This window comes from Juglans microcarpa x Juglans regia, chromosome 1S (genome assembly GCF_004785595.1).
Source record: "Juglans microcarpa x Juglans regia isolate MS1-56 chromosome 1S, Jm3101_v1.0, whole genome shotgun sequence".
Lineage (NCBI taxonomy): Eukaryota > Viridiplantae > Streptophyta > Magnoliopsida > Fagales > Juglandaceae > Juglans > Juglans microcarpa x Juglans regia.
In genome coordinates, this window is record NC_054595.1 from 10,822,029 (window position 1) to 10,887,969 (window position 65,941).

The 65,941-nt window shown below is 37.6% G+C and overlaps 1 protein-coding gene across 2 annotated transcripts; it reads left to right on the forward strand.

The window, feature by feature from the left end:
• The first annotated feature begins 52,342 nt into the window (after positions 1–52,342).
• LOC121247870 (pirin-like protein) lies at positions 52,343–54,494 on the forward strand. 2 transcript variants are annotated; one of them, XM_041146333.1, is made up of 7 exons: positions 52,343–52,638; positions 52,824–52,873; positions 52,977–53,015; positions 53,134–53,162; positions 53,313–53,375; positions 53,498–53,601; positions 53,956–54,494. In XM_041146333.1, exons 1-7 carry the CDS (start codon positions 52,523–52,525, stop codon positions 54,437–54,439), a joined length of 885 nt encoding a protein of 294 aa, XP_041002267.1. In that variant the 5' UTR covers positions 52,343–52,522; the 3' UTR covers positions 54,440–54,494. The 2 variants fall into 2 exon arrangements, with proteins under 2 accessions (XP_041002267.1, XP_041002268.1); XM_041146334.1 differs by having other exon boundaries at positions 52,345–52,638; positions 52,827–52,873.
• Positions 54,495–65,941: the final 11,447 nt, after the last annotated feature.

A 65,941-nucleotide genomic window follows, 5' to 3' on the forward strand; every position in this document is an offset into this window, starting at 1 on the left:
AGTCTTGTCTCATAGGATTACCATGATAGAGTAATCTTGTCTCATAGGGTTACCATGATTTAATACTAATGACTTGAACAATAACATGATAGTACGCGTGCGTAACATGACTAGACTTGGAACATACTATTTTGTGAGACATACCTTGAACTTGAGACATGGCATAACATGAAATGAAAAGGATAGATAGAATGACGTAACGTAATGTAACGTGACACATACGTGAGATGAATGACATGCCATGATATGAAACAGATAAACATTTTGTAACATGGCATAATGTGTAACAGATGAACATTTTATGACATGGCATAATGTGTAATAGATAATATCGCATGACAAGGCATAAAATGTGACATATAGCATTGCGTGACATGGCATAACATGTAACAGACAAATATTGTGTGACAGAATATACTGTGTAACAGATTAATATTTTAGTGACATGGAATAGAATGCTATATATGATAACATAAGTACATAAACAATAGTTTCCTTACCAATTACACATACATAGTAATCTGATAGTAAGTTGGAAGCTAATTTATAGTGATTGTCGTGTTACGGGGGATTAAGCATAAAACACGATAAACTGTAAGTAGGGATTCTAAAAGTTAGAGAATTTATCACTAAGAAATCAGAAACATGAAAATACTAGTTCAGAGTAAAAATACCATTTTAGCCTCAACTTGTAGAAAAATGACCATTTTATCCATAACTTAAGGATTTTACACCCTAACTCCAAAAATCATCAAAATTTACATTGCTCATTTAAATTTTATCCTAAAGTTACATAATAACTTAAAAAATTTTAAAACCAATCATAACTATGAAAAACACCATAAGGACGAATCACTCCAAAGGCCATATCACTTGATTTGTTGCAATTTTATCTAACTTCAAAACTCATGATTAAATTGAAATATTATAACAAAGATCATTATATCCTAAGCTTAAAAATATGTTTAAAACATCCATCAAAATCGACTTCACAAAAACACAAATTTTTAAGTAAAAAGATCCAAACTTTTAACCAAAACACAAACAAGAGCATCGTTTGTTTTCACAACCACTCTCATCTCATCGCATCTAATAATTATAATTTTCTCAAATTTTCACACAAAATAAAATAAACAATTCAACTTTTTCAAATCCTAAAACAAAAATAATATTAAAAAAATATATTCTAACAATATTTTATTCAAATTTCAACCATTGTCTCAACTCATCTCATTTCATCTATGAAAACAAATAAGGTCTTATCTCAACGTTTTGACTCTTTTCAAAATATCTCCAAAAACTCCAAAAGTTCAAAACATTTCTTCCAACACGTTCATAACACACTCCTAAATACTAACATTCTTTGAATAAATACATAAAAGTTACTAAAAATCACAAAACCTAATTTGAAGTACTCGGCTCCGACATCTATAATTTTCTATTAATGATAAACTCGTTTATAAATGATGATAAAAATGTAACAACAATGATAAAAATATAAATAACAGTAAAAGGAATTAAGTTATAAAATAGTTTGAGAAAATAGAAATAAATTATCATCACATATCTAGAAAAAAAAAATTAAAAGAAGAAAATAAAGAATAAAAATAATAATAAAGTAAGTTTTGAAAAAGCTACCGTAGCTACCTAAATTTGAGGATTTACTATAGCAAAGTCAAATCAATCCCTCAACATGCACAACCGGATGTAGGGAAATTTTAACACCTTTTTCTTCAAATATTGGCTAAAAAACCTTTATACTGGGTGGATGAGAGTGCTCTTAGAAGAATATATTAGCTTCCAATGTATTTTTATGTGATAGTTTTCATATCAGTTATGTGCTTTTTATCGATAAAGTAGCCTGCAAATGGGTTTTTGTTCAAACTAAAAAATATGGATTGAGAAAATAAAGAAAAGAAATTTGTTAAGAGAGCAAAATGGCACTACTAATTACTAAATAAAAATTACTAATTTAATTATATATATTATTGCCATTTAAAAACTTAAACTTTAATAACATATATTATTGTATTTTGATTAACTAACATGAGAGCATTTAAATCCTATTCCCTATTATTTTTCCTAAATTCTGGTTAAAAAATATCATTCCCAAAATTTTATTTTAAAATTTATTCATCTTTTAAAAAGCTCATACATCTCATTTCTTATCATTTCTATATTCTATTAAAATAATCTTTTTTTATTATTTCTTTATTATTTTTTCTCTCACTTCTATTTTCAAATTTAACTACTCATTCTTTTATCTTTTTCCTTATGCTTTAAACTATCGCCTTGTAGCTAATATTTTAAACACAAAGCCGAATTTTTTGCTAGTACAATAATAGTTTTGAAATTATTATGGTTTTAAAAATAATAAAGTTATTTTTTTAAAAGAAATTCACCTTTTCCAACAATATTTTATTTGTAACCGATAAATAAAAATCAAGATTATAGTTTTCTTTAACAGTAATATTTTTTGTCCTTTGTATAATAGTAGCATTATTGTCTTTTATCTAACGGTAATATTTTTGTCTTTTGTCCAGTGGTAACACATCTTGTCTAACCTGTAACAGTAATTATTTTGTCCAGTGGAAACACCTTTTCCGACTTCTAACGGTAATTTTTTTTGTCATTTTCCTAACTGACATATTTTCAAACGATAATATTTTTGTGTATAAATAAGAGCACTTCTTAATCCATTCACATCTACAATAGCCTAAGTTTTATTTCATCTTAATAGAAAATTCTCATTTCGGCCTCATTTTCTGCTCGCTTCTTAAATGGTTCGGTTTTTTTTTTTTTGCAAATTGTTGCTTCACTTAGACGTTGAAGATGAGTTGGAGCTTGTTTTTAATGACGATGGAGGATCAACATCTACTCATCGTGGTCCTCGCCAACATCGTAAGTACTTTAGGCGTGATCATATTGAAGGGCACGAATGACTATTTCGTGACTATTTTGTAGAAGCCCCAATATATCATTCGAATCTATTTTGAAGGAGATTTCGTATGGGTCGTGTTCTGTTTCTTCGTATTTAGCATGAGGTAGAGGTTTACGAGCCATATTTTATCCAAAAAAAAGATATTGCTGGAAGACTCAGTTTATATTTTCCTTGTAAAAAATAACCTCTGCACTTAGAATGTTTGCGTTTGGAGTAACTGTTGATTTTATGGATGAATACATTCAAATTGGAGAAAGCACCTCAATGGAGAGCTTGAAAAAATTTGTAACCTCAATCGTTAATGTTTTTTCTAATGAATAGTTGAGATCTCCAAATGCCAATGATATTACTCGATTTCTCGCTGTTGGTGAACAATATAAGTTCTCAAGGATGTTAGGAAGCATTGATTGCATGCATTGTAAGTGAAAAAATTATCCTACATGGAAAGGTATGTACTCCGAGTACAATCGTGAACCAACTATTATATTAGAAGAGGTTGCTTCATATGATCTTTGATATGGCATGCCTTTCTTCGATTACCCAATTCTCATAATGATATGAATGTGCTAGATAAATCTTTTATTTTCACTAAACTTTCCCAAGGGTGTGCTCCTCTAGTGAATTACTCAATTAATAGTAATGACTACACTATAGGATACTACCTTACCTATTCCATCTATCCAAAGTGGTTAACATTTGTAAAGACGATATCATCTCCACAAGGGAACAAAAGAAATATTTTGTTGCAGCACAAGAGTCAGCAAGAAAGGATGTAAAGCGTGCATTTGAGGTCCTTCAACAACGCTTTGCAATCGTCCGTAGACCTGCTCGAATGTTCAAAATTAGTGATCTAAGAAATATATTGAAAGCATGCGTAATTCTACATAACATGATCATCGAAGAAGAGCTGATGATAATGGGGTCTCGAGTTCTAGTATGAACAACTTTATGAGGATCTGTCTGAACTGTCGCGCAATCCTACAATTGAACTCATGGAGTTCATTCAACTTCACCATGAGATTAGAGACACTTTGGCTCATCATCAACTCTAATCAGACATAATGGAGCATCAATGAAAATTATATTCCCACAACTAGAAAAGTTTCAATCCACTAAAATATATACTGTTAGTAGTGACTAAATATTCCTAATTGTATGATTTCTTTTCCCTAAAAAATGTTGGTAGAACAACATTGGCCAAAATATCTGATTGTATTTTTCCTAGATGTAATATTTGAACTATTGGTAAGATCTGTTTACCATCTTTACATCCATGCACAAGTTTACCATATATTAATTCTTAAATTATGTTCAAAACCACATACACATGAAAAATAATAATGTGTTACAAATTAACCAATGATTTAATATTTGGTGAATGCAATAAAAAATATACAAAAGGAAAGCCAACAAATATTTTAAAAAAATTGTCATTGCTTTTCTGCATTACGATTCCCCAAAACCTTCCTTTGACGTTGTTGGAAACATGTGCATTGTATTTCAGACAACCAGTGACATCCATCAACATGGTCAGTTCCTCTCTCTTTCTAATCAGTCCATCTCTGCTCTCTCCTCCGCTTTAAACTAGACAAATTCAAGTCTCTCGGCTTCCAACCCAAGCTGCTCGTCCTCCTATCGTATTTTATGCCCCTCCCTTTCTCGATCATAATGCATCTTCTCCTCCTTCAGAAGGAAAAACTGTTTCTCCTGAACGCATGACTTTTTGAGAAGAGTATATACTTCATTCTAGTCAACTCAACAATGTCTTCTGTTGGTCTGCATGGGGCCTTGCATTTTGCTTTATCAACTTTCCTTCCCATTGGCTTCTCCAAGTCAACAACATCATTATCCAAAACATTCTTCGCCTCGACATCATTTACTGAATCTACAAATGCAGTTGAGGAACAAGTCGGGGTCTGGACATCATGAATATTCATTTTGGACCTTCTTTTGAGCAATGCTGAATCCATTTTGGTTGGTACTTCAACAGGTGCCAACAATGCTTGAATGAAAATGAGCTATTATCTAATGACTGGTACATAATTTTTGCTTTGTCAAACTTGAAAAATAGGGACAAACATAAAATAGTTACCAAACTTGGGCCAAAATTATATAAAAAAAAATTTAAGTACAAGAAGTTTAAAGTAGTCAATGTTTATACCTTGTCTTGCTTGGTCATGCAACTTTGATTCAACCTTTTGACTCGGGCTAGTTTCGCACAAAATTTATTGATCAACTTTTGAATGGCCAACCTCTGATATATTAAGGACCCAATGCTCCACTCAGTTGTACGTTGTTTATACTTAGGAAGTGGCAACATTCTCAATGGCTGCAACAATCGATTGCCAGTAGTGATTGGTAGTTCGGGTTCTCCTGCCATAGAGTATGTGCCAAATTTCCTGTATCCCCACTCAACATTTTCATCATCACAATCAAGGGGATACGGAAGGAAAATGAACTTAAAGAAGAAACTAATCCAATCCAACAAATTGAATAGTATGTCTAAATCACAGTAAAAATAGCAAACTAATCCAACCAACAAAACTGAACAGCATGCCTATCTTGATAGAACAAAAGAATTTTTAAGCAAGATGAAATATCACAGTATAGATATATCACAGCATAACAAGTAAAATAACTAAATAATCCAACCAACGAAGAAAAGTTTATGCTATTCAGGATGAGGGGTTCATAAAAATAATCAAGATTTGAGAATGAACCAGCATGGATAACTCAAAGCATAACAATGAAAATAACAAGAAAATTGATGGGATAAAAAACTGAACCGCAGGATAAAAAAGTACAAGAATAGGTTATGCTATTCAGGAAAGAGGCTTTTATGTTTGAACAAGATGAAAGGATATTCAACATAGGTATATCACATTAGGTAAAATAAGAAACTAATCCAACAAGAAAAAAAAAAAAAAATTTGAATAGCAAGTCTAAATCACAGCTGAACAACAAAAATACCAAATTAATCTAACTAGCAAAACTGAGCAACATGCCTAAATTATAGCTGAACAATAAAAATACCAAACTAATCAAATCTACAAAGCTGAATAGTATGCCTAAATCACATCAGAATAGCAAAAATACTAAACTAATCCAACCAACAAAACAGAACAACTAGCCTAAATCATAGCATAACAACAAAAATACCAAAAGAGAGTTCATAACCAAAAATAATGTACTAGTTATCAGTTTTTTGTTCCATATGCAATTAATTTTCCTTATGTTCCATAAACTTACATTTACCTATCAAAAAAATGTTCGTTAACTACGAGTTGAGAAAAAATTATTCTAAAAATAGGGCTAAACACATAAACAACCAAGTATTATAAAAATTTAGGAAGAGACTCAAAATTTATTTTTTTGTTCAGGCGTAGGAAAGCACATAACACAAGCTAGAATGGCTGCAAAACGGTTGCCATTGTGAAAATTTTACAAAAAAGATGACCATTTGAGTTACCTTGCAATATCGAGAAAGCCTCATTCACAACATTTGTGATTTTACACATTTATCTATTCAGTTTAACCATTATCACAGCCTAATTACATTACACATATAGCCCAAACAACAACCTTTGCATATCAACAATTAAAGTTACAAAGAACAAATCTATGACGCAATAACAAATCAAATAACCAATCAACAACAAGAACCAGAGACCAACACAAAACATTAATGAGTAGATCATAAATCACAACAGTGAAGCCAAATATCATAGCAATTGTGAAAGCCAACTATCATAGCAACAACAAAGCAAAACTAAGTGTGAGCTTGCCCAAATCTGTGGAAGCCAATAATCACAGTAACAACAAAAATTGCCCAAATTCATTTTTAGCTTTGAATTTACAAAAACTTATCAAATTGACAATAGAAATTGGCACAGAATCTTCTTAAGCCAGTAATAGAGCTATCGAAGGCAGAGAACATAGTTGTAAAATCAAACAAGCTATAAATTGAATAAATTACACACAAATTACATAGAGCAAAAATCAGACAAGAAGTAGAATCAAATGGCCAGCTCATTAATTTTACAAATTTATTTCCAAAATCTGTACCAAAATCGCCGTTGTAGAAACCCTAGAGAAGCATAAACAGAAACCATTTCGTAACTTCGGCTAGTGTTTGCGAGATCTAGCTCAAGATTCAACAATGGAGTTATAGAGACCAAAATGATAGAGTTAAAGACATATTCGAGAGAGCATTTCTCTCAAAGCAACGGCCATGAGAGAGAGAGAGAGAGAGAGAGAGATTGTGAGAATCAAATGGAATAAACTTATCTATCATGGTCGATCAGAGGGGCTGCTGTCCATGGACTAGTAGAGTGTGAGAGAGAGCTGATAACAACTAGGGTGCGAGATGAATGCGGGATGGTGAAGAGAGAGAGGGACTGCCAAAAATAATAAACAATGGGTTTGGGATGTACAGTGGCTCCCCATATTTGGGCACTAATAGCATACGTAAATACAAACCCTAATTTAGGGAACCAAATGGGAGCGAGAAATTGAAGTTTTTTCCAAAATTCCTCCTATACTTTGTTTCTTCCTTCGTGCAAGGAACGGATGTTGCACATGGGCATCATTTGAACAAACCTAAGGTTTGAACAATATATTTGTTGTAACCAGGTCTACAAGACAAGGACACCAACGTGGGTGCATGTTTTATGCTGTTCAGAATGTTGAAACTGTACGTTAGAATATAATTTACTTCTTCTCTTCTAGTTAATTAAGATTTTTGAAATAATTAATGATTTAATACTACTATACCATCAAAACTAATTGGATCCACCACCAAAAACAAAAAAAAGAATCATTTAAAATGAAATGTTCACCCTTTAATTATTTACATAAAAAACCCAACGTTGAATGTAGATGATCAACAACTAAAAGGACTGGACAAAATCCGTTCTCTCTCTCTCTCTCTCTCTCTCTCTCTCTTTTATTTTTTTTTAATTTTTTTAATTTTAATTTTTATTTTTTCTAATCTATAAAACAAGACCTTGTCAAACTGAAACATAGGGCACGTCACATACTTTGAAACACAAATATTTCCTCGTTGGTTCTATGACAGAGGCCACGCAGCCATTCATGACCTCAATATAATATCAATATATATATATATATATATATATATATAAGCTTTATCTACAATAATATAAGTGCTAGATCTATCTTATAAAATGATGTGGTTCATGTGATAAGTTATATCTATTTTATAATAAAAGTTTACTAAGATATATAGAAGTTTACTCAGTTATGTAGTTTTATACACTAATAATAATGCTACAAAAAATTATATTGATATTTATGAAAATAATGTAGAAACTCAGATTTATTTTACCTTGCAGCTTTTAGGGTGTTCATATATTTCTTCATGTCAATAAAAAAAAAAAAAGTTCCTAATATACATTTGTCCATGAGCAGTTTAAGACTGTTGTCATTAGTAGACTTTACGATTAATGACATTTTATATATATAGTTGTAAGTTTGGATTGTTGTAAATTGGAATTTCTAAAACCTTTCTAGCTTTTTGTTTGAATTATAAGGAATATATTTTGTATAAAAAATGATAAAAACTACTAATATTGGTCAACTTTTTTTATACAACTACCTAATAAAATATTAAATTTATTAAAACTTGTTTGACTTTTGCTTTTGACCTTGAAATATTTAAATTCAAAACAAATATTATTTTAATATAAAATCGTAAAATAGTTATCAGTGAATAGTCACTACAAGAAAATTGCTTATTTATGACCAATTATTTTTAGCGAAAATGATTATTTCTTGTCAAAATGAGGTGTCTACCAAAAGTTTAATATCGTTTCGAGAAATAGCAAACACCAATTAAAGAGTGATTTTGTATATATTCTGAAAAGACTATCGTTATATATGTTTTAGAAAGATTATTTATTGATCCAAATAATTCGTTACACAATTTTTAAAAGCTTTTACCTTTTGGTATGATTGATATATTCTTTATGAGAAAATATTTACATCAGCCTATTGTTGGCTGCAGTCGCATTACACTTAACGTTTTGGATTAAAAAAAAGAAAAAAGAGATGCCACGTAAGGTGTGTGAAGAGTGCAGGCTGATGTATAGTCGGCCTCATTCTTTTTTTTTTTTAAGCTCTCTCTTCCATGCTTTTTCAGTTCCGTTTTGTAGTTTTAAGATGGAAGGAAGAGGGGAATTCTAGGAAGAAGCCCGCGGCATTCTCCTCCCCCGTGCCTTCACGTCGTCTAGGCTTTTGTTTCCTCCTCCTCGATCCTTTGGGAGGTTCTATCTTGTCAAACCTTTAATTCGCTATCCAAATGACTTTCCATCTTTCCTCTTTGGCTTTTTTTTTTTTTTTTTTTCGTTTCCTTTGCTTTTTATTTGTATCGTTGACCAACATGCACATCAGATCCACGTACACTCCTCAATCTACCTTGTCCATCTTCACACTTTTATTGCTCAACATATAAGAGTATTGGCAATGGCCTAGTCATTATTAAGTCTAAAATTTAGCTCTAACTAGATTAGTCTATATTGGACTAGCCATCCCAAAGTCTATATAATAATAAAATATTATATATTTTAATATTTTGCAAACACACATTTAATCTCCAAACAAAACCTATTCCTACCCAGCCATAAAAACAGTTCACAAATCAGTTGCTACCCAACATTAAATTTCACCAATAAAACAAAACATCTATATAGACTTTCATCAACCTCAGTAGTGATAGCTAGTCAAATTACTAATTAAAGTTTTAAAAAGAACTTAATAAAGCCATGAAGAAATTGTGGAGTAATCTATCCAAGATAAAAGTACAGTCTAGCACACACATGAAGAACGATATATGTCCGTTGTCAATAATCTCAAAATACAACACTTACAGCAATGCAGTCTATACCAACACAACCCTTCAATGAATCAACACACATTAAATCGGGGCATCCTATGTTCAAAGGAGAGCTTTAATCCAAAAAAATGCAATATTGTTGTGCCATCGAATAAACACATTTGAACAAATATGAGATAACAATAGTCTTTGATCTTTCATTGTTATTCTGATATGCATTACAAAACTCCTCGAAATCGTGAGGAACTGCCAAGAGATGCTCCACAACATAATTTCCTGCCACAAAATCAATGAAATGCCACTTGTTAGCCTCTCCAACAAAAGGGTTGCATTACAAACTCCATGTTTAAGTGCAAAAGCTTCCACACATCATGGTTTTAAGAATGTGGGACCTAATGGGTGTAACACAGTTACACTATAAATTAGTAGAGCATACATTTGTGTAGTTCTACTTCATGACTTCATTATGGACCTAGATTGAATTTTGATAAAGGAATCTAGTTTTTCTTTAAGAGTCACAAAGCACATCACATTCAATTGAGGTTTGATGCATATTGAAAATCATAGGAGCAACTTCTCAAAATTAAAAGCAATATAACCTGTTTGTAGACATGTGGAATAGGATTTCTTTGTAAAAAACTAGATTGAGTTTCCAAGCTCAACCCAAAACAAGAGCAATTAGGAATTTCTTTGTAAAAAACCAGATAAATTACAATGAACCAATATCCAGAACTATTGAAACATTGAGCCTAAACATGACAGAAATCTCAGAAAAGCCAATTTACAATCCCAGGCTCGTTTGTTCACCCTCCAAATACTATTTTAATATTATTTTTATTTTGGGATTTAAAAAAGTTGAATTATTTATTTTATTTTGTGTGGGTATTTGAGAAAGTTGTAATGATAAGGTGAGATGAGATGAGATGTTTTCTGAACACAAACGAGGCCTATTCTCTTACATCTATATTCTTAAAAAAAGTTCATTTAGACCATCCACAAAGCTAAAATGCATTACCCATCACACCAAATCGATGTTATACAAACTAAACTTACTTTCAGAATAAAAAGTCATGGAAGCCATTAAATTCCAAGAAACAAAAGAAAATCTCCAATCAAACATTTATCAAAAAGCCACAGCAATGCGATGTCAATAAACCAGTCCAAAGTCTAAAAGCAAAAAAATGAGCCTCAAATCCATAGCAACAAAAGCAACGATCATATGTAGATCTAATAAAACTAACCTGGGAAAAAGATATTCGAAGACATGTGAAACCACAAAAAAAATTAGAAGAAAAAGGAAGAAACAGATACGAGAAAACTCAGAAGAAAAAATAAAGAGATCCAATCCGTGCAAAAAAAGCTAAAATCAGAGAGAGAGAGAGTACTAGTTCGCATTCTTTGGATTGTGAAAGGAAAAGAGGCAACGAAAGATGGTTTGAATGACCAGGGCGTGTGTTTTACTTTTGAAGGAAAAGAGAAGAGGGAGAGGAGAGACTAAGAAAATGCACAGAGAAGAGGGAGAGAAGAGCGAGGAAGAGAGATTTACCAACATAGGCCTGGAAGACGACAGCGAAGAAGACGACCGACGGAGAGAAGGGGCTGAAGGAGGAAGCTTGCAGGTGAAGAAAGGCGACGCAACAGAACACTGCGTAGCTTTCAGGATGAAGATAGAGAGAAAAGAAAGAGGGAAAGATAGATAGGAGGTTGATGAAAATAATAAAATAGTATGATGGAGGGTGAACAGTGACTCGCCAACAATGGAGAGCCTCTAAGAATTACTGTAGCTCATATGTTGAGCTTTGGACCATTAGTTAGTCTAATGTGGAAGCTTTTTGACAACTATAGTCAAATTATGGACTTGCATTGGTATTTGGCTAAGCTATTGCCAATGCTCTAAGAGCAACACATCTTTGCAATCATGCATGATGACCACGCACCACTCCACCCGATAGCTTTTCTCTTACAAATCTTTCTCCGCTCCACCTTATATTTTTTTAGGACTTTTAATGACAACCAATAACTGGATAGTCATATCGATATAAATTGTTAAAATATAAAATAAATAATAAAATCTATTCCTTTCCATCAGCTTAACCTTTTAGAATAACCGGTAATTTTACAATGTATCAATAGTTAAATGACTCACGTCTTTTTTTTTCTTTTTTTTTTTTTTTTATGGAGGACCAAGCTTCTCAATCTTTTGAAACCAACCTTCCTTCCTTATCTTCTCTGAGCCACATTTCTTCAAACACCGCCCCTTCCTCTATCACCCCCTTCTCAATTTCACTGCAATTAAACTTACCCATGACAACTACCTCCTATGGAAGGCGTAGTTCACCCCTACCTAAAGGGCCTTCACCTTTTTGGCTACATCGATGGCACAACACCCTATCCCTCTAATTGAGCTGAGTTATTGCATATTTTATACATCTAGAACCAATATATTTTATTTATTTCATTATATTTTTATTGGTTTGAGATGGAAAAATGGTTAAGATGCATAAATCTAAGTTGTGATTTAAATTGGTTAATAGCATGGTTTATGCTTAATTTTATAACTTGTGATTTAATTGGATAATGTTCCTTCACATGCACATCATATTTTTGATATTCGATTCTTCCTTTTTATTTTATTTTTTTTATAATTTCTATTTTTTTTATAGGCCAAGAAATGAAAAACATGAAAAAAGAAAAAAAATCACATTTGCATGCGGGCCCATTTTCTTTTCGTTTGGGTTTTGAACCAACACACATTTTTGAGTTTGGACGACGCGAACGGGAGAGGAATTGATTTCTTTCTTTTTCATTTTGAACAACTCGCTAGAAACGGATGCACAAAAAAACAAAGAACGTCGCGGCTTGAAGAACCTTGAGGGGTCCAAACTACAGCTTCTCCAGCCTCCTCCACTGCTTTCTATCCCCATCTCCATCCATTTGACTTGCTCTTTTCTTTTCTTAATCTCTATTTAATTTTACTCTGAATTTTATAATGTATTTTTGAGATTTTTAATTTAGAATCATTTGATTTTGGATATTTGATTTTTAGTATGTTAAGTTTGACGTAGTTATTTTTCTTGCTCTTTTAAACTTTCGTTTAACATTGATTACAATTGTTATGGATTGATTTTGAGAATTTGTGATTTGAATACAAGGATGAACCCTAGAATCTTGATTTTGGGGCTTTTCAATTTTCAGTTCATATTTTGTCAGTTACTTTCTAATCTAGTTTAATTCTTAGCTTATTTTTATTAATCTCTTAGTTCCATTACATATTAGATTGATTAAAACTTAATTAGGACTTAAATAATTTTGGTTTTATTAATTAATTTTTTGATTAATTGAGATTGTTTAGCTTAGTTGGTTCCTTGATTGTTAATTTCAAATTGTTAGTCTTTTACATTTCATTCTGACACTCAAAAAAATTTTAAAATATGAATCTAGTCCATGACTAGTACCTTTTTTATTCTCGTTGCACTCTTCCATTCATTGCACTTACTACTACTTTTATTTTCTCTTTGTGAATATTTTTACCATTTTAAACAAATTTGATTTTAAGTAACTTTCCCTGAGAATAAGATCTAGGAATTTATTTCTAATTATTACGTGACATCCTCCTGCATTTGGGCCAGCCTTTGTGCTGGTCATTTTTAATAAGTCAAGTTTTTGGTGCCATTTTCGGGGATAGTTGCTTGACATAAATTTAAACTCGTTATTTTTATTTTTATCTCAAATGTTCTTTCATTATCTTATCTCTGATTACACATTTCACTTATCACATACTATTCAGTCACTTGAGCCTTACTTATGCTATTTGGACTGACCTTTCATGTCATGGGTGAGTGACAATTCAAATAGGTTGCTTAGAGTTACCTTGAGCACTGAGAGTAGTATACACAGTTCAGAGATAGATAGCTCTTCTATTTTTCTATAGATAAGGACATTGAAATTAAACAAACCATGGCTTCACTTGCACCACATACTCTTAGGGATTATTTGCAACCCACTCGCACTACTATACCATCATGCATCATTTTATCTGATGATGCACCTTATTTTTCTATTAAGCATGGCATGATGTTAATAATACCTCAATTCCATAGGATGGATTCTGAGAGTCTTTATCAGCACCTGATAGATTTTAAGTTGGCCTGCACTACTTTTATCAATAGAGCCACTACTGATGAATTTATTAGATTTCGTTTATTTCATTTCTCTTTAAAGGATAAAGTGAATATTTGGTTTAATTTTTTGAGGCCTAATTCTATCTCTAGGAGGTTTGATATGCAGCATGAGTTCTTATAAAAAATATTTCTTTTCCAGAGAACTCGGTATTTATAAGAGCAGATCACCCAATTCAATTAGAAATCTGACAAGACTTTTCAGGCCAACTGGGAAAGGTTTAAGGATTTGGTGAACATATATCTACATCATAGTTTTGAATCATGGAGGCTGGTGAATTATTTTTACACTGGTCTCGCTCTAGAATGCAAGCAGTTTTTCAGACTATGTGCAATGGATAATTTTTTATCAAGGAACCTGATGAAGCATTGCCATTTTTTTACTATCTTGTTGAGAGCGCACAACAATGGAACACTCGGACTGATCGAGTTTCATTGATAGCCAGCCACTGAAAGCTATTGCCAGTGGGGGCAGATATGAGGTTAAGGAGGACACTGACGTTCAAACCCGAATAGCTACATTGACTAGAAGATTAGAGGTCATGGAGATGGAGATGGAGAAAGTGAAGGACGTGAAAGCAGTAGAGGCATGCTCTTTATGTGCTGATTCAAACCACAAGACCCAGGACCGCCCAATTATGTCAGTATTTCAGGAGAATGGGTCTGAGTAGATGCAATCAGCGAACGGGGTTAACAGAGCACAAAATCAGCCTTTCTCCAATACCTATAATCCAAGGTGAAGGTGGACGAATCATCCAAATTTTTCATGGATGAATAATCAACTTGGCCGGTCTCCGCCACCTTCTCAGCTGCCATTCCATCAGGCTTCTCCTTAACACCAATATCAACCATATCAAAGTTCTCAGAACTATCATTTTGTAGCACCTCCAAGATTCAGCCTCATGTAGCTGCACAGAGTTTTCAGCCTCAATCATTTGCAAAGAAGTCTCTAAATGACAGTATGGCACAGATGGCCAATACACTTAAGCAATTCATGCAAATTCAGACCACCACAAACAGTCATAACACTCAGGCCATAAATGACTTGTTGGGCACCATCAATAAGATGAGTACGACATTGAGCACTCTAGAGAGAGGAAAATTTCTAGTACAGCCTCAGCCTAATCCTTAAGTATACTGGCAACAACCATAACTGGTACATAATATCTCAGAGGATGTTATTGAGACAGCAAAGGCCATTCTTACTTTGAGAAGTGGTAATGAAGTTTCCCAACTAGAGATGACCATTGACAGACAAGTAGTTGCTCCTGCACCTGAAGATGTAACAAAGACTAATGAAGTTGAAAAACAACTAGAGGTAGTGAGACAAGAGTCAAAGAAGCCTGTGAGTGGAGATGCTGAAACTAATAAGGAGTACCAATCTATGGTTCCCTATCCTCAGAGATTGACAGTTGGCCAAAAGAACAAATATCACACTGATATTCAGGAGATCTCGAAGCAAGTGAAGATTAATATTCCACTCTTAGATGCCATACAACAAGTTCCTTCATATGCAGAATTTCTGAAGGACTTGTGCACAGTGAAGAGGAAGTTGAATGTAAAGAAGAAAGTTTTCCTAACGAAGCAAGTCAGTGCATTGATATTGAGCGAAACTCCTCAGAAGTTGCTCTCCCAACATTTCCATTATGATCGGTGAGTCACGCATTTAGAGAGCATGACTTGATTTGGGGAGTAGTGTGAACTTGCTACCGTTCTCAGTAATTGAGCAGTTGGGATTGGGTTAGCTGAAAAAGACTTCCATCATACTACAGTTGGCTGACAGATCAGTTAAGGTGCCGAGGGGTATTGTTGAGGATGTGCTGGTTGGGATGGACAAATTCTACTACCCAGTGGATTTTGTAGTTCTTGATATGCAACAGCCAGTTTCCACTATTTACCAAACTCATGTCATCCTTGGAAGATCATTTCTAGCGACGTCAAATGCTTTGATTAATTGCGGAAGTGAAGTTTTAAAACTTACTTTGGGGAACATGACACTTGAGTTGAACGTTTTCTATGCTTGCAAGATGCCAACACATTTTGATGCTGAGACTTGGGGAAATTTTTGTAAAACGAATGGCAAGTTTTGAAGGACATTTTGCACATGCTTACATTTGTAGTGTTCCTCAATTTACTATTCATTGATTTAACACAGGAGAAGTAAACTGCAGGACTACTGAGCCTTTTTTCCAGAAAAAAAAAAAAGAGGAAAGAAGAAAAGAAAGATAAGAGCGATTTATAGAGTTTTCCTAAATTAAGGGTTAGAAACAGTTATCCAAGACTTTGGGGGTTGAGTGTTCAACCTTTAAAAATAGAACTGGCATGAAAACTGCTAGTCTCTTAGGCTTTGAGGTAGTTAGAATCAGCAATGATTAATCTTAAGGTTGAAAAATCCTATGACAAATTATGGCTAATAATGAGGAGCACACAACCAGTTTAGTTCCACACACACATTTGAGTTCTAAAACATTTGCCTCAATTCTATGTGAAAGATTGTTGAGATAGTCTTGATGGGTATAGCCCCTGGGGGTTGAGTAGTAATGTGTCATTTTTGTGAGAATTCAGAATTGTGTTTGATTGTTTCTGTTTGGATTTCAATCTTTATGCAATATTCATCTCAATTAATTTTTATTATTTTGCTAAAGGATTAGCAAAATGCTAGTTGGGGGTTGTGATTGAGCTGAGTTATTTTATATTTTATACATCTAGAACCAATATATTTTATTTATTTCATTACATTATTATTAACTTTAGATGGAAAAAATGTTAAGATGCATAAATCCGAGTTGTGATTTAAATTGGTTAATAGTATGGTTTATGCTTAATTTTATAACTTGTGATTTAATTGGATAATGTTCCTTCACATGCACGTCATATTTTTGATATTCTATTCTTCCTTTTTATTTTATTTCTTTTCTAATTTCTACTTTTTTATAGACCAAGAAATGAAAAGCATGAAAAAAGAAAAAAAAATCACATTTGCATGCAGACCCATTTTCTTTTCATTTGGGTTTTGACCCAACACACAGTTTTAAGTTTGGACAATATGAATGAGAGAGGAATAGATTTCTTCCTTTTTCGTTTTGAACAGGTCACGAGAAACAGACGCACAAAAAAAAAAAAAAAAAGAACGATGCGGCTTGAAGAACCTCGAGGGGTCCAAACTACAGCTTCTCCATCCTCCTCCACTGCTTTCCATCTTCATCTCCATCCATTTAGTTTGCTCTTATCTTTTCCTAATCTCTATTTAATTTTAGTCTGAATTTTATAATGTATTTTTGAGATTTTTAAATTAGAATCATTTGATTTTAGATATTTTATTTTCAGTATGTTAAGTTTGATGTAGTTATTTTTCTTGCTCTTTTAGGCTTTCGTTTAACAGTGATTACAATTGCTATGAATTGATTTTGAAAATTTATGATTTGAATGCAAGGATGAACCCTAGAATCTTAATTTTAGGGCTTTCAATTTTTAGTTCGTAGTTTTTCAATTATTTTCTAATCTAGTTTAATTCTTAGCTTAGTTTTATTAATCTCATAGTTCCATTGCATATTAGATTGATTATAGCTTAATTAAGACTTAAGTAATTTTGATTTTATTAATTAATTTTCTGATTAATTGAGATTGTTTAGCTTAGTTGGTTCTTTGATTATTAATTTCAAGTTGTCAGTCTTTTACATTTCATTCTGACACTTAAAAAAATCTAAAAATATGAATCTAGTCCATGACTAGTGCCCTTTTTTATTCTCGTTGTACTCTTCCATTCATTACACATACCACCACTTTTATTTTGTTTTTGTGAATATTTTTACTATTTTAAATTTGTTTGATTTTAAGTAACTTTCTATGAGGAGACGATCTAGAAATTTATTCCTAATTATTACGCGACATTCTCTTGCTCTTGGGACATCTTTTGTGCTGCTCATTTTTTAGTGAGTCACCCGCTCCTCTTCTAACTACCACTGCCCAGCCGTCTATTCCCAATCTAGCATTTACAACATGGACTGATCAAGACCAACTTATTCTTAGTGCCATAAACTCCTCCTTGACAGAAACTGTTCTCACCCATGTTACGAAATGCACAACTTCTAGGCAGGTATGGACCTCTCTTGAACGAATGTTTACTTTTCCCTCTCGTGCTTGCTCCATGAATTTACATTATCAACTCGCAACACTCAAGAATGGCAACACTTCTATCTTCGACTACTTTCACAAATTCACCAGTTTGACCGATACTCTTACTAATGTAGATTAGCCCTTAAATGATCTCGAACTTGTTTCCTTCTTGTTGGCGGGCCTTGGACTTGAATATGATTCTTTCATTACGTTGGTCACCACCAAAGTCGATCCAATTTCATTGGAAGACCTTTATGGCCACATGCTTGCGCACGAGCTTTGCTTGGAACACCATCAGTCGTCCTTTGATTTGTCCCTTGCCGGCACTAATGTTGTTGCTCATACCAGTGGTTTACGTGGTGGTCGTGGCGACCGATTTTCCAACTCTAGCGGTCATGGTTATGTATCTGGTTCACGTTGCACCCAATCCTTTCGAGGCCGGGGGCATGGTCATGGACCAAACTCATTCTCTGGTTTGAAGCCCGTATGTTAAGTGAGCAACTGAACATGGTACTCTACCCATCGGTGCTATCATGCTTTGATGAGTCCTTTCACATCGACTCTCCTTCCAACATGTACGTCTATTTTATACCTCCCTCCCAACAATGAGATAATAATTGGTACCCTGACTTGGGTGCATCTCACCATAATACATCCGACATGGCCAACTTCAATGTCAACTCAGAATAGTATAATGGATCTGAGCGTATATGTATCAGTAGTGGTAGGGGTTTACAAATAAAGCACTGTGGCACAACACGATTAACCACACTTGATATTTCCTTTCTTCTTCATAATGTCCTACATGTGCCTTACATAAAGAAAAAGTTACTTTCCATTCAGAAGCTCACTGTTGATGCTAACACCTTTTTGCATTTCATCCCCATTGTTTCTTTATGAAGGATCACGTCACCAGGAGAACTGGTACTGCATGGGCCAAGTAGGAATAGTATCTATATATTATCCGCATCCAATAATAATTGTTCACCTATTGCCTATGTCGAAGAACGTACATCTCTTTCTCAGTGGCACTCAAGAATGGGTCACTGAGGGCTATTGCTAGTGGGGGCAGATATGAGGTTAAGGAGGACACTGACGTTCAATCCCGAATAGCTACATTGACTAGAAGATTAGAGGTCATGGAGATGGAGATGGAGAAAGTGAAGGACGTGAAAGCAGTAGAGGCATGCTCTTTATGTGCTGATTCAAACCACAAGACCCAGGACTGCCCAATTATGTCAGTATTTCAGGAGAATGGGTCTGAGCAGATGCAATCAGCGAACTGGGTTAACAGAGCACAAAATCAGCCTTTCTCCAATACATATAATCCAAGGTGAAGGTGGAGGAATCATCCAAATTTTTCATGGAGGAATAATCAACCTGGCCGGTCTCCACCAATTTCTCAGCTGCCATTCCATCAGGCTTCTCCTTAGCACCAATATCAACCATATCAAAGTTCTCAGAACTATCATTTTGTAACACCTCCAGGATTTCAGCCTCATGTAGCTGCACAGAGTTTTCAGCCTCAATCATTTGCGAAGAAGTCTCTAAATGACAGTATGGCACAGATGGCCAATACACTTAAGCAATTCATGCAAATTCAGACCACCACAAACAATCAGAACACTCAAGCCATAAATGACTTGTGGGGCACCATCAATAAGATGAGTACGACATTGAGCACTCTAGATAGAGGGAAATTTCTAGTACAGCCTCAGCCTAATCCTCAAGTATACCGGCAACAACCATAACAGGTACATAATATCTCAGGGGATGTTATTGAGACAGCAAAGGTCATTCTTACTTTGAGAAGTGGAAATGAAGTTTCCCAACTAGAGATGACCATTGACAGACAAGTAGTTGCTCCTGCACCTGAAGATGTAACAAAGACTAATGAAGCTGAAAAAGAACAAGTGGTAGTGAGACAAGAGTCAAAGAAGCCTGTGAGTGGAGATGCTGAAACTAATAAGGAGTACCAATCTGTGGTTCCCTATCCTCAGAGATTGACAGTTGGCCAAAAGAACAAATATCACACTGATATTCAGGAGATCTCGAAGCAAGTGAAGATTAATATTCCACTCTTGGATGCCATACAACAAGTTCCTTCATATGCAGAATTTCTTAAGGACTTGTGCACAGTGAAGAGGAAGCTGAATGTAAAGAAGAAAGCTTTCCTAACGGAGCAAGTCAGTGCATTGATATTTAGCGAAACTCCTCAGAAGTTGCTCTCCCAACATTTCCATTATGATTGGTGAGTCACGCATTGAGAGAGCATGACTTGATTTGGGGAATAGTGTGAACTTGCTTCCATTCTCAGTAAATGAGCAGTCGGGATTGGGTTAGCTGAAAAAGACCTCTATTATACTACAGTTGGCTGACAGATCGGTTAAGGTGCCGAGGGGTATTGTTGAGGATGTGCTGGTTGGGGTGGACAAATTCTACTACCTAGTGGATTTTGTAGTTCTTGATATGCAACAGCCAGTTTCCACTATTTACCAAGCTCATGTCATCCTTGGAAGATCATTTCTAGTGATGTCAAATGCTTTGATTAATTGCAGAAGTGGAGTTTTAAAGCTTACTTTGGGGAACATGACACTTGAGTTGAACGTTTTCTATGCTTGCAAGATGCCAACACATTTTGATGACACATGTGATTTGAATGTTGTAGAGAGTTTGGCACCGACATAATTTATTTGCTCAACTTTTCCTTTCCCTGATGAAGATTCCATTTTTCAGACACCTAAATTTTTACTTGATAAAAAAACTGACCATGTTAATGAAAATGTCCTTGAATTTTTAGACTGTTTTGTGGATTCTTCTTTACCACTTAAAGTACAATTTGCAGGCGCAAGATGGAAACCCCAGTTTGAAACTCTACCACCACCACATATACTTAAATGTTCAGAGGAAGAGATTCCCTAGTAGAACTAAAACCCCTTCCTCAAGATTTAAAGTATGTTTTTCTTGGCCCAAAAGAATGCACTTTTCCTATAGTGATTTCCTCGAAGTTAAACCAGAATGATGAAACCAGTTGATTGAAGTCTTAAGAAAGTATCGAGGCGCAATTGGTTGGACAATAGCCGATATCAAAGGTATTGATGCTGTTGTTTGTACCCACAAAATCCATCTTGAAGACAATGCTAGACCCGCTCGTGATGCTCAACGTAGGCTCAATCCTACCATGAAGGAAGTTTCAAATAGGAAGTGCTTAAGCTGCTTGTAGTGGGTATCATTTACCCTATCTCAGACAGTAAATGGGTAAGTCCAACTCAAGTGGTACCAAAAAATCTGGTTTAACTGTTGTCAAAAATGAGAAAAATGAATTGATTCCAACTAGAATGGTCACTAGCTAGAGATGTGTATTGATTGTAGAAAACTTAATTCAGCCAGTAGGAAAAATCATTTTCCTTTACCATTTTTGAATTAAATTTTAGAACGTGTAGCTGGTAATGCATTTTACTATTTTTTGGATGGATTCTCTGGTTATTACCAAATCTCTGTAGCACCTGAGGACCAGGAGAAGACCACCTTCACCTGTCCTTTTGGTACTTTTACTTTTACTAGAATGCCTTTTGGTTTGTGTAATGCTCCAGCTACTTTTCAGAGATGCATGATGAGTATTTTTTCTGACATGATTGAGGATATTTGCGAAGTATTCATGGATGATTTCTCTGTTTTTGAAAAATCTTTTGATAGTTGTTTACATAATCTTGTTTGTGTTCTTCAAAGATGCGAAGAAAAAAATCTTTTACTTAGTTGGGAGAAATGCCAATTTATGCTTATTCAGGGCATTGTCTTGGGACATATTGTTTCTTCTAAAGGTATAAAGGTAGATAAGGAAAAAATTGAATTAATATTTAAACTTCTTATCCCTAGGATGGTTAAGGATATTCATTCTTTTCTTGGCCATGTTAGCTTTTATATGCGGTTTATTCAAGTGTTCAGTTCTATTACAAAACCTTTATGCACTCTTTTACAAAATGATATTGAATTTATTTGGACTGATGAGTGTCAAAAAGCTTTTCATACCCTTAAAGAATCACTTACCACTGCCCCCATTATGCAAACCCCACAGTGGGGCATTCCCTTTGAAATTATGACTGATACAAGTGATTATGCGTTCGGTAATGTTTTGGGGCAATGTGTAGGGGTAGTGTGTGGATAATAGACCTTTTGTGATTTATTATGTCAGTAGAACCTTAAATGATGCCCAGAAAAATTACACCACTACTGAAAAAGAATTTCTTGCAGTGGTTTTTGCACTTGATAAATTTCGGGCTTACATTATTGGTTCTCCTATTACCATTTTCACTGACCACTCTGCTTTGAAGTATTTGTTGACTAAGAAAGATGCTGAACCATGCTTAAGCCTCTAGATTTTATTACTTCACGAGTTCAACAACAACATTAAGGACAAGAAAAGAGTTGAAAACGTGGTAGCTTACCACCCCTCTAGATTGTCATCATCTTCCTCTTCAAATGTCAGCATTCCTCTTGATGATAGTTTCCTGGATGAGTAGCTCTTTGTAATTCATAGATTTCCCTAGTATGCGGACATAGTCAACTACTTGATGACTTAGCGAATGCCTTTTGAATGATCTACCAAATATAAGCGTCGATTTCTCTCGGAGGTGTGACACTTTTACTTTGATGATCCATACATTTTCAAATACTGTTTAGACCAATTGACTCGAAGATGCATTCCTGATGATGAGTTTTCTTCTATGTTGAGATTTTGTCATATGGGTGCATGTGGTGGTCATTTTTCAGCAAATAAAACAGTTGCTAAAATTTTGCAAAGCGGTTTTTACTGGCATTCCATGTTTAAAGATGCTTATAATTTTTGTGAGGCTTGTGAGCCTTGTCAAAAATTGGGATCCATTAGCAAAAGAGACATGATATCTCTTTCCCCTATTCTTTAGAATTTTTTTACTGTTGAGGAATAGACTTCATGTGACCTTTTTCGATTTCCTTTGGAAACACATTTATTTTATTGGCTATGGATTATGTTTCAAAATGGGTGGAGGTCGTCACTTGCAAAGCAAATGACCATTGTATTGTCCTAAAAATTTTACAATCTCTGTTTGCTCTCTTTGGCATGCCCAAAGTTATTATTAGTGATGGGGTTCTCATTTTTGCAATAAACTATTTTCTACACTCATGAAGAAATATGGTATTACACACCCAGTTTTTACCCTTTATCACCCTCAAACAAATGGGCAAGCAAAATTGGCAAATAGAGGGATCAAAATCATTTTGGAGAAAACTATCAATCCTAATAGGAAAAACTAGTCAATTAAGCTTCTTGATACTTTCGGGCATATAGGACAGCTTTTAAAACTAATCTAGGGATGTCCCCTTATCGATTAGTTCTTGGTGAAGCTTGTCATTTACCTGTTATATTCAACATCGAGCTCTTTGGGCTATAAAACATGTTAACATGTCACTTGATAAAGCTTCAGGGTTGAGGAAATTGTAGATCAATGATTTGATGAAACTCATCGAGATACCTATGACAACGCTCAACTAGCGAAGGAACGCATGAAAATTTCTACATGATCAAAAACTTCATCCCAAGCATTTCACACTTGGCCAGGAAGTTTTTCTTTACAACTCTCGTTTACATATTTTTCCTGGTAAATTGAAATCCCGATGGAGTGGGCCGTATATTGTAAAGAAGGTTTATCCTCATGGGGTGGTAGACATTGTCAATCCGAAGAATGGAAATAGCTTCACTGTCAATGGACAAAGTCTAAAGCCGTTTATGACTGCCTTTGATCCAAACGAAGAGATCTTGCTTGTGCAAGATTCTAGGGAAGTGTTTTGATCTTTTTTCCCCATACAATTTTGTTTAATTGCATTTTTTCTTTTATATTTATTCGTTGTTTTGTTTTTATTTTTTATCACATGTTTGGTTGTCTGTGTTGCTTACTTATTCCTATGCACTTGTTTTCTTTCATTCGATTCATTGAAAACCATGTCTCTCACTAGTTGGGGGATAACGTGTGTGCACAGATTTTAAAAAAAAAATTGCATAAATGTAATGTGCATTGATACATATATGATTGACACACACTCTATTTCTAGTATTTTGTGAAATCTGAGGATCTTGGTGGAGTAGTTGAGCGAAATCATTTTGTGAAGATTTATTTTCAAGCTTAAGCACATAGCATGATTTTTTATGCATCATATTTTGTTGATGTGCAACTTGAAACACCAAGATGCTATACTCATTGAGATGAGATTTGGAGAAATTTTTGTAAAACGAATGGCAAGTTTTGAATGACATTTTGCACATGCTTACATTTGTAGTGTTCCTCAATTTACTATTCATTGATTTAACACAGGAGAAGTGAACTGCAGGACTACTGACCCATTTTTCCAAAAAAAAAAAAAAAAGAGGAAAGAAGATAAGAAAGATAAAAGCAATTTATAGAGTTTTCCTAAATTAAGGATAAGAAACAGTTATCCAAGACTTTGGGGGTTGAGTGTTCAACATTAAAAAATAGAACTGGCGTGAAAACTACTAGTCCCTTGGGCTTTGAGGTAGTTAGAATCAGCAATGATTAATCTTAAGGTTGAAAAATCCGATGACAAATCATGGCTAATAATGAGGAGCACACAACCAGTTTAGTTCCACACACACATTTGAGTTCTAAGACATTTGCCTCAATTCTATCTGAAAGATTGTTGAGATAGTCTTGATGGGTATAGCCCCTGGGGGTTGAGTAGTAATGTGTCACTTTTGTGAGAATTCATAATTGTGTTTGATTGTTTCTGTTTGGATTTCAATCTTTATGCAATACTCATCTCAATTAATTTTTATTATTTTGCTAAAGGATTAGCAAAATGCTAGTTGGGAGGTGTGATTGAGTTGAGTTATTTCATATTTTATACATCTAGAACTAATATATTTTATTTATTTCATTACATTATTATTGACTTTAGATGGAAAAAAGGTTAAGATGCATAAATCCGACTTGTGATTTAAATTGGTTAATAGTATGGTTTATGCTTAATTTTATAACTTGTAATTTAATTGGATAATGTTCCTTCACATGCACATCATATTTTTTATATTCTATTCTTCTTTTTTATTTTATTTCTTTTCTAATTTCTATTTTTTTATAGGCCAAGAAATGAAAAGCATGAAAAAAGAAAAAAAAAATCACATTTGCATGCAGACCCATTTTCTTTTCATTTGGGTTTTGACCCAACACACATTTTTAAGTTTGGACGATGTGAACGAGAGAGGAATAGATTTCTTTCTTTTTTCGTTTTGAACAGGTCGCGAGAAACAGACGCAAAAAGAAAAAAAAAAAGAACGCTGCGGCTTGAAGAACCTCGAGGGGTCCAAACTACAACTTCTCCATCCTCCTCCACGGCTTTCCATCTTCATCTCCATCCATTTAGCTTGCTCTTATCTTTTTCTAATCTCTATTTAATTTTAGTCCGAATTTTATAGTGTATTTTTGAGATTTTTAAATTAGAATCATTTGATTTTGAATATTTTATTTTCAGTATGTTAAGTTTGATGTAGTTATTTTTCTTGCTCTTTTAAGCTTTCGTTTAACAGTGATTACAATTGCTATGAATTGATTTTGAGAATTTATGATTTGAATACAAGGATGAATCCTAGAATCTTAATTTTAGGGCTTTTCAATTTTTAGTTCGTAGTTTTTCAATTATTTTCTAATCTAGTTTAATTCTTAGCTTAGTTTTATTAATCTCTTAGTTTCATTGCATATTAGATTGATTACAGCTTAATTAAGACTTAAATAATTTTGATTTTATTAACTAATTTTCTAATTAATTGAGATTGTTTAGCTTAGTTGGTTCTTTGATTATTAATTTCAAGTTGTCAGTCTTTTACATTTCATTCTGACACTCAAAAAAATCTAAAAATATGAATCTAGTCCATGACTAGTGCCCTTTTTTATTCCCATTGTACTCTTCCATTCATTACACATACCACCACTTTTATTTTGTTTTTGTGAATATTTTTACCATTTTAAATTTGTTTGATTTTAAGTAACTTTTCCTGAAGAGACGATCTAGGAATTCATTCCTAATTATTACGCGACATTCTCTTGCTCTTGGGACATCTTTTGTGCTGCTCATTTTTTAGTGAGTCACCCGCTCCTCTTCTAACTACCACTGCCCAGCCGTCTATTCCCAATCTAGCATTTACAACATGGACTGATCAAGACCAGCTTATTCTTAGTGCCATAAACTCCTCCTCGACAAAAACTGTTCTCACCCATGTTACGAAATGCACAACTTCTAGGCAGGTATGGACCTCTCTTGAACGAATGTTTACTTTCCCCTCTCGTGCTTGCTCCATGAATTTACATTATCAACTCGCAACACTCAAGAATGGCAACACTTCTATCTTCGACTACTTTCACAAATTCACCAGTTTGACCGATACTCTTACTAATGTAGATTAGCCCTTAAATGATCTCGAACTTGTTTCCTTCTTGTTGGCGGGCCTTGGACTTGAATATGACTCATTCATTACGTTGGTCACCACCAAAGTCGATCCAATTTCATTGGAAGACCTTTATGGCCACATGCTTGCGCACGAGCTTTGCTTGGAACCCCATCAGTCGTCCTTTGATTTGTCCCTTGCCGGCACTAATGTTGTTGCTCATACCAGTGGTTTACGTGGTGGTCGTGGCGACAGATTTTCCAACTCTAGCGGTCATGGTTATGTATCTGGTTCACGTTCCACCCGATCCTTTCGAGGCCGAGGGGCATGGTCATGGACCAAACTCCTTCTCTGGTTTGAAGCCCGTATGTCAAGTGTGCAACTGAACAGGGTACTCTACCCTTCGGTGCTATCATGCTTTGATGAGTCCTTTCACATCGACTCTCCTTCCAACATGTACGTCTATTTTATACCTCCCTCCCACAATGAGATAATAATTGGTACCCTGACTTGGGTGCATCTCACCATAATACATCCGACATGGTCAACTTAAATGTCAACTCCGAATAGTATAATGGATCTGAGCGTATATGTATCAGTAGGGGTAGGGGTTTACAAATAAAGCACTGTGGCACAACACGATTAACCACACTTGATATTTCCTTTCTTCTTCATAATGTCCTACATGTGCCTTACATAAAGAAAAAGTTACTTTCCATTCAGAAACTCACTGTTGATGCTAACACCTTTTTGAATTTCATCCCCATTGTTTCTTTATGAAGGATCACGTCACCAGGTGAACTGGTACTGCATGGGCCAAGTAGGAATGGTATCTATATATTATCCGCATCCAATAATAATTGTTCACCTATTGCCTATGTCGAAGAGCGTACATCTCTTTCTCAGTGGCACTCAAGAATGGGTCACCCAGCTTTTAAAATTGTCTGTCGCATCATGTCTCAATTTTCTCTTCCTATTTTGTCAGATTGTCACAATACTTCTTGTCTCACATATCGTAGTTCTATGAGTAAATAATTATCATTTTCTGAATCATGTAATCGGGCATTCTTTTGCCCCACTTGAACTAATTATTGGTGATGTTTGGGCCGTCTCATGTTACTTCAAAACCTGGATCTCACTATTATGTTAACTTTTTTGGATTCTTGTTACACATGGTTTTATCCTACTTCTTGCAAAAGTGAAGTTACAAATATTTTTCTACAATTTCAACCCTATGTAGAATCTAATTACAAATTTAAATCCCTTCAATCCGATTGGGGTGGAGAGTTTCGGCCCCTATCCTGAATACTTGCCTCCCTTGGCATTTCCCAACGCCTCTCTTGCCCACATACATATCAACAAAACGATTCCATTGAGCACACACTGTCACATTGTTAAAACGGGACTCGCTCTTCTCGATCACAACCATACTCCTCTTAAATTTTGGGATGGTTTTTTATACCGTTTGTTATCTCATCAATTGTATGCCGACTCCCCTTCTAAACTATGTCTTTCCTTGTTAATCTTTGTTCAAGCACTCTCTGAACTACTCCTTGCTAAGGGTCTTTGGCTGTGCATGCTGGCCTAATCTCCGCCCACACAACAAACACAACTCCAGCCTTGTTTCACTCAGTGTGTTTTTCTTGAGTACAGTCTGAAACACAGGCTACAAATGTTACAATCTTCAAACTAGAAAAATAATAATTTCAAGAGATGTAGTCTTCTAAGAGTCTGACATTTCTTTCCAACAAGTGGTGTGTAACAACGCGACCCAGATATTATTAGGGACTGAATGCAAATAATTTTATCTTTCAATGTTATATTATTATTATAAAAAAATATTATTGTTATTATTAGTATTATGAATTTTATCGAATTCTATGGCATTAATAAGTTGTTTATATTTTAAATACGGATTTTTATTATAGCTATTATTTTAGTTATAACTGTTAAATTTTTTATCTTTATTAATAATAATCTTTCCTAATTATGCTTTAATATTTTGAAATTTTCTATCATCCTTCATGCCTTCTTCACCCTCTCAGACGTTCAACATTAATTTAAACGTTACATTGTTAACGGAATGCAAATGCCGAAATCTTTATTTCTATACTTCTCTTTCCTTCACATTATTTTTCCTTCACATCGCTATCTTCTCTAGGGTAATTTCTTAGTTTGGAAGATTTCATATATTGTAACCGACTTATGCCGGCATCTCTCAATTTTGATTGAGTTGAAACAGTACTTTCGTTTTGGTAACCAATGGACTCACATGAAGGAAAACCCTACACAACTTCTACATATACCCACGTAGCCATGCACATGTTGTCACCTTCCCCATAATATAGGGTTGCCGCACTACCCCTCACATACAGCATCAACCCCCAGCCCCTCAAAGTGGTTCAACAACACATGAGGAAACCACCAAGATAAGCCATAGAAATTGCTTGCTATGTCACCTCCCATCGCCTCACACCATTCCGATTAATGTCCATCACACATCACCCTCTCTTCCACGTCAAAAGCCATTGTAGCACATTGCAATCTCCACCATAAACAACCAACAAAAAAGGTCCCTTGTTGTTCCCATTCCAAAATAGAGTATGTTAGCCCTTCACTCCCTCCACCAAGGACAGTCTAGAGCAAGCGAACATTGTCCAACCACTATAAGCCAACAGACAACCACCTCTCTTCCACCCCGTGCCAACTTGCAAGCCAAGAACCACCATAGGAGGACCCATACAAGTGAACCCGATGCACCCACCAACTCTCTCGCTAGAAGTAACTAGGAAAGCTACAAAAACTACCGGTTACCTCCCCATCAGCATTTCGCCGCCTCAGGGTAAGCCCAAGATCGCCAAACTCACTCTCTCCCTTTGCTCTGTCTCATCTCAGGTAGCAGCGCCCAATAATATCTCTCTCTCTCTCTCTCTCTCTCAGTGCTATGCATCTGTCCACCTCACCCAGCTCCATCGTGTCTCCTTCTCTCTCGGTGAGTTTTGGAGTTCCCCCTGTTGCATAGTGCTTCCTCTCTCGTAAGCCCACTGTCTTCCTTTCTTTTTATTGTTTTGGTTTTCTGCCCTTCCCAAATAGTGCATGCATGTTTTTTATTATTACAAAAAAAAATATCCTCCAACTCATTGCCTTCAGCTTTCTGTGGAAGCCTCTTGAAGAAACTTTTGATTAAATTACACCAGTGCCCTTGATATGTAAGCCATGGCAGATTATGTCATGGGTTGTGCTTAATTTTCCTTTGTACTTATGTTTTAAGTTAAGTCTATGTTAAATGGCTATTAATTCAGACTTGTTATCTTAGGTTAGGCTCAAATTTTATGTTAGGATCAGTTCCATATATTTGCATAAATTATCTTAATATTTGTGTTAGATTTAGTTTCAAATTGAATAAATATGTTAGCCTGTAAACTTTACTTTTACATAAAATATTTAAAGGATTTAAAATATATTACTAAGTATTAAATTATTATTAGACTATAATAATAGTTTACAACAATTTTAATATTAAGTATGATTAAATCTATTTTATGAACTAAATATTTCCACCGTTATTTAGATAATATATATATATATATATATGTTCCTTACTAGATTATATTTGAAAGACTATATATGATATTATTATTTAAATAATTATATGATATTAATAGTTATTATTTTCAGAATATAACTGAATATTTTATTAGATCGAATTCCCTAGTATGTATTTAATTAAGTAAAATCGACACATTTTTTTAGAAGCGTTAGTGATGACTCGTACTTCGTATAGGTGTCGCGCTATGAAGGGGAAATTGGAATCAGCATTTTGAGGTAAGTAACTTGATCATAAATTAAGATTAGCACATGTTAGTTTAGATAGAAAGTCAGTTCTTTGATAGCCACTTTTTATGTACCATGCATGTCACGATTTATGCAGGCATGTCATTCATCATAGTGCACGATCTTGTTAATTTTCCCCATCATGTTCAGATTTAGCAACAACTATTTATATTAGTATGTATGTCATGCATCTCACATCACATAAGACACCCAAGCTTTTTTAAGTACAAGTGCAAGATCAGATCAGATCATTTTAATCAGATGGTCAATCAGATGCATGGTACCAATGCAGTTTTCGGGTGTATGTGCAAGCCACAAACTCAAGCGTGATCTGCCGTAGTATGCTAGAATACTACTCAAAGGCTCCCCTTGCAGCTGCGAGATGTGGCGCCAGTGCACAATCTTACACACAAGATTAAGTGTATGGCCAATCAAATCAGCTGATTAAATCAAATCAGCCAGTTAATTTAGATAAATCAAGACATATCATGCATAGTATAAGTATTAGAATAATCAGTTATGATTTTAAACTCTTGGCATGAAAGTTCTACGAAAATCTTACGTTTATTATGTTTACATTGTGATGGCTTTCTTACTGAGTCTTTGCTTCATTTTAGTTTTATTTCATGTTTTTAACTATCTAGGCAATGATGGATTTAGTTCTAGGTTTTAATTATTTATTTAGTTTGATTTACTAATTTTGAAATCTCTTGTCTGGCTATCTGTATGTAAGCACGTGACATCCCTAATCCTAAGGAAGGGGTGCGTTACATGGTGATTTCACGTAAATTGTAGCTTCAAAACCATCCTGCATGGTTCATGTTGTTCGTCGCATACTAACAACACTTCCTTTCATATCACTCTTACTAGTTCGCTAATAATTTTTCATGAGCCTTTGGCTCATTCAAAAACCTTACAACTATGCTCTTAGCTTTCTTAACTCAACATTTACTTCAATGTTACTCTGTTTTGTTAATCTCCATATATTGAAGATGTTATGGTCCCTCCTTTTTCTTCAGAAGGTTCTATCTTGTCGAATTCGTCAAGTTCTCCTCCCCAAACCCCCTCTCGCTACCCCAAGTCTACTTCCCCCTTTACTCTATTATTTTCTCCATTTTCTTTGTTGCAAATCTATATCATTTTAAGCATCCTTGATCGCCATGCACGTCATATCCCACACTTCTCGCCATATACCTTATCCATCTTCCCACCTTAATTCACTGCCCCATGCCCGCCCGATGCATGAGGGTCACAAGTCTTTAGAGTTGTACGTGCATCTTGACCTTCATCCACCAACCACCACGCCAGTAGCTTCTCTATTACAAATATCTTTTCCCTCCTTTCCTTTTTTATTATTTCCAACATTAATCAATAGTACTAGATAACCATATTGACATAAATTGTAGTTTCAAAATTATCTGCATGCATGATTCATGTTGTCTGTCGTAACACTGCATCATCTTTGTATCACTCTTACTCGTGAAGTCGTGCATGAATAACTTGTCATGAGTCTTTATGATATGAACCCGCGGGAATGAAATCCCTTGAACTAACAATCAAATTGAAAACTCACCCAAGAAAGTCAAAATCAAGTCAATGGATGGAGAATCTAGACCCGATGAGAACTCGTTTCAAAAATCTAGATTATATTAAAATCTAGACCCGTTGAACAACCCGTCTCAAGAATCCAGATTACAAAGGAGGAACGTCACAAAGGTTGTGATTTACCTCTGATAAGTTCAAAAATTCAATTAAGAACAAGAGGAGTAAAACTCAACTCACAATGAATAAATTCATCAAATTTCATCAAACTTTTTAAAATGAGGCAACAAAGAGTATTTAAACCAAAACCTAATTAAAACCCTAGCCAAAATAAAGCCCCAACTTCCAAAAATACCCTTGAGTGAATAGTATCGTGGCTATAGTACGGCTCTATAGTAACTCGGCTAAAGTACTTTTGAAACCCTAGTTCAACAGTACTTCTTAAAACCCTAGTTCAACAAAATAATAAATTTTCCAACATGCCTTCGAATAGACCCCCATTGAGTCTTTCTCATAATTAAACCCAATAATTCTAAACTAAGAAAATAACTCTTTTAAATGAATTAAATAAGTTGAAAGCTTCAAGTGCCCAAAGCCTTTAAGTCATGTTATTGCCCTCTTCTATAGCTTATCAAATGAATCAAAACTTGATCTTTCTCCTTCAAGCCCATCTTGAATGTTGGGCTCTTGCTACACTTGTCCCAAGTGGATTGCATCAATGTTTGCATTGCCTCCTTGATCTGCTTGGCTCTTGACCTTGTAATTGACATATCTGGAAGTTGCAAAAGATCTTTAAGACTAGACCCACTTTGGTTCCCATCATTCCCCCTCTCCTCAAAAGGATTCGACCTCAAATCTCTACCTGGATCAAAGGGAAAACGGTTAGTAACATTGAAAATAGCATAAACAGGATACTTACTTGGAAGATCCATTAGATATGCATTATCATCAATTTGTTCAAGAATTTGGAAAAGTCCATCCAAGCTACTTTTGTCATCAACAAGTAAAGGTGTTAAATCATCTAAAGGAGTAAATGGATTAAGTCTATAAATAATTTCAAAAGGTGAAAATTGAGTAGTAGCATGAACACTCCAATTATATATAAACTCAATGAATGGCAAACAATAATCCCACAAATGTTCATGAAACATATCTAAAGCTTTCCTCACACCAAAATGACCACTCCAATTATATGCAAACTCAATGAAATGCAAATGATACTCCTGCAAATGTCCATTCAACAAGTCAATGTATGGCAAATGACACTCACACAAAAGTTCATGAAACACACTTAAAGTTTTCCTTACACCAAAATGACCACTCCAATTATATGCAAACTCAATGAATGGCAAGCAATACTCCCACAAACGTTCATGCAACACGTTAATCAATGACAAATGATACTTCCACAAACGTTTATGCAACATTTCAAAGAACAACAAACGATACTCCCACAAACGTTCATGCAACACATCAATAAATAACAAATGATACTTCCACAAACGTTCATGCAACACGTCATTGAATGGCAAATGATACTCCCACAAACGTTCATACAAAACATCAATGAATGAAAAATGATACTTCCACAAATGTTCATGAAACACGTCATTGAATGGCAAATGATATTCCCACAAATGTTCATGCAACACAACAAAAGTCTTCCTTACACTAAGGTTACCCAACAAACCACCATGTCTATCACAAACAAGCAACTTACGTATAAAACTAGTAGGCATACAAAATCTATTTTCTCTAAACAAGTACCAATGTAGTTTATAGAACTTACCAAACGATGTTTTCTCACATGTTCCATACACACTAGCAAAGTCACCATCATTAGCATGCAATTTCTTATCATATTCAAGTCTCAACAATTTTGCATCTAAAATGAAGACAAGGACATACCTTCTTGCTAAAGCATTAACCACAAAATTTTCCATACCATACCATGTGTGTATTTGAATACATGAGGAAAAGTCTCAATGAATTGCACCCACTTGGCATGCATTCAATTCAACTTACCTTATCCTTTCAAGTGCGTTAAGGACTCATGTTCTTGAAAAAAAGGTCGGATAGGAATTGTTACACCAAGTACAAAATCAATGTAATACTCTATCTCCCTAATAGGTGGTAATCCATTAAACACACCCTTGGAAAATACGACCTCATATCCCTGCAACAAAGAGACAATAACACTGTAACACCACATATTTTAGTGTATTTTTATTGAAAGATTATTTTTATTAATTTAAAAATTGATTCTCTTGTTTTAAGTTTATCGGACTTTTTTTAGTGGATTTATTTTTATGATTTTTAATTTCTGAAAATTAATTCGATATGTTTCCTTAATATTAATTATTATTATGCATTTAAATTGTTCTTCAATTTTAAATTAATTTATTGTTGGATTTAATTATTTTATTTTCATTTTATCACTACGGTTAAATTATTTTATTTAACTTGTTGTTTTGAAATTATTTTCGTTGGATCATTTTTGTGACCCAAGATGTAAGGATTGAACCTCATTTTCTTCCCTCACTTTTTTCTTTTTCCTTTCTTCTTTTCCACTTTTTCTTTTCTTCTCCTTTTCTTTTTCCCCCATTTCCTTTTTCTCCTCTCTCTCTCTTCTCTCCCGTGCGCTGCTTCTCCCTCCTCCCGTCCATTTTGTCATCCACCACCCATTGCCACCGTGTGCTGCCGTGGTCGACACCGCCCCTCCCGTTTGCTTTCCCTCCGGCCGGTGACCTCACCCTCTGATTCCCAGCACCTCTCGCGCTGCCATTCTACGTCGCGCCACCTCCGGCCACCATTTCTTCACCACATCTTCCTTGACCTCCTAGTAACCGAAACCAACCATCCCCAGCTTCGATCCACCACCGGTGAAGCCCCACCAACAACATTTCCGTTTTGAACATTTTGGCCTTCAATCGCCCTCTACGCCGCCACCCACAGCCAACCACAACCGCCATTGGCTTCATCGACATTCCTAAGCCCTTACCTAGCAATCTCAACTCTTCGTTCGTCCCGTTCGAAAACTAGCATTTTGAGACCCATGGCCACAGTGCATTTTGCACTATTACGTTGTTGTGCTGCCACTTCTTGCACCTCCGTGATCCTTCAAAAATTATAATAAAGCGCTATAAGTATTTTTCCAAGGAACTTTTGTGATTTAAATATATTTTTGCACTAACTCATTTTATTGTGAACTGGTTGGTTATGCTGGACTGAGTCCAAGGAGTAAGGGGGTCGGATGGATTGGAGGATGGAGTTGTTTGTGTGTTTTGGACTGTGTTGTGAATTGTTGGATGTTAGATATTGTGATGTTCATGTACATTGCATATTTGCACGCATGATCATGTTTGTAAATGAATCTGGGTTTGCGTGTAATTGCATTCATGTTCATGTGTTTATTGAAAATTGGGTTTTCATGTGAGAAAGGATTTTTGGGTGCGTGCGTATCACGAACCCAAGCCGAGGTGGGGCATTATCTCGGTAGAGCTCCTATGCTCACTCGGGAGCAGAATATATTGAGTGACGTCCCCTGGGTTGTCGCTAGGCAACAACGGGATTGGACGGGATGGTAACGCTCTCATGCTGACTCCATGGCCCCTCTGCTGGCAGGGATTAGAGGATGTTTGGCCACTAATGCGCTGGGCGCGAAACTGGGTATCGCTCGTTAGGAAGTCACTCGCACAGTCATTACCAGTGGTGTGACGATGAGAGCCAGGGTGTGCGGATGATCCCTAGGGGTAGGGCTGTACACAAACCGGCCGTACTAAACCCGCCGTTGCAGACCGACCATTGGATTCAGGAACCAGCAGAGAACCGGTCGGCCGGCGGTAGCAAATTAAAGAAACTAACGTCGGCTGGTTCAGTCTACTGTTTAGACCCGGTCTAAACCGAAGAGCCGACCGACGTTAATTGTATATTTTTTTATATATATTTCTTATACAAAACGACGCCGTTTCACATGAAACGATGTCATTTTGATCTTAAACCTATGAAAAAAAAATGGCGAGATGACGCCGTTTGGTGGCGTCGTTTTTTGGTAGGGTTAGAACTTAGAACCCCCCCCCCACGCGGCATGCGCTGTTTCTCCTTCCTCATTTCGTTCTTCCGTCTTTGTGAGCTGCTTCCAGTCCCAGACTCCCTCTCGCTCTCCCAGTGAGTCAGTGACCTGCAATCTCCCTCTCCCTCTCTGTGATCTGCACTATGAGTCTACACGCATTTTTCCCGTCGATCCCTCTCTCCTCTCTCGTCGCCAACAACCCACAGCCCTATCTCTCCTCTCTCGTCGCCGACGACCAACACGGCCCACATCCCATTGTAAGTTTTATATTTTCAGAACTGTAATTCATCTTTTTCTAGGTTCAATTTTTTTGTTAGTTGTTATTGTTAATTTCTTGAGGAATTTTTTGGGAGGAAGATGAAATACCAAATCTCTATTTTTGTGTTGCTTATTAAAAATATTGTGGTTTGTGACTGACATTGTGTCGTGTGTAATGGAGCAATGCCGAAATGAGCTTATGCCGAAGGCCTGAAATGCTTACAGTGTAATTGTGACAGACAGTGTGTGATAATTTGTGTGTGTGTGTCTGTGATAGACTTGTGGGTTGTGTTTGGAAATTTTATTTTCTTACCAGTCTTTGAATCAATGAATTTAAAGCATGAAATGTGATGAGCAAACTAAACTTAGATTAGAGTCTTAGACTTGTGATGTTTACTATCTTGCAAACTAACTATTGTGTAATACTAAATTAATAATCACTATGTTGTTTTATAATGTATGTGATAACGTATTAAGTATTAACGTATAACATTCATGTTTTGTTTTATAATTAGATGGATTCTTCATCGTCTTCGATTGATGTTGATGCATCAACACCAACCATTAACTTGGGAGATGATTTGAGGGAGACCCGGTCATCAAAACCCCCCAATGCCCCAACTAGTACTACTTGTCCATTACCTAAAAAACGAAAAGGGAAGGATCCATTTATTGTTTGAGACCATTTTACGAAGGTTGAGGGTTGTGCTATAGATGATCCAAAGGCTAAATGTAATTATTGTGGCAAGACGTATGCTTGCCACTCAAAGAGGAATGAGACTTCAACAATGCAAAACCATTTGCCTTCATGTCCTAAAAATCCTCATAAACGTGGGCCTTTGAATAGGTACCAAAAAATATTAACAGGTGAGGCAACACCTGAGGAGGGGTTTGGAGAGAGTGATGGTATGTTAAGGAGTCTTGTAACCCACAAATATAATGAAGATGTTGTGAGGTTGGTGATTGCAGAGATGGTAATTGTCGATGAGTTACCATTTAGAGTTGTTGAAGGACAGAGATTTAAGAAAGTGTGTTGGTCTTTTGAACCTCGGTTTAAAGTGTCATGTCGTGTCACAGTGGCAAGAGATTGTATAAAATTGTATGAAAGTAAAAAGGGAAAACTTAAAAAAGTGTTAAAAAATGGTGGCATGAGGAATTCATTACGATCGATACATGGACATCAATACAAAATTTGAATTATATGTGTCTAACCGCACACTTCATTAATAAAGATTCGAAACTGTAGAAAAAAATCATTAACTTTTGTTTAATCCCTAATCATCGAGGGGAAACTATTGAGAGATATGTTGAGTCATGCTTGTATGATTAGGGCATTGATAGAATATTTACTGTGACAGTTGATAATGCAAGTTCAAATGATACTGCAATTTCATATTTGAAACAGTTTTTGAGTGGAAATATGTTGGGGGTAAGTATATGCACATGAGATGTTGTGCTCATATGTTGAATCTTATTGTGAATTAGGATTTGAATGAGTGTAATGACGCCATCACAATGGTTAGAAATGCAGTTAGATATGTGCGTTCATCTCCCACAAGATTAGATAAGTTTAAGAGATGTGCAGAAAAAGAAAAAATTGATTGTAAGAAAATGTTATGTCTTGATGTACATACACGATAGAACTCAACTTATATGATGTTGGAGGTGACTGAGAAGTTTGAAAAGGCTTTCAGGCAGATGGAGAGTGAGGATTATAATTACACCTCTTACTTTGATGATGGCCCTAGGTCTGGGCACATGGGGCCTCCTAAAGCTAGTGAGATGATCCCTAAGGGAGATCATGGTGCATACGGTTAAAATGGATTATTGGGCTATTCTCTGGGAAAATAGCGTGTGTTGGATAAAAGGGTTTTGTGTGGGTCATTTTCTGGAAAAATGATGGATTATTATTTTTGGGCCAAAATGGGATTTTGGCATGCGTTGCTAAATGTTCAGTTTCATAAAAAATGTGGTTTTGAGAATAATGCATACTTCATCATATGCATGCATGTTGGTTGCATTAATGTACTTTTATCTCGTGGTTGTTTGGTTTATACTTACCTGCGATACCATAAACTAGTTGACTTACTTAAATTATCCGTTGCGTTGTTTATTGTACATTGTTGCATGTACACATACTTGGCACTATTGTTGGGATGCGTGACCGTGTTGTTATCATCCTGGCGTCTCGATTCCTGTGTTTCCATACATGGGAGTCTAGAGGACCACATGTGGTATCAAAGCAGTTCGGCTCTAGGTAAAACCACATGTCCCTTAGGTGAGGTACCAGAAATTATTTTTAAAGTTGTAAGTTAAATTATTTATTTTAAAGTATGATATATTATGATTTTATTATTTTTTTTATTTTATGTTATATTATTTTATTTTATTTTACCTTATTTTATTTTTGGTGTTGCTTTTGGGTTGTGTTTGATTTTGTCCGGAGTTTTAAGCGGGGTTAAAGATTGCTCTATGACAGGAAGATGGTGAGACTAAGAAGGCAAGATGATGAGCCTGAGGATGAATTGCCGACAGGAAATGGAAATTACACCATGACAAGGGTGTTAAATAGGATGACGGAGTTCCTCCAACAGAATTTTCGACTGCCGCAAGGAGATCTAAATAGAGCGATCCAAGTTGGGTGCACCTATGAGCGCTTCCTAGCGCATAGGACTCCTGCCTTTATTGGTGAAGATGATCCACTACGAGCTAGAATGTGGATTGAAGATCTTGAAAGGACATTTGAAGTCTGTGGTTGCACGGAAGCTCAGATGGTGTTGTATGGGCTTGCTGCAAGGTAAAGTGGCAAATTGGTGGCAGACTAAGCGGCAACTCCTAGAGATGGAGTTGGGATCTATTGCAGCTGTGTCTTGGCAACGTTTCAAGAAAGAATTTGACGACCGTTTCTTCCCTGTTTCTGTGAGACGGCAAAAGGCACGAGAATTCAATAGCTTGGTTCAAGGAGATATGACTGTTGAGCAATATGCGAGAAAATTTATGGAGCATGAGCGGTTCACTACCCACATCATTGCCACTGAGGAGTTGCGAGCCGAGCATTTTTAGAAGGGTCTGCGCCATGAAATACGTAGACAAGTAGCCTGTCACCAGATTGTAGATTTTCAGAGGTTGGTGGATTTGGCCACTATTGCGGAACGAGAAAATAGTTTTGCAGTAGGCTCCCCTCTGCTGGGTGAGCAGAGGCGGAGTTTTGTTGGTGAGGGGAATAGTTCTAGGTCGCCACACAAGTTTGTGCAGAGGAATGGGGCTCGTTCGCAGACAGCCTCCGGTGTTCATGCAGGAGGCCAAGCTCCAGTATGTAATAGGTGTAATAGAGCCCACGAGGGCGACTGTGGTCAGAGGGGGATCCAGTGTTATAGATGTGGCCAGCCGGGTCACTTTGCTCGTGAGTATCCAAACCAAGCTCAAGGAAGTAGAGGAGGTAGGAGTGGTGAGAGGAACAGCCAGAGACAGCTGGTGCAAGCTCGGGTTTATGCTGTGACTCCTGGTGATGTGGATTATGAGGCTCCTGAGACTCACGATATCGGGGTGATTACTGGTATGCATTTAGTTTAATTTTTGGATTTGATGTTTGGTGTGGGTTGATTTTTTTGAATTTCACTGGTGTAAGTGTTTGCCTCAGGTAGAATTCGTCTAAATGATTTTTGTGCATGTACCTTGTTTGACTCTGGGGCGTCTCAATCTTTTGTATCTGCCACTTTTGCACGGATGTGCAATCTAGTCAGAGAGCCTTTATCACAATCCTTGGTAGTGACTATTCCAAATGGTGAGATTGTGTGGTGCTCCAAAGTTGCTTTAGGCTGTCCTTTGGATTTTGGTGGGAGGACACTTTATGCAGATTTAATTGTATTCAAGTTGCTTGGATTTGACATAATTCTGGGTATGGATTGGTTGCATTGATATTCTGCAAACATTAATTGTAGAAGTCAGGTAATTGGCTTTCAACTTTCAGATGGAGACTATTTGGAATTCGTGGAAAGCAAGACCAGTAGTTATATCTACAATTCAAGCAAAGAGAGATATAGCTTATGGAGCAGATGTTTTTTTAGTTCAAGTGGTGTCTACGTCATCTGAGAAGAAGTCTTTAGTAGATATTCCAGTTGTGGAAAAATTCCCTGATGTGTTTGTGGATGAGTTACCCGAATTGCCTCTAGTTTGCGAGATGGAATTTGTTATCGATTTGGAACCTGGAGCGGCTCCTGTGCATAAGGCTCCCTACCGTATGGCACCGGTTGAGTTAAAAGAGTTGAAAACTCAATTGCAAGAACTGGTTGATAAGAGATTTATTCAGCCTAGTACTTCGCCTTGGGGAGCGCCTGTTTTATTTGTCAAAAAGAACGATGGTACTTTCAGAATGGGTATAGACTATCGGGAACTTAACAAGGTGACTATCAAGAACAAGTACCCTCTTCCTAGAATTGATGATTTGTTTGACCAGCTTCAAGGAGCAGCTGTCTTTTCGAAGATCGACTTGAGATCAGGGTACTACCAGTTGAGGATAAGGGATAGGGACGTGCCCAAGACTGCTTTCAGGATGAGATACGGGCATTATGAATTTAAAGTGATGTCTTTTGGATTAGCTAATGCCTCTGCTGCCTTTATGGATTTTGATGAATCGAGTGTTTCAACCTTTTTTGGATTCAATTGTGGTGGTGTTCCTTGATGTCATTCTGATTTATTCTCGAGATGATTTGGAAGAGCATGCTTGTCACCTTCGTCTGGCACTTGGGAAGTTAAGAGAGCATCAGTTGTATGCTAAGCTAAGTAAGTGTGAATTCTAGTTAGAAGAAGTTAAGTTTCTTGGACATGTGATTTCCCAAGAAGGAGTGGTCGTAGATCCTAGTAAAGTGGAAGTTGTTTTGTCATGGCCTCGCCCTTCAACAGTTCATGAGATACGGAGTTTCTTGGGACTTGCCGATTATTATCGAAGTTTTGTGGAAGGATTTTCTCGACTATCCAGACCTCCACTGCTTTGACTAGGAAGAATTCTGAGTTTGTATGGTCAAACAGATGTGAGAGAAGTTTTCTAGAGTTGAAGAAAAGATTGACAACGGCACCTGTTTTGGCACTCCCGGAGCCACACAAGCCATTTATAATTTTTAGTGATGCATCCAAGTTTGGGTTGGGATGCATTCTTATACAAGAAGGACGAGTTGTTGCTTATGCATCTCGTCAGTTGAAAACTCATGAGAGGAATTATCCCACACATGATTCGGAATTGGCGGCTATAGTTTTTGCTCTTAAGATTTGGCGGCATTATCTGTATGGCGAAGTCTGTGAAGTTTACACCGACCATAAGAACTTGAAGCATCTGTTTACTTAGAAGAATCTCAATATGAGGCAGAGGCGGTGGTTAGAGCTGATTAGCAACTACCAATGTGAGATCAAGTATCATCCAAGAAAGGCGAATCTAGTCGCTGATGCTTTGAGTAGGAAGTCTCAACAGGTGGACGAAGCAGAGTCATCAGATTTGGACTCTCCCATTTGTGGGATGAGAAGACTTCTTATTGAGAGTTCACAGCAAGAAGATTTGTTACCTTCGATTTTGGATGTCTGAGTAGTTGATTTTGAAGAATTGAAGACTCTCCAGAGAAGGGATCCAAAGTTGTTAGCCATCAGGAAGAGAGTCAGGAAGTCTAAAGAACCCTTTCACTATAGTTTGGATAAAGATGGTATTCTTCGGTTTCGAGATCGTATGGTGATTCCCTGAGATTCAGAATTTAAAGAGCTAATTTTGGCAGAAGCTCATGCGGCTCCTTATTCAGTTCATCCTGGAAGCACAAAGATGTATCGAGATTTAAAGAGAAATTTCTAGTGGGAAGGAATGAAGGTGGATATCGCCATGTTTATTGAGAAATGTGACACGTGCCGTCAACTTAAGGCTGAGCATCAAAGACCTGCTGGTAGACTTCAACCACTCTCTATTCCTAAGTGGAAGTGGGATGATATTTCTATGGATTTTGTTATGGGTTTGCCGAGGACCCCTAGTGGAAAGAACTCAGCTTGGGTGATTGTTGATCGGTTGACCAAGAGTGCCCATTTCTTACCTATCAATAATACCGACTCTTTGGGTAAGATGACTCGGTTGTATGTCAAAGAGATAGTGTGTTTGCACGGAGTACCCAAGAGTATTGAATCGGATCGGGACCCGCGGTTCACGTCTCGTTTTTGAAAAAGTTTGCAGGCAGCTTTAGGCACTAAGTTGAAGTTTAGTACTGCATATCACCCTCAAACTGACGGTCAATCAGAGCGCACTTTTCAGACTCTTGAGGATATGTTGCGAGCTTGTATCATGGAATTTCAGGGGAGTTGGGAGAATCATCTGCCGCTAATTGAGTTTGCTTACAATAATAGTTTTCATGCCTCCATTCAGATGGCCCCATTTGAAGTTTTGTATGGAAGGAAGTGTAGATCACCTTTGTGTTGGGATGAAGTTGGCAAGAGTAAATTGATTGGGCCTGAGATAATTCAAGAAATGAAGAATCAAGTGTGGTTCATAAGGACTAAAATGGCGGAAGCTCAAAGTCGCCAAAAGAGTTATACAGATACAAGGAGAAGAGACTTATCCTTTGATGTAGGTGATTGGGTTTATCTCAAAGTCTCTCCTATGAAAGGCGTTAAGCGCTTTGGTAAGAAGGGAAAGCTTAGTCCGAGGTATGTTGGCCCTTTTCAAATTGTAGAGAAAGTTGGGCTTGTATCTTATAGAGTTGCATTGACGGACTACTTTGGAAAAGTTCATGATGTGTTCCATGTGTCATCATTGAAGAAGAGTTTTGGACAGCAAGAGCCACGTTTTGTTGACCCTGAACGCATTCAACTTCAGCCTAACTTTACTTATGAAGTTGCCCCGATGTAGATTGTGGATTGGAAAGAGCAAAGGTTACGGTCCAAGACAATACCTTTGGTGAAAGTGTCATGGGGTGATCCGTTGGCTCAAGATTTCTCTTGGGAGAGAGAAGCCGACATGAGGGAGTAATATCCGTATTTGTTTGATTGACCCTGGCGGTATGTTTCTTAAATCTGCTCTTAGTCGAATCTTATTCTTGTCCTGGTTTTAATGTTTGACCTTGCCAATTTCGAGGACGAAATTTTATTTAAGGGGGAGGATGTAACACCTTGTATTTTAGTGTACTTTTATTGAATGATTATTTTTATTAATTTAAAATTTGATTCTCTTATTTTAAGTTTATTGGATTTTTTTTAGTGGGTTTATTTTTGTGATTTTTAATTTGTAAAAATTAATTCGATATGTTTCCTTAATATTAATTATTATTATGCATTTAAATTGTTCTTCATTTTAAATTAATTTATTGTTAGATTTAATTATTTTATTTTCATTTTATCACTACGTTTAAATTATTTTATTTAACTTGCTGTTTTGAAATTATTTTCGTTCATTCATTTTTGTGACCCAAGATGTGAGGATTAAACCTCATTTCTTTCCCTCACTTTTTTCTTTTCTCCTTTTTCTTTTCCTCTTTTTCTTTTCTTCTCTTTTTCTTTCCCCCCATTTCTTTTTTCTCCTCTCTCTCTCTTCTCTCCCGCATGCTGCTTCTCCCTCCTCCCGTCCATTTCGTTGTCCACCACCCATTACCACCGTGCGCCGCCGTGGTCAATACCGCCCCTCCCGTTTGCTTCCCCTATGGCCGACGACCTCACCCTCCGATTCTCAACCCCTCTTGGGCCGCCATTCTCCTCTACGCACGGCTTAAAGCCACGGCCACCTTTTGCTCCAGCGCCGCCGTCGCGCCACCTCCGGCCACCATTTCTTCACCACATCTTCCTTGACCTCCTAGCAACCCAAACCACCCATCCCTAGCTCCGATCCGCCACCAGTGAAGCCCCACCATCAACATTTTCGTTTTGAACATTTTGGCCTTCAATCACCCTCTACGCCGCCACCCACGGCTAACCACCACCACCATTGACTTCGCCGACATCCCTAAGCCATTCCCTAGCAATCTCAAGTCTTCGTTTGTCCCCGTTCGAAAACTAGCATTTTGAGACCCACGGCCACAGTGCATTTTGCACTATTACGTTGTTGTGCTGCCACTTCTTGCACCTCCGTGATCCTTTAAAAATTATAATAAAGCGTTGTAAGTATTTTTCCAAAGAACTTTCATGATTTAAATGTATTGTTGCACTAACTCATTTTACTGTGAACCGATTGGTTATGCCGGACTGAGTCCGAGGAGTAAGGGGGTCGGATGGATTGGAGGATGGAGTTGTTTGTGTGTTTTGGAGTGTGTTGTGAATTGTTGGATGTTGGACATTGTGACGTTCATGTACATTGCATATTTGCACGCATGATCATGTTTATAAATGAAACTTGGTTTTCTTGTAATTGCATTCATGTTCATGTGTTTATTGAAAATTGGATTTTCATGTGAGAAAGGATTTTTGGGTGCGTGCGTATCACGATCCCAAGCCGAGATGGGGCATTATCTCGGTGGAGCTCATCTGGTCACTCTGGAGCGGAATATACTGAGTGACGTCCCCTGAGTTGTCACTGGGCGACAACGGGATCGGACGGGATGGTAACGTTCTCGTGTCGACTCTGTGGCCCCTCTGCTGGCGGGGGTTAGAGGATACTTGGCCACGAATGCGCTGGGCACAGAACTAGCATCACTCGTTACAAAGTCACTTGCACGGTCATTACCCATGGTGTGATGATGAGAGCCAAGGTGTGTAGATGATCCCTATGGGAAATCATGGTGCATACAGTTAAAATGAATTATTGGGCTATTTTTTGGAAAAATAGCGTGTGTTGGATAAAAGGATTTTGTGTGGGTCATTTCCTGGGAAAATGACGGATTATTATTTTTGGGGCAGAATGGGATTTTGGCGTACATTGGTAAATGTTCATTTTCGTAAAAAATGTGGTTTTAAGAATAATGCATACTTCATCATATGCATGCATGTTGGCTGCATTAAAGCACTTTTATCTCGTGGTTGTTTGCTTTATACTTACCTGCGGTACCGTTTTATAGTAGCGCAGATTTTGATGCAGATGAAGCTGAGGGTGAGCCTGAGGATTCGGCTCCGCTCGATGAGTGATATGGGATCCCTCATTTTTATATTTGGACTTGTATTATATTTTATTTTGGGATGACTATATAACTCTTTTTAATTATTTTACATATGTTAGTTCGTACAAAAAAATTATAGTGGTTAGTTGACTTACTTAAATTGTTCGTTGCGTTGTTTATTGTACATTGTTGTATGTACACATACTTGGCACTATTGTTAGGATGCGTGATCGTATTGTCATCATCATGGCGTCGTATTTCCGTACATGGGGGTTGGGAGTGCCACACACTAGGCAAAAATACGTTAAGTTCGTTAGTATTAAGACTCGCCTTAGCATAAAAACTCACTTTTCTCTTTGTTTTTCTCTCACTTTCTTGACTCTCTCTTTTCTTTCTACACTCTTTTTCTTTCTTACTCTTTTTTTCCCTTTCCCTCTCTTTTTGCTTTTCACTCTCTTTTTTTCTGTCACTCTCTTTTCCTTCATCCTTTTTCAAACTCTCGACCTGACAATTGATTTTCAGCTCATTTTCTCTTTCTCTTGAGGTCTCAACCTCAGCCTTATCTTTTTTCTCTCTCTCTCCTTTTTAGCCTCACTATTTCTTTTTTTCTCAATCTCATCTTCACTCTTGCTTTTTAGCTCAATCTCACTTTCACTCTTGCTTTTTAGCTCAATCTCATTTTCACTTTTTCTTTTTTGATCACTCTCGTTTTCACTCTTTCTTTTTCAAGTAACCTCACTTTTTAGTTTCAATTGGTTCCAATGGACTAGTGTTGGAGTTAAATGAGCAAGTTTGATCGTTTTTCCATCCTTTTCAAAACTGTACATGTTCCTTAACCCATCATGGATCACCTTCCTATCATACTGTCATGACTTCCCCAATAAAATATGATCAGCATGCATAGACACTACATCACAAAGGACCATATCCTGGTATTTTCCAATTGAAAAATAAACTAACACTTGCTTATTTACCCTAACCTCCTCACAATCACTCAACCACTACAACATGTATGGTCTAGGGTGTTTCAAGGTAGGTAAATTCAATTTCTTAACTAAAGTAGTGCTAGCCAAATTAATACAACTCCTCAAATCAATAATCATACTACATACCTTGTTGTTGATGTGGCATCTAATATGAAAAATGTTCTAGCTCTGCTACTCTGTATCATCCATCTTAATTTGTGTATTGAGTGCACGCGCAGTAACAAGAGAATCATCATACTCTTCTTTCTCATACCCATTTTCAACACTAGACTCACGTCTCCTCCTATCTCTCCTGCTCTGTAGATTTCTAATTACCACATCTTGATGATTCATTCTATCCCTCACTTCACCCAACACCAAGTTCAACCGCTCAAACTGTTATTGTATGGCTTGCAACACAAAGGATGAGTTGTCCGCCATCTTCTTTGATAATGAGTCACTCCTATGAGATATCGTAATGTGCTGCATAAAAAGAATGTTAGTGGAAAACCTCACACACTCCCTTACTTGTTTACACTCGAATAAAGACACTCCACTTTTATTTGACTCTTAATTGATTTTTTCTCGATAATAGTCTCACACTCTCTTGCATTTTACCTCAATAATTACCCCGTTCAAATTCTTTAAGAACTAGTTATACTAAAATCAAGACAATACAACCTTGTATTATTCCAACCAGTAATATAGATCTAAGAAACAAGGAAGAAATAAAATGACACAAGACTGAATGAATTTATACGAGGGAAAGAGTAATTATAAAACAAGATACCAACTAGAAAGATGTATTCAGCCCCTTTGATAATAAAGCTCAATCAATAAATTTATTTCCTTCTCTTTATTGTAACTATGTAGCAACCTTTGAATATGATACATTTTCTTATCTTCCTCTTCTTCTTTTTCTTTTTTTCAAATTTTCTTTTCTTTTCTTTTCCTTTCCTTTCTTTTCTTTTCTTTTCTTTTCTCTTATTCTCTCCAATTAAATCACAAACAACAATACTCAATTATGAAAATCAAGCAATTGAATTCAAGTACACAATAATTGACAACGAAATAGAAGAGAATCAATGGAACGGCACTCCAAGCAATTGACAAACTTAGAGATGCATTAAATCCTAGAATTTTGAAACCTTAGTTGATGCAAATTTCAGCCGAACCCAAAACGTTAAGAATTTTGGCAGCCTACTTTTTGTTTTTGCAATTCTTTTTTTTGGCAATCCTAGAACAATGTAGCCCTAGAATTAAATTTAAGGATACCATAAATTAAAAGATAGAATCAGACCTAATTGGAAACCTTGCTCTGAATACCAAATGATATGAACCCGCAGGAATGAAATCCCTTGAACCCACAATCAAATTGAAAACTCACCCAAGAAAGTCAAAATCAAGTCAATGAATGGAGAATCTAGACCCGATGAGAACTCGTTTCAAGAACCTAGATTATATTAAAATCTAGACCCGTTGAACAACCCGTCTCAAGAACCCAGATTATAAAGGAGAAACGTCACAAAGGCTGTGATTTACCTTTGATAAGTTCAAAAGTTCAATTAAGAACAAGATGAGTAAAACTCAACTCACAATGAATAAATTCATCAAATTTCATAAAACTTTTTAAAATGAGGCAACAAAGAGTATTTAAATCAAAACCTAATTAAAACCCTAGCCAAAATAAAGCTCCAACTTCTAAAAATACCCCTTAGTGAATAGTGTCGCGGCTACAGTACGTCGCTACAGTAACTTGGCTACAGTACTTTTGAAACCCTAGTTCGCTACAGTACTTCTTAAAACCCCAGTTCAACAAAATAATAAATTTCTCAACATGCCTTTGAATAGACCCCCTTGAGTCATTCTCATAATTAAACCCAATAATTCTAAACTAATAAAATAAGTCTTTTAAATGAATTAAATAAGTTGAAAGCCTTCAAGTGTCCAAAGTCTTTAAATCATGTTATTGCCCTCTTCTATAGCTTATCAAATGAATCAAAAATTGATCTTCATCCTTCAAGTTCATCTTGAATGTTGGGCTCTTTCTACACTTGCCCCAAGTGGATTGCATCAATATTTCCATTGTCTCCTTGATTTTCTTGGCTCTTGACCTTGTAATTGGCTCATTTGGAAGTTGCAAATGATCTTTAAGACTAGGCCCACCTTGGTTCCCATCATTCAAATGATATGAACCCGCAGGAATGAAATCTCTTGAACCCACAATCAATTTGGAAACTCCCCAAGAAAGACTAAATCAAGTCAATGGATGGAGAATCTAGAACCGATGAGAACTCGTTTCAAGAACCTAAATTATATTAAAATCTAGACTCATTGAAGAAGCCGTGTCAAGAACCCAGATTACAAGGAGGAACGCCACAAAGGTTATGATTTACCCTTGATAAGTTCAAAAATTCAATCAAGAACAAGAGAAGATAAACTCAACTCACAATGAATAAATTCATCAAATTTCATAAACTTCTTAAAATGAGGCTATAAAGAGTATTTAAATCTAAATATAATTAAAACTCTAGTCAAAATAAAGTCCCATTTACCCAAAATGCTCCTGGATGATCAGTGTTGCGGCTACAGTGTCGCAGCTACAGTAATGCTACAGTAAACTCTAAAAACCCTAGTTCAATGAAATAATAACTTTTCCAACATGCACTTGCATAGGCCCCATTTAAGTCATTTCCATAATAAACTCAATTATTCTAAACTAATAAAATAAGTTCTTTAAATGAATTAAACAAATTGAAAGCTTTCAAGTGTTCAAAACCTTTAAATCATGTTGTTGCCCTCTTCCATAGCTTATCAAATGAATCAAAACTGGATCTTCATCTTTCAAATCCATCTTGAATGTTGGGCTCTTGTTAAACTCGTCCTAAGTGGATTGCATCAATCTTTGCTTTGCCTCCTTGATCTTCTTGGCTCTTGACCTTGTAATTGGCCTCATCTAGAACTTGCAAATGATCTTTAAGATTAGCTTTGTCTCATGTTGGAAAACCTTAGCTTATAGCAAATATTTGTCATTTGTGTATTACCTTTGGATAGTGAGATGAGATAATATGAGATAGTTTGGTTTGGATAGTGAGATGAGATGAGATGAATAAAATATTATTAGAATATTATTTTTAATATCATTCTTGTTTTAAGATTAGAAAAAGTTGTAATGATAAGATAAGATTAGACGAAATGGTTTGAGAGTGTTTCTATAACCAAACGGGATTATATATATAACTTTTTTCCTTGATATAATATTACTATTTTACTTCCTAGCTACCAATATGCATATGTGTACACGCATATACATACATATATATATAATTCTCCTATTAAATTTGGTCGCAATGATTTTTGCTACATTTAAGAATGAGGAACAAGAAAATCTTTTGATTACTTTGATTAACCAAATTACCAATCCTGAGCTGAAGGAAGAATATCTCCAAAAGCTCAAAAAAATCATGGTGAAAGAGCACAATGAGAATGGGATACCTAATCCATTCTAGTACCTTGTTCAGATGTTTATAATTAATAACTAGGTGGGGAGTACCTCTCTTAATTTCAGCATTTTTCTAAACATAGAAAGCAACACACGACCATGGTGACTTATTATGCCTAATAATCTTTTTTTTTAACAATTTTTTTAATTTAATTTCATGTTTTAAGAAATTCAAGTGTTTAGTCTTAGCAGAAGTCATAACATTCAAACTTTTATTAGTAGAAAAATTATATTCATCATCCTCACACATCACACACCATACTTTTTTTTTACCAAATGTGTGGTACATAGATGATGAACAGAAATGATTTTAAAACAGATATTATCTTGGCAAACATGAGCATTACTCTATATATACATATATATATTAATGATTTGTACAAGTTCTAAATAGACAAATTTCATACAATTCTTTATTAAAAAATAAATAAATCGCACCATAAAAAGTAAAAAAAAAAAAAAAAAAAAAACTATTATCTTTTAGTGATATCCAATTTTTTATAAAAGATGTGTACAAGATTTATATATTTGATTGAGACTTACATAATATAATATATATATATATATATATATATATATATAATCTGTCTAATCTGTTTTCTTTTTTTAATCTATTTTCAAGGTGACTTGTACCTTAAAATATGTAACGGTAGATAAGACCCCAAGTTCTGTACCTCATAATAGAATTTTTTTTTAAGGAAATTAGTCAGTTTCCTTGAAATCCTTTTCACCGATCTGATTTGCATCATTGGTCCCAGGTCATCCCTTATATATATATTGAGAGGGAAAGTCAATGTCTTTTGTTGTTGGATAGGCAGACGTAATGCCAACGTGTGATGGATGTCATTTAGATTAGGTTCCGAAAGGGCGTCCTGATCTTCTTTCTGGCTTAATCATGAGCTGTCGAAATTGGAGTTTGGGATTTCAAACTTTCAACCTCCTCCCAGCCCAGCCTTCATGCTCAAGCACAACGTATCCAAACTAAACAAATAAAGTTGCCTTCCTTAGAACTCAATCGCCATAACCACCTTTCCACACTCTTTATATTTATATAAATAATATTTACAATCGTATTATACGCAAGCGTTATATAGTTTTTAATCAATCTCATATATATAAATTATAATATTCATCATTTTGTGTCTAGAAATTTTCTATATAAATAACATTTACAATCGTATTATACACAAGCGTTATACAGTTTTTAATCAATGTCATATATATAAATTATAATATTTATCATTTTGCGTCTAGAAATTTTCAATGCCTTTTTATGACTGAAAAAAATCAATGATGGTGTGCTATTTTTTGTAATTTAAGACTTCACCTCTCAATTAATGATATGATGGTGCGCAATATAAAATGAGTAGAGCTAGTATGCCGTCCACTCTTACTGTTGGGCATACCGCTTAATAGTTTTTTTTTCTTTTTTTTTCATATTTTTTAATACATTTAAATATTTTTAAAAAAAAAAAAAATACATCAATATATTTAAAATTATTTTTTTAACTGCTAAGTAAAAAAAGTTGACCACCGATCAAATAGAACTGTCAAAATAAGGCGATATAGTAGACTTTCTCGTATAAAATATATATGGAAAATGGAAAATGGACTGAAATACAATAGCTAGCAAAGCTTCATTAATCAGGCTGCTTAATTATTCAGTGATGTGGAATAGTGAATGAAAAAGCAGATTAATTTGTCTTATGTTTAGTTCCGATGGGATTAGAAAGAGACTTTGGTCAAACAAGGCAGGAAGTAATTATCATAACGAAAAATAATATAAATAAATAAAATATCATTTTTAATTGTCTTATTAAATTGTTTGGTTCAGTTTTAGAGATACATATCACATATTCTTACAAATTCAAAACTATTCGTGTAAGATTTTTTGGTAATTTAGATTCCATGAAAATATTTGATATTTTGTGTCTCTTTGTATTAGATAATTTACTTTTAAAACTATATATTAAAATTGGAGAGGGGAAACCAAAAAGTAAATATAAAAATTTATTTTCAAATCAGTGTGTAAAATATATATAGTAAAATACTTAAGTAGCATAATGTGATTTGAAAAATAAATTTTAAAATTTTAAATATTATAAATTAAATCTTATTATTTAAATAAAATCATAATTTACACGTTCGGTTCATTATAAGCTAAGACGTCGTTTGTTTTTACAAATGAGATGAGATCATATGAGTTAAGATTAAAATTAAAAGTTGAATAAAATATTATTAGAATATATATTTTTAATATTATTTTTATTTTAGAGTTTGAAAAATTGAATTTTTTATTTGATTTTATATAAAAATTTAAAAAAATAATAATAGTTAGATAAAATAAAAAGAGAGAAAACAAACTACTCTTATTTCTATACAAAACAAAGTTATATAAAGGCAGTGGTTTTATTGTCTTACCTCCATCATCGTGACACAAGCTTGAGATCATCACATGATCCACATCATATTGGAGGTGAAGTGGGTCCCACACAATATGTTTTTCCCACGCCTCCAATTTCGTTGTTGTCGGAGCCCAACGTTTCCCCCACCGAATCCTCCCCTCTCTCTCTCTCTCTCTCTCTCTCTCTCGGTCTTCCTTGACATTTCTCCTCTCTCTTCCACATTCCCTCTGTACGGTATAAATACAACAACCGGGATCAAGTTTTTGAAAGGCATAAGCACATACGAAAGCGAAGCACCAAGATTCAACCACAAGCAACTGTTATTTTACAAAGCCAACTTACAACAAACAGGGCCAACTGCCAACCATCTGAATTATCATGTCTGATTCGGGCAAAGCTCCTTCTTTTGACAGACCCAGATTGGTGGTCAAGAAGATTTTGGCCAAACTTCAACGTGAGGGTGATGGTGCTGTTGTTAGGAGAGGCATTGGACGGTATTCTTGCGTTTCTTCGGCCTTTTCTTTCTTTCTTTTTTTTTTAAAGAAATAGTTCTGTTAATCCACTCTCTCTGGAGTAAATATTCAATTTTGGTCGATGCATGGTTAATTGTTCTTACAATTTTATCATCTGCTATTGATCATTTTGTGGGTTCTTTTCTTGTTGGGCATCTGATTCTCAGGAGTGAATTGAAGAATTTGGATCCTTTTTTAATGTTGGATGATTTTTCAGGTATACACTTGATAGTTGATTGCAATCTGATGTTCTTTCAAGTGTAAATTTACCTTTCGTTGATGCATTTGGTATTAAGATTGTGGGGTGTTTGATGTTGTAGTGACTCCTCCTGCGGGATTTCCTGATCATCCACACAGAGGTTCTGCATTCATCCAATTAATGTCACCGTTGTTTGTGGAAGAATTATACGTATTTATGAATCATGATTGTATCTGTGTGCGCTAATTTGCCTTTATCTGATGTGAATTCTTTTACAGGTTTTGAAACTGTCACATACATGTTGCAGGTATACCTTCTCTCAAACTTCGGTTTCATGATTTCTCTTCTGTACTCTGTGAATGACCCAGATGATCCGCTCCCTGCAATCTTAATGTAACTACGTTTGCTCATAAAAATAATAAAATTAAAGTTTGTGTTTGTTCTTTTCGGATTCTAGGGAGGGGTTACTCATCAAGATTTTGCTGGCCATAAGGGTACAATTCGAACAGGTGATGTGCAGGTAAGCCATAGCAGTTGCAGTCTATTCTCTTTTAGAAAACTAAGGAAAAAAAAAAGAGTAATTTTGGCCAAGCTTTAGCGTTTGACACTCTTTTGTATTTATTTCAATTGACTTTTGTGCAGTGGATGACAGCAGGCAGAGGAATCATTCACTCAGAAATGCCTGCAGGAGAAGGAACTTCAAATGGTTTACAGCTTTGGATCAATTTATCCTCCAGAGACAAAATGTAAGAAATCTTCTGTCCATTAGCAATGATTTTATTTTCAAATTACAATTTATGAATCGCTCATTTACATGTTCATTAGCCCCACTAGCCAACTTCTCCACCGATGTCTGTAGTATGACTTTGTACTTTTCAGGTCTATGAAAAAACTAATACCCATGACTCAATTTCTCTTCGAGTTTGGAAATTTCTGAATAAAGTGAATGATTTTGATCACTCTATGCGACATGATTTCTGTGACTCAGAATTTAGGAATCAGCAAATTGTTGATTTTAATTGAAAATTATCCCAGTTTAGCAAAAACCCAGGTTGTCTTCGATAACTGCAGTTGATAAATATGCTTTCCCCCCCAATCAGGATTGAACCAAGTTATCAAGAACTTCCTAGTCACGAGATAGCAAGGGTAGAGGAAGATGGGGTCGAGGTCCGAGTTATAGCAGGAGAATCCATGGGAGTCCAATCTCCAGTTTACACGAGAACACCCACAATGTATCTGGATTTCACTTTAAAACCTGGAAATGAAGTGCATCAGAATATACCGGGATCATGGAATTCCTTTGTGTATATAATTGAAGGGGAAGGGGTTTTTGGAATCCCAAATTCATCTCCTGTGGCAGCCCACCATGTCCTGGTTCTGGGTCCTGGAGACAGTGTAAGCGTGTGGAACAGATCTTCAAGTAAACTGAGATTTGTGCTGATTGGAGGGCAGCCACTCAATGAACCAGTGGTTCAGCACGGTCCATTTGTGATGAACACTCAAGCTGAAATCAATATGACTATTGATGACTACCACTATGCAAAAAATGGGTTTGAAATGGCCAGAAGCTGGAGATCTCAATGAGTTAAAATAAGCCTTTCTGACCACAAAAAGGAAAGTCCCCAACACCATTTTTTTTTTTTTTTTAAAAAAAAAAAAGTCAAAATAAACAGATAAATAAATAAAGAAGGCAGGCAGGCAAAAAAAAAAAAAAAAGAAGGATTTTGCTCATGGTGGAGCAAATAGGATTGAAATATGTCTGTCACTGAAGTCGTGCTTATATTGTTAATCTCTCAATTTCAAGTTCTCAACCACAGTTTTTATTGCTTTTCTTTTTGTTTCGTTTTGAATCAGTGGTAGTTAATGCATGGTTTGAAATTTGATATATATTACTTTGGGATTATTTGTATCATATCTTCTTCTTCTTTTTTATTTTTTAATTATTGATGCCGGTGAAGATGGTGGTGAAGCTGGCTTCCCTTGTTGGTTGCCTTCTCCATAATGTCCACGCCCATATATTAGTTGACCCTCCACCTAGAATATATATAATTGCTGAAAACAATAGAGAGAGAGAGAGAGAGAGAGAGACTTTTGAATGAGAATTTCGGTTGATGCCACCCAGGATGATCTATTAACGTGGTCACTCCATTACAGGCAAGCAAAAGGTGCACTGCCATCCTTCTCTATCTCTGAAGATACTCTTCCCTCTTTCTAACCGGAAAAAGAAGGAAAAAAAAATGAAAATTATAATCTCAAAGTGTGAAATACTTATAAGGTATAATTTAATTTGAAAAATAAATTTTAAAATTTAAATCTTACAAATTAAATATATTATTTAAGTGATATGGATCGTATGGCATACACACCGATTTAAGAATATAATAACTCTATAAAAATAAAAAAATAAAAGTCATAAGGCGGGAGTGGAGCCAAGAGGTCATTGTCCATGCGGTTCTCTCTCTCGAGATCAGCCTAGGCTTGATTTCTCCCTTTTTTTTTTTTTCCTATTCTAGCTTACATGTACTACACAATCATGCTCTCTTATCATTTATCTTTAAGAAATGATCATCACAATCGTCAAAAGACTAGTGAGTGAGCGTCACATGTCGCCCTACTACGTGTGAGCAGCTCCAGGCAATGTCGTTATTCTACGCTTCCTACTGATACGATGCAATTGTTCTTTTCCAACTCATGGTTCCAAAATTTGCCCTACCCAACCTCTCTGTTGATGGTGCGCGAGGCTTGTGTGCTAGTGTATTGTTGAAATGCTTGAAAACTACCATGAGTCTTAACCTTCTGATTTTAGTCATCCTCTTATAATCTTGCTTTTCTGAAAGATGAAAATGGAGGCAACGAGGTAAACTCCATCAAAAGTGCCAAAACAATCAACTACAAGTCTACACTGAATCATTTATAGATTCATGTCGGCAAACAATCAACAAAACCTTGGTTTTTTCGAGGAACAAGAGCTTGAACCTTGTGGTCTATTGTCCCTTTTTTATTTTATGTTTTACTCATTGGGTTGAATCTAATGGGATTTTTTATTCGGAGTTTCTCATCTCATACTCTTGTATTAGCACAGATAAGACAAAGACGGCCAAAAAGAAAACCTTAGTGATTAGTACAAAAAAGAAAAACAAAAAACCTATGTCAGCGTATTATCGAGTTAGAAAAACAAAGGGAACACGATAGCCATAATTAAGTTCGAATTTGCTGTCTACTTTTATAAAGAATAAAGATGATAGAGACAACATGAGGGATGATCGTTCACGTCTAGTCATCATTCATTTTAGGGTTGAGCATCGCTTTTCAACCATATTCAACATCATATATAGGTCCTGCTAGAAGACAATCTCAACTACTATCCATCCTAAAGTAGGAGGCCAGCCATATCATCTCTAGGTGGCCGAGTTTTTTTTTTTTTGTTTTTTTTTTGTCTCGTTTGTTTAAAACATGAGCACACTGAAAAAGAAACCTAGGAAGATGTATGGATTGAGTTTTTTTAAGAGGGAGATAAAGAAAGATTAGATTCATTGGATCGACATGTATTCCTTATCTTTAATTATGACACATGGTGCTAATCCAATAGGTTCATTTGAACATATGTCAGGTCCAGGTGATTTTCCTCCTCACTCATGAGCTTATTGGGCGCTCGGCCGAGAGTAATTGGCTTCGGTCCGATACTTGGCCCTAGAGCCTAAACTTGCCCATGAAACAACTCGCCTGTAAAGAAAAGTAAACAATGATGGCTGATGGGATGGATAGGCCTGACATCGCATCCCGCTCATGGGGACTCGCACATGACAGAATGAGCAAGACAGAGAACATTTGATCTTCTGTCATGGGAATATCAACGGACCACTAAAGACACTAGCAGAGTAAAGAAAATCGAAGAACCACACTGTATTAATGGCACCACTATCCCAGGAACATGCCACATTAATTGCACCGTCACAGAGGCACACCGCATTTAAAGGACTCTGACAAAAGGAACAGTAAAAAGGACATGAGCTCCATAGGGGCATGCACGATCTGTCCCCCACCCCTAGACTCCCAGTATAAATAGCAATTTCCAATTACGAAAAAACTCTCTGATCTCTAGACTCTCTCATTATTTAAGAATTTCCAAAATACTCTACTAATTTTGGCAATAGAGACTCTCCAGCTTCAAGGCCGCCCTCTCCCAGTTTCTGTCTTCTTCATTTTCACAGGCCTAGTTTTGAAGACTGAAGTTGCTGGAACCTGGCCCAAAAACATATGAAACACGACTTTAAATGTGGCGCCGTCTGTGGGATCCTTGTAGATATTGCGTGTACTTCATATGCCTACGACAACCCATTCCAGACAACTCGAAAGCTCACCAATAGTGATGACAAATATGGAAGCTCACCAATAAGGAAGCAAAGCTCCCAGAATTGGAGGAGGATGCGCCACGGAAGAAAAGCGAGAACATACCTAGGAAAGGGTGCCTCCAAGTGGCTGAGTGAACGTGGTATGCCCTACGATGGATGACTCCACCTTACCACCACCACCCACCTGTGTCCCAGTAGAAGGTGAAATCCAAGACGAGCAAAGACTTAGAAAGGTGGAACCAAATGAGCCATTGGAGTTTATGTGATTCAAATAAACTTAAATCGACCAGAAGCCACTGCAAGGATCAGTAGTGAGATAACGCTTGAGGTGTGGAACGCCATGCAACAACTCCTCATCGAACATAAGGACGTATTCACTTGGAGCCACGAGGGCATGCCCAGAATAGCCCCCGAAGTCATACAGCATAGCCTTAGCGTGGACCCAAAGACCAAAGGGGTGAGGCAAAAAGGCCGAAGTGTCAGCGCAGAAAATAGCGTCGTCATAGTTGAATAAGTGGACAGCCTACTAGCCACCAGATTCATTCGAGAAGCCCACTATCCAGAGTGGTTGTCCAACGTGGTACTTGTGAAAAAGCCGAGTGGCAATTGGAGAATGTGTATCGATTTCACTAATCTCAACAAAGCTTGTCCGAAAGACAGCTTCTCACTCCCTCGCATCGATCTGGTCGTCGACTCCATGGCTGGTCATTGTATGCTCAACTTCATGGATGCCTACTCTGGGTACAACCAAATTCACATGAACCTGGAGGACGAGGCCTGTATTGTTACACAACAATGTCGTTTGGGCTGAAGAATGTGCAAGGGTCACCTACTAGCAGCTGGTCAACCGTATGTTCAAAAATCAGGTGGGAAAAGACATGGAGGGCTACGTGGATGACCTGTTGGTTAAGAGTGGCACTCCGAAACAACACCTAGACGATCTGAGGGAGGCTTTCGCAATACTGAGGCAATACTAGATGAAGTTGAACCTGACGAAGTGCGTCTTTGGTGTTGGATCAGGGAAGTACCTAGGATTCATGGTGTCAGAGTGTGGAATCGAAGCCAACCCCGAAATGGTGGAGGCCATCCTCAACATGGCCTCGCCCCAAAGCATAAACGAGGTGCAAAGACTGGTCAGGAGAGTGGCGGCTCTCAACAGGTTCTTGTCAAGATCCACTGATAAGTGCCTGCATTTCTTCAAGGTTCTGCGAAAGGCACAAATATGGGACAACAAGTGTGACCTGGCATTCGAGGCTTTCAAGATGTACCTTACAAGCCCACTGCTCCTCAGCCAACCCAGGTGTGGGGAAACACTGACCCTGTACTTTTCTGTCTCCCCATAGGCAGTCTCTTTGGATTAGTGCACGAAGAGGATGGAGTCTAGAGGCTGGTCTGCTACACCAACCGGGCATATCATGCGGCTGAAGCCAGGTACCCCAGCATAGAGCAACTAGTGGTAACCACACGCAAGCTACGCCCATACTTCCAAGCTCATCCAATAAGGGTCCTCACAGAGGCCCCTCTGAAAAAGATCATACAAAGGCCGGACGCTTCGAGCTGGCTCATGAACTGGGCAATAGAGCTGAGCAAGTTTGACATTGACTACGCGCTGCAGAATACCATCAAGGGACAAGTGCTGCCAGACTTCGTGGCTGAATTTACTGGTTTCCCGACAGAGAGCGAATATGCACCTCCTGTGAAGCCTTAGCAAGTTTTCGTGGATGGCTCATCTTGCCGGGCTAGAGGGGAAGTAGGGGTGCATATCGTTACATCCGAGGGAGAGAAGTACAATTACACCATCAAGTTGGCGTTCAAGACCATGAACAACGAGGCAGAGTAGGAAGCATTGCTCTCAAAACTAGCGGTAGCCAGATCTCTGGGTGCCGCAGAAATTGAAGATCGAGCCGACTCGCAGATAGTGGTCAATCAAGTATGAGGGGAATTCACCTTAAAGAGCGAAAAATTGAAAAAATACTTGGCACTAGTAGAAGCCGAGCACCTCCACTTCAAGTATATCTAGATTGAGTAGGTGCTGAGGGCAGAAAACCAAAAAGTGGACAAGCTGGCACGCGCGGTATCTGGGCAAGAAGACTCCTCCCTGCCAGAGTAGACTGTGATCCGAACTGTCGAAGTACCCGCCATAAGGATCGAGGTGATGAAGATATAGCCTGGAGCCCCAGATTGGGCGAGGGACATCCTCAATTACTTGGACTCCAACGAGGTGCCCGATGATAGGCAAGAAGCTAGAAAGATTAGGAACCAAGTGACACGCTACACTCTGATCGACAGAATTTTGTATTGAAAGGGCCAGTCAACTTTTCTCTTGAGGTGCATCCCCCTGAAGAGGCCCAATATGTGATGGCAGAAATACATGAAGGGATTTGCAGTAGTACTTGAAAGGAAAGGCGCTATCCAGAAAAGTGATGAGGGCAAGGTATTACTGGCCCTAGGCCTTGCGGGATGTCGAAAAGTACTCATGGAAGTGCCGGAAGTGCCAAGAGTACGCAAAGGTGCCCCACTGCCCGCCAGAAGAATTAATGTCGATCACCTCACCTTGGCCCTTCGCCGAGTGGGGAGTTGACCTAGTCGACCCTGTCCCCCTGGCAAGGGAGGATTAAAATTCGTGGTAGTAGCTATGGATTAATTCACCAAGTGGATTAAGGTCGAGACCCTAGCAACCATCACAACAACACAACATCACGCAGTTCCTATGGAAGACAGTGGTTTGCAAGTTTGGCATCCCACGCACTATAATTTCGGACAATGGGAGATAGTTTGATTCAGATCACTATCATAATTGGCGTTGGGAGCTGGGAATCGAGTTCCTATACTCGTTTCTATGCCACCCCCAGTCTAATGGGCAAGTGGAGATGACCAATAAGACGTTGATGGGAATGCTCAAGAAATGACTGGACGACAGGAAGGGCGAGTGGGCAAAGGAACTTCCCGATGTCCAGTGGGCCTACAGGGTCATAGTAAAGACACCAAGGGGGAAAACTCATTTCCCCTCACTTACGGCCACAAGGCGATGTCGCTAGTGGAAATCAGGATCCCCACCTATAGGTTTCAACACTTCGAGCAAGACTCCAATGAAAGGCGGCTAGAAGAACAACTTGATTTGCTGGAAGAAGTCAGACTGGAGGCAGAGGTAAGAACCACCACCAACAAAAGGAGGGTCGAGCGATGTTTCAACAAACGAGTGCGTCCGAGAGCGTTCAAAGTCGGAGACCTTGTACTCAAAGAAACAGGAACAATAACGCGAGACGAGGGAAAGCTAGACCCTTAATGGGAAGACCCCTATGTGGTCACTGCCACCTATCACCTAGGCTCCAACAGGTTCCAAGATTCCCAAGGAAACGAGTTGCAGCACCCTTAGAATGCCTAACACCTACAAAAATTTTATTGCTAAAGCTAACTTAATTATTGTAAGTTTATGTTTTCATGCATACACTACAAATCATAATGAAAGAGGTGTTATGTCTCAATGTCAAGTTTCAAGAACATAACAGAATTTCTATCAACGTAATCTCCATCAATAGAATCTCCATCAACTTAATCTCCATCAACAAAGTCTTCATCGACTGTTTACCTCCCCGCGAGGCACCAAAGGGACGAGTCCTGCCAAAGGCTGCTCTGTCCCTCTTGTGGAGGAGTGCGGGTCAACCCTCGACCACCCAAAGACAAAAACTTACCTTCCTCATGAGCGTCAACAGGCGAGAGTGGGTCCAGTTACAGACTACCCAAACAACGTACCTCCCATGGGGCCAAAAGGGTGGATTAAGCCAAAGGCCACCTTGTCCCTCCTGCAACGGAGAGCGAGTCTACCCCCAAGGCTACTCAAAAAACTTATCCCGACCTCCACCACGACAAAGTGTGGGATCAACACCAGCCTAACCCAAACTTACCATTTCCTGCAATGTCAACGGGCGAGAATGAGTCCAGTCCCAAACTGCCCGAACGGCCTATCTTTCCGTGAAGAATAATAGGTGAGTAGGAGGCTTAACTTCCTCATCAGGGAGAGCGGGACTAACCCCTTGGCGGCTAGAAAAATATACCCCAACCCCCATCGCGGTGAAGGAGCGAATCAGTCACAACCCTATCCGAATTATCTCCATCGCAGGATACCAGACGGAAAGATAGGCCTAAAGGTTGTCTTATCCCTCATGCGGCAGAGTACTACTCAGTCCTCAACTACCCAAAGGGAAAGACTTGCATTCCTCATAAGTGTCAAAAGGCAAGAGCGAATCCCCAGTAGCAGACTGCCTTAACAACCTACCTCCCCGCAGATCGAGAAGACTAGTCAAGCCAGAAGCTGCCTTGTCTCCCCATGGCGGAGAGCGAGACCAGCCCCACAACTACCCAAATAACTTACCTCGAACAAAGGGACGGGTTGAGCCAAAGGCCGCCTTGTCCCTCCCGCGATAGAGAGCGGGTCCAGCCTCAAGGTTGCCAGAATACTTACCCTGACCCCTATGGTGGCGAAGGAGCGGACCAACCACATCGTTGTCCGAATTACCTCCACGAGGGGGGACAAAAGGGCGAACATCAACAACATAAAAAGCAGCAAGCACATTGCGTCTTAGGCCAAAGGGTACAGGTTTGCGAAGTCTAACTCCTACAAAGCTAAGGATAAATTTATGATAACTTGCTTATTTTTCAATTCGAAATTAAATACGCAATGTCAAAGGGCAGAAGACGGTCCAATCCCAAACTGCCCAAAAAACCTACCTCCCCGCAGACCAAGGAGATGAGTCAAGCCAGAGGTCGCCGTGTCTCCCTGAGGCCGAGAGTGGGACCAGCCCTACAGCTACCCTAATAACCTACCCCGGCCTCCATTGCAGCAATGAGCAGTCCAGATTATTTAATTCGACTCTACGGCCACGATTCTACTTAGAGGGACATAAAGGCAAGTTAGCAAAACGCTTTCCGGCCTCTCCCCCCCGATGAGGCAACTGGAGTTTCCCTGATGTGGCTTAACTCTTATGGGAGATTTTCATCCCTTCCGAACCGATGGTAGCGAACGAGGGCCGACATACACTGATGATATTTCTCTCTTTTTTCAATTACATATCAAAATAAAGCACAGAAATGCAAAATGGAAGAACTAAAGGACTAGGCGGGGTGAAGCGCGTCCGAGAGATAGACGTAAAATAAAAAAAAATTAAAAAAAAAAGGGAGAAAGAAATGGGAGACCTCGAAAGCAAATGGCTACAAAAGACAAACAGAAAGCAAAAAGCAAAAGGGATAATGTTATCAGCAACGTGAAGCAACAAACTACAACATGAAGCCACAAGCTTACAAAGGACAAGTTACAACATGAAGTCTCAAGCTTACAAAGGACAAGTCAAAATGTGAAGCGACAAGTTACAACGTGAAGACGGAAGCTTACAAAGGACAAGTTACAACATGAAGCAGCAAGTGACAAGCTTACAATGACATACAGCATAATTCAACTAGATACAATAGAAAGTCGTGGAGGCACAAGCAAACCGAAGCCTGCTCAGATCATAGTAGAAGTGGCAAACATTGATCTTTATCATTACAACGTGCCGATAACATCAGAGGTTACCTTAAAGAAAATCATCAAGGGATGTAATGATGCAACTAATTGGGTTGTGCGGTGATAGCAACCGCCAAGATGCTACCAAGAGTCGCCCACCTACTAGAGACAGGAGGGAGAGACGACGATAAGAGGGTAATTTCGAAGCTTAAGAAGAAGCGTTGCGTGTTGGAATGTGCAAAAATGAGGGCTGAAAGCGAGGTTGAGCTTTGGAAGAAACGGTTTGGAACTGGAACCTTGAGCAGCAGAGAAGAGCAAGACCCATCAGAGGAGCCGATCGAATTGCAGCTGAGCATAATCAACCATCAGTGGGTAGGATTACGTCAGGCAGAGTTACCCCTAAGAGCGCTTGGAATTAGTCCCTCTTGAGGAGAGCAGCCCGTTCCACGAACACTTCGTCCAGGGGAACCTCCCGCACACTCAGAGCCCTCATATTGCATTGGGGGTCCGGAGGATATGAGTTTTCATCCTTTCCAAGCCATCAGTGTAACCAAAGTGCCAGGCATCATCGTGGACACCACGAACAAACGACGACATAACTCCTCCCGCAGACCTCGGATGGTAGCATCTCGAGCCTCCAAAGCGCCCTTAGCTTCAGCCTGATCAGTCTCCAAGTTCCTCATCTGTTTCCTCTCGTCTTCTAAGGCCTTTCTCTTGTCCGTTAGAGACTGGGAGATCTTTTTGTACTCCCCCGACAGCCACTTGTACAACCAAGCATCATAGCCTTACTATTTGCACAACTCCAAGTTTTCGGCCTGTAGCTGCACAAGCTCTTGCTGATAGTTGTCAAGCAACCTTTGTAGCCCATCGCTCGCCTTGGAGGAAAGGGCCACCTCGAGACAAAGAAGGCTAACCTCATCCCGGGACTTCGACAAGTCAACGAGGGCCTCCTTAACCTCTTCCTTCTTCTTCTGCTCCTCCGTTGCACAGCATAAAACTAGTAGGGCGAGCAAGCAAAGTGCTCTATTCTCGCTCACCACCTTCTCTCGATCGTCCACAATGAACATCGCAAACGCTCAAAGCCTTGTCATGAAAGTCTGGGTCAAAATCGAAGAAGAAAGTAAACAAGAAGCGCAGAGGGCTTACAAGCAAGGAACTTACCCCCAGTAAAAACCCTCTTGAGCCAGTTATCTGCCTTGTGGATGCGGTCGGTGACCGAAAGTCCACCGGGATTTCATCAACAACCTCATCATCCCAGCCAAGGACTGTAGATGTCGTAGCTACCTCAGCCACAAGAACGCCCACCACCACCTCCTCAGCCCAAGCAATGGCCCCTGCCACTTCATCACCAGCAAAGGTGACCTCGACCTTAGGAGAGCAGAGTAGGGGGCACTCCGAGATGGAAACCCGCTCAGGGGACCCCCTCCCCCGGGGGCCCTCAGCGAAATGCTCTTCGGACAAGGGTGAAGGAGCCCGTTTAAAGGTAGAACCGAGGGCGAGGAGACTATTGGGGCCCCCCACACAACCAAAGGGCTCGGTGGGGTCGCAAGGACAGTTTTAGCAACAGGTTCGAGAGCCAGCAGTGTAGGTTAAACACCCGCAACGACTCCTCTAGCCAGCGACACAGCACAAGGAAGGTTCGTGATCATCATCGTTTTCCTCGGCAGTGACGACTTGGGCCGAGTAACGAGCACCTCCATGGAAGGACCTTTGGGAGGAATGGGAAGGTTGTCAGAGTTGGCTTTGGCAGGAGAAACCTTCTGGGGCCTCTTCCCTTTCCCCTCCACCAACAGACTTGGAGAGCAGCTACAGACTAGGGGTGTGACCTCCCTTAGCGGGAAGGCTACGTTGGAATGCCGGATGCCGATGAAGCCTGTCCTAAACTAGCAAAGCCTCTGAAAGAACGTCGCCCGGATGGGTCTTCGCCCAAGCATGGACGACCTTGATCTTGAGTGGCCCGAGGTCGCAGTTGGACGACGGCTCCTATCATCACCCACAACACCCCCATATGGTGCAAACATGGAACGTGCGCCGATTGGCCTGGCCAATAAGGAACTCTCACCCCTTGCCAAACAGAAAGAAGAATAGATCGCTCCACCCCCTCGCGGTGGTATATTGTGACTCCAGTCGAATCAATGCCCAAACTAGTTTGAAGATGTAAGTGTTACAACCTCACCTCAGAAGGTTGTGGGTGAGGAAGAACTCACACGCCGTGAGGTTCGGGTAGTCAACCCCGGCCTCCTCCAACGCCCGACACCAAATGACGCAGCACGACAAAAGGATCCTCCACGCACTAAGAAGGGGCTGAGCAGGCGCCAACTGGAAATGATCCAGCACTTCTCACACTAGACGATAGAAGGCAATATGAGGCCGCTAGAGAACATGGCAGGGAACACTGCCACTTTGGAGGCAAAACCCTCGGAATCTACTGCCCCTTCGGTAGGGGAGGCACCTCGAGTTCCATAGTCCGAGGAATTCTGTAGGTCTTCCTCAACGACTCCAACTCAACGGGAGTCACCTCCGAACACCACAAGAAGCCAGTAAACTCCTTTAGAATGGTGTTGCCCTACCCGTCTGCGGCACGGACAGAGTCGGAAGAGAACAACCAAGGAGAAGTGCTTGAAAGAGGAAGGTGAACATAGGATATTTAGCCAAAGAAAGAATAGACAAAGTAACCCGTTGTTGAGAAAGAAGGGGACCTTATATAGGCAAGCTCGACGGTTGACATCTCGAGGCAGTAGGAACCCACGCGCCCCATGGAGTACCAGAATCCCATAATCGTCGCGATACCAACAGAGCGTATCCAATGATGCGACATAGGAAAGCAGTAACCATTTAATGACGAAGGGATTGAAGAGGCACCATTTAATGCGAATTGGAACCGTCGAAGTACAGTCATAAAAGTTGAAGGCAAACTGTTGCCAGATATTGTGTAAAGATGAAAAGGCCACTCGAAAATGACGCATAAGCAAAGGGCAACACGTGAGCACTAAGAAATCCACAACTCCTCATCCCGAGAAAGAAAATGTCACATAGCCACAGTTGCAAAATTTGATTAATCAAGGAAGGAAAGGTAAAATTCCCATCAAACCCTTCCGATAGGAATTGGCGGGGTAACTGTAAGGGGATTTTCCCCTCACTCATAAGCCCACTAGGCGCTCGGCCGAAAGTAATGAGCTTCAGCCTGATACCCAGCCCCAAGGCCCAAACTTGCCCACGAAGCAACTCGCCTAC

Bases quoted from the DNA above. Each gene is read 5' to 3' on its own strand.
- LOC121247870 (XM_041146333.1), top strand. From the start codon at position 52,523: ATGTCTGATTCGGGCAAAGCTCCTTCTTTTGACAGACCCAGATTGGTG. The intron at 53,376-53,497 runs GTAAGCCATAGC...ACTTTTGTGCAG, and splicing joins TTCGAACAGGTGATGTGCAG to TGGATGACAGCAGGCAGAGG. The intron at 53,602-53,955 runs GTAAGAAATCTT...CCCCCCAATCAG, and splicing joins TTATCCTCCAGAGACAAAAT to GATTGAACCAAGTTATCAAG.